The sequence below is a fragment of the Peromyscus leucopus genome, chromosome 17 (assembly GCF_004664715.2).
Source record: "Peromyscus leucopus breed LL Stock chromosome 17, UCI_PerLeu_2.1, whole genome shotgun sequence".
Classification (NCBI taxonomy): domain Eukaryota; kingdom Metazoa; phylum Chordata; class Mammalia; order Rodentia; family Cricetidae; genus Peromyscus; species Peromyscus leucopus.
In genome coordinates this window covers 2,520,054-2,588,083 of record NC_051077.1, presented here as the reverse complement: position 1 = coordinate 2,588,083, position 68,030 = coordinate 2,520,054, and the positions used below count along the sequence as shown (strand labels likewise).

At 49.2% G+C, this 68,030-nt stretch overlaps 1 protein-coding gene across 1 annotated transcript; it reads right to left on the bottom strand.

Annotated features, from left to right (window-relative positions):
* Positions 1 to 10,603: 10,603 nt before the first annotated feature.
* Positions 10,604 to 40,728, bottom strand: Spaca7 (sperm acrosome associated 7). Its single transcript, XM_028881213.2, has 7 exons — positions 40,548 to 40,728; positions 31,256 to 31,312; positions 26,471 to 26,575; positions 25,130 to 25,237; positions 23,577 to 23,636; positions 12,114 to 12,212; positions 10,604 to 10,784 (listed from the first exon to the last, which is right to left on the bottom strand). The coding sequence occupies exons 1-7, from the start codon at positions 40,642 to 40,644 to the stop codon at positions 10,771 to 10,773; spliced, it is 540 nt and encodes a 179-aa protein (XP_028737046.1). The 5' UTR covers positions 40,645 to 40,728; the 3' UTR covers positions 10,604 to 10,770.
* Between the last annotated feature and the right edge of the window lie 27,302 nt (positions 40,729 to 68,030).

Below are 68,030 nucleotides of genomic sequence, written 5' to 3'. Positions count from 1 at the left end.
ACCTGCTTTCCTCCCTGACTGTGATTCCGAGTCCAGTCTGAGAGGCTTCTGGATGGGGCTAAGGAGTGGGACTGTGGCCGTCTGTGGCCGTCTCTCAGCCAGGCCTCCTCACCTCAATGCCCCAGTGAGAATGAGCCTCACTCAGGCTTACCTCTGCCAAGCGCATGACCCCAAGTTCACGTCAGGCAGAAGACCTACCTGTTCAGTGGCTAGATCTCACGTGCAACTTTGGGCCGGGCCAATACGACCAGTGGAGACTCATCCCGTCACTGTCCTCCCCTCCCCTCCCTTCCCCCTCCCGCCTGCTCCCCGCTCTCAGTCTGGGGCTTTTGCTGCTCCGGGGCAAGGCCCTTCTCTCTGGTGAATTCTAAACGGAAGTCACACAGCTGGCTAGTAAATCAAATTTGATAAATAAACAAGCCATTCTTTTGAGTATTGTCCTGAGGTCTTATTTCTCATGTCTCCCTTCATTAGGGGTTTTGATTGTCATCTCTTCGGCTCAACAGACAGTACAATCTGCCCTGTTAATTTTGTAATTGAGGTCTGTGCAAACACATTGCCACAGCCCCGGGCAATGTTTACTCGTCCTCAGCTGAGCACACAGTACAGTTTTAGTTGAATAAGATCCAAGTGAAAAGGCACAAATCAAGCGTTTAAAAATAGAACAAGGCCCCGAAGCGCACAGTGTCAATATCCCCATCGAGTATTGAATGACGGCGAGAGGAGGTGCCGGTTCTGTGGATGGAGAAGCTCCTCACGGCTCCTGGGGGGCTCATCCCCACAGATACCTCACGTTGAGCAGACAGCGGTGAGCAGTGTGGCTCAGCTGGGGAGACCACGTTTTAAACAGCTGCCCTTGTCTTTAATTCCAAAGCTAACACCTGTTGCTATGGGTCTTCCTCATGTCTCTGAGTGGAAGGAAACCTTCACTCTGATGAGCCTGGAGGCCAAGATGATGAATGAAGTCCTGTGGAAACCCAGGGCTCAGAGCAGACCCTCCTGAGAAGGATGGTGTTCAAACTCATGGACCCTCAGTGAATGATAGAAGACACAGTCCAACTCTGCGGCTGGCCCCAGTTTTCGGAGGTCAGGGCACAGGCAGGGTTAGGATAGGGTCTCCACAGCCGGGGTCGGCCTGCGGGACCTGGGAGCAGCAGAAAGCCCAGATGCTTCTCTCAGCTGCTCCCTTACCGCAGCGCCGGCCAGAGTTGCACGTGTGTAACACGCTAGTTAGTGTGTAACACGCTAACGAGTACCTAAGTCGACGAGCTGGGGCACACCAGCGTTCTTTCACTAGAAGAGCACATTTGCCGATTTCTACTATGACTCACCCATTTTTCACTTTGACATTTTCATGTGCGCGTGAAGATCCTCAGAGTTACAGACTATCAACCGCTGACCCAAGGCAACAGAACTACCCAAACCTTAAACCCAAGCCCCCATCTGCGGGGAAGAAAGAATGTGCTATACTCGACCTGGGAGGAACTAAATTTGTGATGGAAGGCGTGGGAATGGTGTGTAGGTCCTGTGGTGATCACGTGTGCGCAGAGCCATATAAGGAAAGTAGCAGGAATGGGGGCCCGGGGTGTGGGACTGGTTGCCTGGAATGAGAACTAGCCGATGAGGAGTACCCCCAAATCCTGGAGGAGAGTCCACAATGGCTTTCCTCGTGGCATCTGTAGCGTGCAGCAGGCACAGTGATAAATGCCAAGTGGACCAGGAGCCCTCCGGCACGGCCGCCCCATCGTCTGCCACTGAAGGGTGCGGGTCATCGGCTACTGGGTTCAACTGGCACCCAGGACCAAGCTGCAGGGACAACCAGGGAAGTCGAGAGCAGGGTGGATGTGAGGGATCATCTGCAGGTACGCACCCCAGGAGGAAGCATGTAGTGAGGATGGACCCGGGGTTGTCCTTGCAGCTGGAGGTAACTTAAAGCCCCTGTCAGGCTGCTCATGGAGCACCTGGCTCCCCTTGGCTGTGTGCCCAGACCAGTTCAGCACACCTGTCAACGTGTCCTCCACCCCGTCCAACCACAGCCATTGTTGAGGGAGTGAGACAGTGACTTCCTGTGGTTAAGAATGTCTCCAAGAGAGAAGTGGTATCCTCTGCAGCATGGAGTCAGGGTGCCTTTGACTGCCGTGTGAGTGACGAGGAGTCCTACCTCTTCCATGAGTACCCCTGAAACTGGCAGCTGACTGACTAGGTTTCCGGGGAAACCCTCAGCGCTGCCTCAGTTCTGTGCATCCTTGCTGAGAGAGCGCTCCGAGGTCACAGATGATCAGGGTGAGACCAGAACTGCCTCTTTCCCTTTGAGCGAGTCCGAGGGGTCAGGGCTACCCTTGGGGGACCCCTCCATGGCCACTCCTGAAGGTTCTGAGTGTTGGACAGCGTCCCCAGTCAGCGGTGAGAAGACACACTGAATGTGGTACTCGAGTCTTGGTGTTCCACCCTGGGGCTGTCCCCACAGGACAGGTTCTGTGCTGGGATGAGACAGCATTCTCCCAGGCAATGAGAATGTCATTATAGGTTGTCCATGGGACACCCAGCTCTTACAGCTTCCCTGTGCTGCTCCCAGGTTCCCCATCCCCTCCCATTCTCCTTCCTCAAGACCACGCTGGTCTCACGTCTCGTGGTTTCATCTGGTGCTGTGTCCAGAGCTAGAAGAACAGTGGCATGGGGACATCCTTGGTGACTCCTCCCATCGTGTGACCCTTAGATACACCTGAAGACCACAGGGCAGCAGCCTGTTGTTCTTGTCCCTTCCCCCAGGGAGCGTGTCTTGGTAGGTGGGAAGGGGAAGGTCTCAAACCAGGTCTACCCACACACCAAGCAAACCCCGAGTCCTTAAAAGTCTTGCAGGGTCAGCTGTGCCCTTGTGGGCTTTGGTGCGGACTCAGTGAGATGGGGGCTGGGGAGCCATGATGTGGACCAAACAGGGTCTCCTTGATGGCTGCTGGGGAGCAAAAATGCTGGAGGCCCCAGGATTCCTGTCAGGGATGAAGAGCCTTCGGGTGGGGATGTGGGACTGAGAGGACCTGGTGAGCAGTGGCCCTCTAGTGGCCTCCTGTTGGATAGGACTTCCCTGATGGGCAAGGTGGCTGCTGTTTTCGGAGGCTCCATGGGGAGGCAGTGCAGGACAGTAGTTGTGGTTCTGGACAAGGGCAGAGCCTGGATCAGAAGCAGGCCATGCCCGTGTCTCAGGTGACATGCCTGTGTTCCAGGTGACTGTGACGTGACCAGGGCTGTGGACAGCAGGGCCGTGTGACGGCTCACGTGCCAGCATGGTTAGCTCACAGCACCCACGTATTTCTTCTGATCCCAACTGGATGTCCCCAAGTTAACAATGAACCAGAGGGAAAGGCTGTCATCCTCGGGGAGGGGATGGCCTCCTTTCCGTGCTTGTAGCAGAGACTCTTTTCTGAGCCTGCAGCCTGGCCGTTCATGTCCCCCACGTCTGACCTGCTGGTCTCAACAATCATTGAGCCAGCTGGCCAGTTTCCCTACCGGTTGTGACAACTGTACCTTCAAACCTGTCGTCTATTTCTCAGTCCCTGTAAGTTCTCACGGCCGCAGCCGTCACTTCCAGTCCTGAGGAATGACAGGCTCTGCTCAAAGGTCACCATGTTGGCCAGGCATGCAGCTCACGCCGAGGAGGGGGGTTGGGGGCGGGGGAGGAGCTGGGGCTGCCTGACGTCCCCTCCCAGACACACCTCGTCTACCCACCTGCCCGAGGCCCGTGTTTGCCTACGGGGCAAGTGTGTTACAGGACTGCCGAACCCCTCTGTAATGCTCCGTTGCCAGTGACTGCAACTGGGCTGAGCAGTGTCACGTGGGAACTTCAAGTCGTTCTTACCAGGAGTCAGCCGCTTTGAACGGGGTGGCTTTTTAAACTCTCTCACTAGCCTGCCGCTCCCAGCCTTTGAGACGCAGGTGAAAATTTTCTCCATAGGAAAGGGTGTGGCTTCTTCTGCCGTTAGGGGAGTTCTGAGGATGGAAGACACAGCTGGAGAACATCTGGTGTGGTGGAAATGGCACGTTTCCCAGGAGAGCCGTAGGACCCTGTGGGGCACAGCCCCTGCTTAGAGATGCTGGGCAGTGTGGACACCAAAAGTGAAGCCCCCATGTCAAAGGGCAGAGGGCCGGCTTCTTCTGGAGCTGAGCATTCGTGGGCCATGGACCAGGAGACCCCCAAGCACCACGTTCCAACATGGTGACAGATTCCTGAAGTACAGAGGGGCCTGGGGAGATGGTTCCGTGGTTAAGATGTACACCGCTCTTGCAGAGAACCCAGGATCGGTTCCCAGCATCCCCATCAGGAGACTCACAACTGTCTGCAACTCCAGCTCCTGGGGATTCAATGGCCTTCCTGGCCTCTGTGTGCTCTACTCACATGGACAAACCTACAGACAGACCTACACACACACACACACACACACACACACACACACACACACACACACACACACATATATATATATATACATACATACATATATATATTTAATATTGAAATTAAGTGTGCTGGCTAAAGATATCTGAGAGGAGGGAACCTCAGTTAAAAAATACCTCCATAAAATGGGACTGTAGGCAAGCCTGTAGGGCATTTTCTTAGTGAACCATGGAGGAGGGCCCAGGCCACTGTGGGTGGGTGGGGCCACCCCTGAGTTGGTGGTCTTGGGTTCTGTAAGAAAGGCTGAGCAAGCCAGTAAGCAGCACCCCTCCATGACTTCTGCATCAGCTCCTGCCTCCAGGTTCCTGCCCAGTTTGAGTTCCTGCCCTGACTTCCCTCAATGGACTGTGACTGGATATGTAAGCCAAATAAACTCTTTCTTCCCCAACTTTACATGGACAATAGATGCTGGTCGGCTGGAGCTGAGAAATTGGCGCTCATTAAGAAGAGAGCAGCATCGTTGCTGAAGTCTCCTGGGAAGTGTCTCCTGAGCCAGCTCTCAGAAGCTGTGCTCCAGAGGCAGCTAAGGTGGTACTTCGTGCTGGCCGCCGGAATTGGGTCTGGTTTAGAAGGCATAAAGGGATTGTGGAGAGCAACTGAGCCTTGGCCACGTAAAAAGCTACAAGAGGCTATTATTGAAGGAGCAGCGGGACAGGCAGTTGAAGCCCCAGGATTCTAAGGGTCATGGAGAAAAGTTGAGTCTTGGTACCATGAAGAGAGCCCAGGAGAGGCTCTTGGTGAAAGTGCAGCCCAGTTGCAGCAGAGGACACCAGCATTTTGGAGATGCCAGGACCATGGGATGACCACCGAGAACAGCAGCAGTCATGGAGTCAGCTGGAGCCTAGAAGACAAGCTGTGTGTGCTGCAGAGGGCGGAGCTGGAAAAGTGACCCAAGCCCTTTGGAGGAGTCCAGAGATTGTGATTCCCAGGTACTGGGCATTGAGTTATTTACACTGTTAGAGTTTAGTTTGTCTTTGTTCAGGTAGTGACTGCGCCCTGGTTCTCTCTTGAAGTAGGGAAGTAATTTATTTTTGATTTGACAAGAGCCCACAGTTGGAAGATTTCAAACTTTTAAAAAAGAGACTTTGGAGTTTTACGGCACTTGATTTTAAAAGAGACTAGATATTTTTAAAGAGAAAACTATTAGAGTGGTTGAATTTGTAAAGCTGTTGGACTTTTAAAGTCTGTAAAATGTATTACAGTGTGAGGTCTGGGGATGAACACAAGAGGAAGCACCGTGGCTCACCAGAGATGGACTTGTGTCAAGTTGACGGGAGGTCAGGTGTGCGGCTGGTTCTATGTTCACCTGCCTCTGACTAAAGTCCCCGAGAGGAGGGAACTTCAAAATGTCTCCGCAAGATGGTGCTGTAGGCAAGCCTGTAGGGCATTTTCTTAGTGATCCACAGCTGGATACTTGGACTCAAATGTGGGGCCCAGGGCCTTTGTGGGTGCCCCCCCATAGTGGTCCTGGGTTCTATAAGAAAGCAGGCTGAGCAAGCCATGGGGAGCAAGTCAGTAAGCAGCACCCCTTCATGGCCTCTGCTTCAGCTCCTGCCTCCAGGTTCCTGCCCTGTTTGAGTTCCTGCCGCGGCTTCCCTCAATAGACTGTGACTCTAGATCTGTGAGCCAGATAAATCCTTTCTCCCCTCCCCATGCTGCCTTTTCTCAGGTTTCATCACAGCAATCGTCACCTTAACTAGGACTAAGAAAATAATAAATTAAGACACTCAGAAATACAGTAGTGGGGGCAGGGGCTGGAGAGATGGCTCAGAGGTTAAGAGCACTTGTTACTCTTCCAGAGGACCTGGGTTTGAGTCCAAGTATCTAGTTGGCAGCTCACAACAGTCAGTAACTCCAGTTCCAAGGGATTTGGCGCACTCGGCTGGCATACACACGGTTCATAGACATACATGCGAGCATAAATACCCATACACTTAAAATAAAATTATTAATAATAAAAAATTTAAATTGTATTGGTGGGAGCATTGGTAGGTGGGTTACAGGAAGTGGGGGGTTTTCTATCGTAGGCCTCAGATGCTATCTGATGACATTATTAGCCTTTGAATTAGTGGAATCCAGGGTTCACTCTGTTCCAAAAGGATTTACCAAATAGTCACACGGGTATTACATCAGACACACAAGTGGACAGTTAAGGGGACTAAAGATAATTTGGCTCCCAACCTGTCACATTGTAGATCTCCACAGTCAACCAATCAGCCTAGTGGCATGTTTAGCGCAGGTAAGCCCCTGGTACCCCCAAAACATCAGTTCATAGCAGCTGGTGAGCAACCAGCCATGTTGGCTACTTAGATATGGATTAAAATTGCACACTACTAAAACATCTGCTCTGAGGACCCACACATTTGAAGGGTTGCAGAAACACACAGGCTAACGTTTCTACACAGATCTGGGCACTTCCTCTCTCTGAGCAAGTTCACGGACTCCGTGTTCGAGCTGGCCAAGCCTGCCGCTCCCCCACCCCCTGCCCCAGTGCGCCCAAATAGAGCCCACCAGACACAGGCGTGCTCATCTTCGTGTCCTTCCCGTAGCTGTTTGCTTTGCAATCCCAGAGCGGAGCTGCAGAATGCAACATAACCCCTGCCGGGCCCTTCCAGAGTGCTGATCGGGGCCTGGCTCTGAATAGGGTGTGTCCGTGAGGACAGGAAACAGTGTCACACCAAGGCTGCCCTCATTCGGGCCATGTAGGATTTGTGGGTGCTGGCCTCCTGGGAAGTCTGAGAGGGTGTGTCCAGAATGTGTCGCTGCGGGGAGCACTGTGGGGGTCGTTCATGGCACAAGGCACCGAATACGCAGGCGGGCGTGTGCACACTCACGTGTGCATGCACACATATATGGGGCGTGTGTCCAGCCAGACTGAGAGAAGCCTCCTTGGGGCAGTGGCAGGACAGGGTGGGGTGCCACGGGGAGAGTCTTTTAGCCCTGAAAGAGGGAGGGTTGGGAGCACCATGAGAAGGGTCCTCCCAGCAAGAGGTCGTGAGCACTTCAGTGAGAGCCAGGAGCAGCATGCCTCCCATCCCCACCCTGCCCCACAGATGGATTTATCCCTGTGGGGGCTGTTTCCAGTGCAGGTCACTGGAGAAACCCGAACTCCAGAACATGGAGAACTTGAAGTTTAAGAGGGTGAGGGTAACCGGGACCCAGCACCCATCCACCCACCCCAGGCAGCAGTCTTCTTTAGAGAGGCTGGTCCTCCCAGGGCTCACGAAAGATACCTGTGCATTCCACAGGTACTGGTGGGAACCTGGGACCGCCGGTGTGGCCTGTCGTCATGGTGGGGAAACTTCCGGTCACTCGGCATCCAGAGAGCGATGAACGCTGGTGTTTAGTCCACCGCCTTCTATTCAGTCCAGGCCTCCACCCCGTGGGATGGCGCCACCCACATTTCGAGTGACTCTTGCTTCTTTAGTGCAGGCTTTTCTGGAAACCCCCCTCAGAGACATATCCAGAGATGTGTTTCCATGGTGACTCTCTATCCAGTCAAGCTGACGAAGATTAACCATCACAACCGTGAAGACGTGGAAAACCACCCAGACCTGTAATCATCAGTGATGCTCAGCAGACCCGGCAAAGCTGGTGCCCGTACAGCCTGGACGCTTGATTTGCAAAGGAATTGCTATGAGCACATGCGGTGAGGGAGTGTGGGCATCCAAGCATTGTGAGTGAGGCTTGACCGGCAGGGAGAGCTGGCGCTTAGCCTTGGAAACGCGATTGCATCTGCGTGTCGTTGGGGAGAAGCCTTAATTAGTAAATGCACACATGCTGATGGTCTGGACTTACAGTGCTTTGGGTTTATGATACACATCCAGCGAGAACTGTACCTTGAGTTTTGATATTTTTCCTGGACGGTAATACACAGTACACCTCTCTAGGGACACGGGGACCATGGGACCCTGATATAAAAGCCTTCCGTGCTGTGCCCTGTGCCGCTCGGCTGTGCTGTGCAGGAGGCAGCCGATCATCCCCTGGTTAAGAATGGTTTGCGAGATGGAACATGTCGTAAGTAAATCACAGGGTGTCTGTACTCTGCTTTGTAGCTCAATTCTCAGCCAGTTGTCTTTAAAAAACAGCCAGTTAAGCCGGGCGGTGGTGGCGCTCGCCTTTAATCCCAGCACTCTGGAGGCAGAGGCAGGCGGATCTCTGTGAGTTGGAGGCCAGCCTGGTCTACAGAGCGAGATCCAGGACAGCCAAAACGTTTACACAGAGAAAGCCTGTCTCAAAAACCCAAAAAGAGCCCGTAAAATCCGTTCACAGATTTTAGACTAATGACACACGACACTGTCATTTTTGATCTACGGTGCCTGGCAATCACTTGTTTTGCACCAGAGCAGGAGAGGAACTCACCCTCTGCTTCCTCGTGGCACCCACCATCATTCCTGGGGGATGTGGGTAGTTATTGACAAATTCCCAGCAAACCGAGTGATGCCAGGTCCTCCACTGCCCTGAACTGCCATTTCCCATCCTGTTCAGTCCTCCCCATCCGGTCAGCTCGACCTGCAGCAGCAGCAGCAGCAGCAGCAGCAGCACAGATGAGGGTCTCCTTCCCTTCTTCCCCTGGGCACACCGAGTGAGCCCTACAGCACATCTGGCCGGCATTCCAGCCATCACAGTCTCAGGATGCTTCAGGATGATGCCTGCTCTACAAGGAGTGTGTGGCAGAGCAATGGGGAATGAAAACCTGGCCTGTGGGCAAATCTACAAGACTATGGAACTGCATGGACCAATAATTCTTTGGTATTTAAAATATATGCATTGCTGAAATGTGAGAAAATGATGCAAAACAATGATTAGCGGGAGTTAAGCGTTCTGTTTGCACATATCCTTCATTACGTTGTTAATTATATATTTTATCAGTATTTTTGAAGGTTGTGTTAGATTATAGTGAATCGGGGATGCACATTATATTCTCTCACACAACCTTCAAAATAATGATAAAATATATAATTAACAATGTAATGAAGGGAAATGGAATAAAAACGCTTGCCTCATCCAAGTGAGATGAATGAAGGGAACATTCAGGTGTGTGACACAAATGACTAGCAGTTAAAACAAACTCATCCGGAATGGGCTCACGTTAAATATGAAGGGTCTGGGCAGACCTGCCTCAAGCCAAAGGGTCCTATACATCACCTAAAAACACACACCTTGAATATGCTACAGAGAAGATGGTGACAGATAGGAAACATTAGAGGAGAGAGAGAGAGAGAGAGAGAGAGAGAGAGAGAGAGAGAGAGAGAGAGAGAAGATGGTTTACACTCCATGCAGGACAGATGAAACCCACAGAGAGAGGAGGGGCAGTATGCAGGCTGAAATCCACCCGGGAGATAACCACGCTGGTCACTGCAAGACTTGACAATTGGCAGAACTAAGGGGGGGAACTTCTCTGTGAACTTTGACAGACCTCTATTGGTGACAGGCAGACAGACAAGCAATCAGTGCTTAACTATGTGATTAATAAACTACGCGATTGACTCGGTACTCACCTTTCATGCTCCAGGTGGGAAAGTCTGCTCTAAGTGTCCATGAAGTTCATTTTTAAAAACAAACCTGCCATCGTATTTTTTAGCATCTCCCCCAGACCGTGGTTTGTGGCGAGAGGTCTCTCCAGCGGCAGTTCATAATCTAGGGTGCAGTGCCCACGTGCCCACCATGTCTGTATGACTGTGTGACACTCCCACCCCGAGGGAGTGCTGTCCAGTCAGGTCTGGGGCCAGCGAAGGCTTTTCACCCCTCAGGGGCACATTTTACACTGACTACCCGCAGCCAGCTCGTCCCTTTCATTTTGCTAGCTGATACCAATACCTTTGCTTTTGCTCATGGATTCAGTTTTTAACTATATGTGAATGTCCCCAAGAGAAGCGGCTATGCGTCTCCACAGCGCTCAGAGGATGCCTGAGAATATCCAAGTCTTAATGGCACTGAGATGCGACATTTTGCACTGGTTTGGGCGTCTTTGTGGAGAGGAGATGGATGAAGTGGAAGGACGTTCTCCCCTTGAAGATAGCTATAATACAGGACCTGGTGTGATTAGAGCGCAGGATGTGGAAAGGGAGAAGACAGTCTGTGGTATCTTATAAACAAGGCAGAACCCTGCAAAACCTGTACCCTTTAACACCCAAATAACTCAACTTAGGGTTACATGGAAAAAACAATTTTCTTTTATGAATGGATAACAAAGAGTGTGTGTGTTCCTAAGGACAGGTGGTATGGATGGAGCTCACCAGTGGCTCCATGCCTTTCTAACGAGCTCAGGAGCACCTGCGCCGTGCTGTTCTCCTGGGCGTGGTCCTCTCCTCCTCCTCCTAGAAGATGCTCTCTGTGTGGAGAGAGGAGAAGTCCCTGAGAAGTTTGTGCGTGCCTGTCTTTCCCGATGCTCCACACCCCGTGGCTCCTGGGCAAGGTTGAGAACAAACATCCAAGCTTTCCGTGTATGCAGGAAAGAAAAATTCTGGACAGGCAGGGTCTCTACTTGCAGCATAGAAACTTTACACTCTTCTAGGGGTCACTATGAGGCTCTCAGGGATGTACAGTGACCAGATGGCCACCCTCCCTGCATGCCACTCAGCTATCCTTGGCCAGTAGCCAGACTGAGGGGCCCCATTGGTTATGGGCCCCTACGCTGGAAGGAAGCACCTTTTGGACAGAAACCTGTGACTTTGGGGTCCTGTGGTACCCTTTGTCAAGGATGATGTTTATGGAGCTGGAGGAAGGCTTGTGGAGAGCTTTGAAGGTTGTGGTAGAAATGGCTGGTGGAGACATCAAGTCCCTCCAAGGCTGTTGCAAAGTCCAAATGAGCCCCAGAGACACTGGCATAAGGGACGGGGGCCCCACAGACCCCATGGTCACTGACCAAGGCCAAGAGAGTCTCTTGGTTTGTGAAGTTGGTAAATTGGTTCCTGGATATCTACCAACCCTCATCACCTCCCTCTGGCTGTTACCAGATGTGGCCCTCCCCTAGGAACAAGCAGATGGGTCCTGAGAGCTACCCTGGAGCCAGGCTCTTGGCTCATGCCTTGCAACATCACTGAACTCCAATCTTGACACCCAGGAGGAGGCTGAAGTTGCACCACATTGAGTACCCAGAGCTTCAGCTCAGGGCTTGGCCCACTGGCCGAGATCTACTTGAGGTCCTCATCCTGGCCAGGCTGGGATTCAAACCCAGGCTGGGCCGACTTCAGAGCCTGTGTTCTTACTGAGACGTCACTCCCAGGATCTAGTCAGTTCCTCTCAGTCCACACGGGAAATGCGAAAGAGGCAGGGCCGCAGGGGTGAGGTGAGAGGAGGCTCTGCCAGGGTGAGAGGTGGAAGAACTTAGTCTCCAAGGGAGGTCTTCTCCCCAAGTGAGGAGAAGGTCCAACAAATGTCCTGGTCATGAGTGGGACAGGCCTTCATGCATGGTGGTTGGGACCATGGTATGGGTGACAATCACTTTGAGGTCCTACCTGTTTCTGGGAACACTTCCGATTTGGTTGAGGAGGGAGTCCTTCAATGATTTGGCCTAGGACCCCTTAATTTGGACTTGTCCCGTCAAATACCCCTGCAAAGCACCAGCTTACCCAAGAGCTGCTAAGAAGAGCCTCTGTGGCAAGTGGCATTCTTACCTCACCCCAGTCCAGCAGGGAACCTGCATATTAGGACCACTTGCCTGTTAGATCCAGGCCACCTTCAGGTCTTCCTATGTTTTGAAGGATTCTGTCCAGAACAGACACTTTCCCAAAATTATCACTGCTTGAACTCTTCCTTTCTGTGGGAAAAAATATATATGCCATGATAAAGCAGCACAGTGGGACTTTTTCTCAACTTCAGAAACAACTCAGGCTGAGGATTCAGCTCGCTGGTAGAGCCCTGGCCTAGCATCAGTGAAGCTCTAGATTTGATCTGTAGCAACACAAAACAACAACAATTTTAAAAAAAAATCCAACCTCTGCAAGGTAGGAACTGACTCCTCGATGTCACCTTGGACCTCCACACTCTGGGCTATACGTGGGGCTGGCCTTGAACTCCTGAGCTCAAGAGACCCTCTGCCTTCAGCTTACCAAGTGGCCAAGGGTGTGCCAGGCCACCACCACACTCAATTGTTCACAATATATTAGCTTCTTTTTTTATTAGACGGGGTCTCTTTTACCGCCCATGCGTGCGCACACGCTGTCCAGTGTCTTCCTAAACCCTTCCCTGTCTCCTTTTTAGGGACATGTATGTGTCTGAGGGACGACTAGAAGAGGGCATCAGATCCCTTGGTGCCACAGTTCTAGGTGGTTGGAAGCTGCCATGTGGGAGCTAGGAACTGAACTCAGTTCTCTGCAGGAGCAGCCAGTGCTCTTAACCACGAGTGTATGTATGCGTCACAGAGCGTGTGTGTCGGTCAGAGGAGAGATCATGAAAGCGGACTCTCTCCTTCCGCTGTGTCAGTTCCTGGGAGGGAACTGAAGCCATCCGACTTGGGAGCCGCACTTTAACTTGCTGATCCACCTGCTCAGCTCAGCAACTTTTGATTTTTTTTCTCCCGCCTCCCAAGGGCTGGGAGGACGATGGTCTTAGATAATATATCCCATTCCAATGTGTCCAACTTACGTGCCACAGGCCACAGCCAACTACAAGAATGAATGTGGAACAACATAAAATAGTAACTTATTAAAACAATGTGGGTTTTTTTCCAAAAAAAAAAAATCCAACCTCTAAGACCCTGTGAGAAGAATGAGAAAAGCACAGTGGCCAAAGAGTGTGGACACTGACTCTATAATCCACAGTGTGGCCTCCTGGAAACAGGGTCTTTGCAGATATAATAGGTTAGAATGAGGCTGTTGAGGAAAAGGTTGGCCCTACGCTAATGTGACCATGTCCTCATAAAAACGGAAAATCTGGACACATAGATACCCATGGAGAGTGCTGGGCAAGGACAGAGGAAACGTCAGGTGATGTGTGCAGAGCCCCAGAACACCAAGAATGTCCACCAGGACAACCAGCCCCATCCACTCTTGCATCTCAGACTTTGGGCTCTTAGAAGTAGAGGAGAATGAATTTCTATGAATTAAACCACACAGGAATTTGTTAGGACGACCCCAGGACACAGGCACGTTGCAGAGAGTAAGTCTAATGTTTGATTAAAATGTGGAACACAGAGCAATCTCCTGAGGATCTGGTGGCCTCCAGTGTGGACAGGACTCCACGTGGTCCCTACAAGTTGGTGGCAGCCCCAACTTCAGTGCCATGACAGAGGCTGTCACCATGTGGAGGTGGCTCTGTAAGATGGCTTCCCAGGCCTCGTGGACACCCTGGATCTCAGTGGCTCAAGAGTTGCACGAGCGCGCCCCCACTTTCTTTGGGTTCAGTTCACAGTAAGAAATGTATGCTGTGACCACATCTCCCCTGCCATTGAAACAAACATTCCATCAGTGCTTGCATTTGTTGTTGTTTGCTTTTTCCGAGACAGGGTGTCTCTGTGTAGCTTTGGTGCCTGTCCTGGATCTCGCTCTGTAGACCAGGCTGGCCTCGAACTCACAGGGATCCACCTGGTTCTGCCTCCCGAGTGCTGGGATTAAAGGCGTGCGCCACCACCGCCTGGTTTACTTTTTTTTTTTTAATGTTGGAACAACTTAGTAGCTTTTATGAGCCATTCCTGGGTAGAATCAGTTTGGCAAACAGGCCGCAGGAGCTGAGGGAAGCCACCTGGCCTGCCTCTCAGGGGGAGGATGGCTTGCTGCTGGCTAGGCTTCCTCATCTGAGCCCTTCTGTTCAGTGTATGCTGTAGTCGCCTGCGGTGACTGTGTGTTCCATCCATGTGCTGGAATCTCCTGTCTTCTCCCAACACGCTGCTGCTTCCTGATTGTTCCAACAAGGCTGTGTGCACCTCACAGGCACGCTGACGGCACATGGAGGACACACAGGGATCCTGGAATGGAGTGGAGTGGTGGCCAAAGGCATCAGGACCTGGGTACGTTGTCTCTCCTTCTTGCCAGCGAGTCTGCGAGCCTTTCTTGGCTTGTCATGTTCTCGCAGGGATGTCTCTGCCTGGCCTTTAGCCAAATAGCCCCCTGGAGCTCTGCATGGCCCTCAGTGTGAATGCTCATTCATTCATTCATTCATTCATTCAGCCTGTCTTCCAGCTCCCACAGGAGGCCATCTCCACAATGGACACTCACACCCCAGGGTGGCAGGCCCTGACAGGAAGCGGGAACAGAATCCTTCCTATACCCAGGATCCCGGTGGCCCGGAGCTCCGCCTGACAGCTCTCTTTTAATTTTTAGGAGCAAGCTAAATTAGGAGCTCCCTTGCTGTTTCCAGTTAGCTTTTTCTAAAAATTACAAGGTGTGACTCAGGCTGTGGGAGGCAGGGGAGCCACAGCGATGGCCGATGCTGGGCCCAAGGAAGGCTCCAGATGGAGCTGAACGCTCGGCCTCTTTGCCCCTCTTCCATGAAGGAGGGTGTGGACCACAAGGTCAATTGCCTTTCAGTTGTAATGCTACCTCCCATGGCTAGTGTCGCGGGGATGCGTCAGCCCTGTGGGCTTCTGTCCTTCAGTCTTATTTGAATCTCCTAGGCTGTCTACCCAAAGCACCCGAGAGTCTGGCATCCCATCACTCGAGATGCACCACCAAGCCGCTCCCGGCTAAAGGAGAGGAAAGCCATGGTTTTAGAAGTGGAAAGTCTTGTCTTAGGTCGGAGGGAAAGAACAGCAGATGAGCTGCCTTCAGTTTTTGCAGAAGAGTGGTTCCTGGATGCCAAATGATACCCAGGCCCAAAGATGTTCACGTGGCACTGTGTGTAGCCTGGTGATTCCCTTGACACTTGGAAGCACATCCGGATGGTTTATAAGCACTAATACATTATAAATGTTAGGAAAATACTTTGCTGTATTGATGGCGCAATCAGGACAAGAGAGTGTTCAGTATAGAGAACATTTTTTGGGGGTGGTGTATTTTTAATCCCCAGTTGGTTGAATCCTCTGATGTGGAGCCTGAGGTCCAAGGATAATGAGAACATTATTATGAACAAAATAGTGGATGAGAACCAAGGGGAGATCTCCCCTAGCCACACTGCCGTGGGCTGTCACTGGGGCAGCTTTGTGTTATTGGGGGAATCCTTGTTAGGACATGTCCCCATATCTACCCTGTCTTTGCTCATCCTGGCTTCTGCGTCTCACTCTCCCATTCCTCCTCCACCACTGACAAAGCTTCCGGGTGATGGACCCTCTCCATCCGACCACACTTAGAGTCCACACCTCAGCTAGGCTGTTGCCCTAAGTCAATCACTATGTTTTCCTCCTTGCACTACTTTGGTATTTTGTGTCTTCAATCCTTTTTTTCACACCTATGAATAATCTCAAACGTCTTAGTAACATTTAATGCTGGAACTTTTCATAAGCACTGATTTCTCTCCCACAAATTTCAGCATGTGTTTTCATTTTTATTCAATTAAAAATATTTCCAAATTCCCCTTTTGACTTCTTTACACAGTGGGCCATTGAGGAGCGTGCTGAGTAAATGAGCAAATATTTAGACAATTTCCCCACGTCTCTTTACATCGCTGATTTCTCGTTTATTTCTGTTGTGGCCAGAGAATGGTTTTGGTATGTTTTAATTGATCTAAATTGTTTGCTGCTAATTTCATGGCTAAAAGGCCATGTGTGCTGGTGAGTGCCCCATGTGCAGCTGTGAAAAATGAGATACTAAAGTCAGAGGGAAAAAAAAAATCAGATTTGAGGATTATTGATGTTTGGGGTCATAACTGCCAGCCTGCTGGTTACTTTGTATTAGCCTGATTTTGCCATTTTTCTCCTTCTTCTCTTCATCTCCTCCTTCCTCTTCTTCCTCTTCCTCCTCCTTTTCCTAGTCATTCTCCCAGCTTTTTATTTCCCCCATTGTTTTTTAATCATTCCATTTACTCTTCTCTGCTGACTCGGTCTATGCACCTCGCCCCGTCAGTGCTGGACTTTGTCTTTATGGTCACTCACTCCTACTGGCCTGTATGCGCTGATTGAGACTCCATGTGTCAGGACCTTAAAATGGTCCTGCTGCTGCCCCTTGTGCTGCTGGGGACATGCATTGTTTTCCATATTTGTTCCTTTTATGCATTTCCTCCCTCCCTCCCTTCCTTCTTTCCTGACCTTCCCTCCCACTTCCTTCTTGCCTTTCCTCCTTTTCTTCTCCCCTTTGGTGATGAAGTGATATATTAGAGTCCTTTAAGTAACAGGAACCGCGTGTCTTTCCATCTACGTTTATTTTTGATACTTTCCTGTCTGTTCAATCCACATCTCAGTCTCCCTCTCAACATTTCTAATTCCACAAACCTGCAAATGATGCTTATTTTGGCTTTCATTTTCCTGAAAATCTTTGAAAGACGCTGTCACTGGGCACGGGATTCATACTTTCCTGTTTCCGTGACACTAGTCCAGCATCCTCTAGAGAACAAGATTCCTGACAAGTTTTATATAGGCATACAGGAGCCCAGCAAACCCACCCGACGCACATGTAACATCATGGCGGAGCTGTGGACAGTTATCAGTGACATCACTGATAGAAAAGGCTTGTTAATTAATCCTCAAAAGTTTCCTTGGAAAGTAAGGCCTATTACATGTTGTATACTCAGAGAGATGCTGAATGGTTTTAAAAAACACATGGATACACCAATTTTACTTATTGGTTAAGTTGTCAATGGAGACACCAGTTGCTCCTACAGTTAACAGTTGTGAATTGTGGTTTTGTGAACACAGATGTGCAAAAACTTCTTCCAGATTGCTCAGTTCTTTTGGGTGTAATTGTGTCACCGTCTGACAGCTGGCTCGTCTCGCCTTACTGTCTTGAGGAGGTGAAGTGCTGTTTCCTGTTAAGATTCTACGGTCGTGCCTGCTCACAGACAAGGCATGCTGGTCCACTGCTCTGCATCTTCACCCCTACCTGCCATTGTTCACTCTCTTGGTGGCAAAGATGATACCTTGTTGAAACTGAAGGAACAGTTATTTACATAGTGAACACCCTTGTGTGATTCCAGCACTTGCCATAGGTCCACAGCTAGAACCACTTCTTCCCACAGAACAGGGTGCGTTGTAATCACAAACTCCAGCTCGGAGTTCTACACCATCGTAAGAGTAGTCTCTCTCATTACCCTGCGCGTGGGGCAAACACGGCATTCGTGAGCCGTCAGGACATTCTGGGATGGCTTACTCGAGTAGCTGGATGACCACCCCAGGTCTGAACGTGCAAATGAATCCTGCTCTCTGAAAGATGGATCCTGGGGTGATCACAAAATCCCACTTCTGGGTTCTTCATCATCATGAACTGCAGAGAATTTCTCAGGGGACGCTGCCCCTTGTCCAGTACGAGTGCCACACACTGAGTGTCCGCTCCAGCTGCTGGGACCATTTCCAGAGCTGTCTTCATCATCTTCAGCCACTGAGGTCTTCACACCCGGGATTTTCTCTTCATCACCAGCTCCTCGTCCATCATGGGGCAGCTTCCACACCCTCAGGTGGTGCTGGTGAAAAGGAGCCTTGTTCCCACACCACCAATTCTGCAGTTCGGATCTCCACATCCTAATAACTGGTGGTGGTGATGTCTTTGCTAGGAGCTGCTGTCTACTGCAATATTTTCTCTGGAGAATTGTATATTCAAGCCCTTTGCCAATCTTGGATTGGGCAGCTTATTTATGCTATATTTTAGTTCTCGGAATGTTCTAGAAATTACCCCTTTATAGGAGATATCACCTGTAAGTTATTCAGCCTTAAAAAAGGAAGAAGGTTCCGTAGTCTAGAGCAACACTGGTCACTGTAAGATCAGTATGGTAAGTGGGATAAGCTGACTGGAGAAGACAAAACTGTGTGAGTCCACATATCCAGACACCCTCATAGAAACAGAAAGTAGAAAGCCTCTCAGGGGGGGGAGGGGAGAGGAGGGGTTAATATTTAATGGGTACAGGATGAAAAGAACAATGAGATAGTAGAGGTGTGGGGTGTGCATTATAATGTGTATAACACCACTGAACTGCACAGTTCAAATCATCGTGACGGCAAGTTATGCTATATATGTATTTTTAATGAAGAAAAAAGACAAATGAATTCAAATGTCGAGAAATGAACAAAAACAGACAAACTGAAACAGTCAGAAAGTAGAAAGAACAAGCCTTATGTCAGAGAAAGCAAATGAGGTCCCTAAAGCTTTAAACGCAGAGCAAATTCTTTTTAGTACTGAGCGCTGGAAGTCATAATGAATATAAAACATCCATGAAAATCTATGTGTCAAATAATAGATACCACACTTAGGAAGTAAAATCTACAAAAGTGCATTGAGACATACACAGAAGACATTTGTAACAGGATAACAATATAACACTCTCAATAGAAGACTCAATGGATAAAAGATGAGAGCAGAGAACAAAATAATGTGGCCAATAAAGTCGAAGTCACAAACACACGTTGAGTTCCTGAGGCCGGTGACATTAGGGTACAAGTCTTCTTTGTAACTGTTCGTGGGACATCCATAAAATTGATCTTGTGCTTGACGACCACGGGGGATGCATATGGCAGTGCTGTTACAAATGATGCATTCTAAACATGATATGATGAAACTGTAAGTTATTTTAAAAGCAATGTTAGAAGACATTTTTATTAGAAAGCCAGTTTTAGTTAAAAGAGCTCCAAACTAAAGCGACAGGATTTCTGGGAAAGTCCTAGAACATAAATGAGAACCTGTGGAATTCATTAAACAATGAATAATTTTGAACAATTATTGGTAATGAAAGAAATGCTCAAGCCTAAAAACTTGAAAAAGAGCAATGAAGCAAAGAGTAAGGAGTCACAAACAAACCATAACGAGGCCAGGGCGGTGGGGAACAGAACGGACACACCAGAACCCGAATGCTGGAGCAAACAGCCAACGAGACAGACCACCCTGATGCCATCAAAAAGGGGGCAAAGAAGGCTGCAAAACAAAAGGAGCAAAATTTTAAAAAGGAAAAACAATAAAAATTAATGAGTCAGGCCATGGTGGTGCATGCTTTTAATCCCAGCACTCGGGAGTTTGAGTCCAGTCTGATCGACAGAGTGAGTTTCAGGGCAGCTAAGGCTACACAGAGAAACCCTGTCTTGAACCAAATAAACCAAAATGAATGAATGAATGAATGAACGAACGAACGAACGAACGAACGAATGAATGAATGAGTAGATGGCATAGGTTATGAGATACTCTGAAGACTTTGCAAATACAGGTTAAAAAGTTAGAAACAATGGATAATTTTCCAAGGAAATACAGATAGCCAAGATTAACATTTAAACTAAGAAATAAATTTCTCTAAAGGGAATAAAGTCATCAAGCAGCTACCTCAGAAGACAGTGCCCCAGTAAGTTCATTACATGGGGCTTCTCAATGCTCTGTAGATTTCCCCGGAGTCGAACATAAATAGATAAATAAAAAAATAAATATTTAAAAAGGAGAAAATGTTCATTCTTCATTATAAAACGGTATTGCCCTGAGACTGCAACCTGATACAGAATTTAAGAACCCACAAACTAATGTAACTCGTTTATTTAGATTCAGAAATACAACCAATTATTGGTGAGACAAAGTCAATACTATTGTAAGAAAATGCTGAACACCATCAAGTGTAGTTTATTCCAGGGATGCAAGGTTTTTTTGTTATTAGGAAAACTATTTACAAACGAAGGTCAGCTATAGTGGTCAGTATGGGAGACTCTCCTTTATATAGAAACAAAGGAGACTGAACACCTAGTGATAAACCTAACATGAAAACCCAAACCTATACCAGGAAAACCCCAAAAGTGTGCCCATAGTATATGAAATCAGACTTGAGAAATATAAAGACACTACCTGTTTTTAGAAAGAACAACTCAACATCATAAAGGATCAATTCTTTCCTAAATTATTTTCTAAAATGACCCACAATAATAGGAAGCATACAAGCTTTCTTTTTAAATAAGGGAAATTAGACACAAAAACTCAAGAATAACCAGGCAAAAGGGAGGGAGTTGTACCTCAGAAGCTGGAATACACCTTAAAGAAGCCCTGTGGCACCAACATACTAACATGGTGCACAAGCCAAAACAAACCAACCAACAGACAAACAAAAAAACAAAAGAAACAGACAGCCACACATCTGGGAATTTGGTATATTTTAAGTGTGTGTCTGCAAAGCACGGGGATGAGATGGTCTTTGAGAAAGTCATGCTAGAATACACAGGTGTGTAAAGAGATGGAATTAAGAACATGTTACTCAGAGATAAATTCCAATGCAGTTAGAGACCACATGGATGGTGTTCGAATGTTAAATGTTCTTATAATAAAACATCTGCAGCCAGATACTGGGGTGAAAGCTGAAAGATCAGAGAAGCAGAGCAGCCACAGACTGAAAGCCTCTGAGTCGTCACCCAAAAGGGTCTCAGGTGAACTGCTTTAGTTCCTGTTTCCTCACACCTTATATACCTTTCTCTGCCCTGCCATCACTTCCTGGGATTAAGGTATGTGCCACCACTGCCTGGCTCTGTTCCCAGTGTGGCCTTGAACTCACAGAGATCCAGACAGATCTCTGCCTCCCAAGTGATAGGATTAAGGGTGTGTGCTACCACTGTCTGGCCTCTATGTCTAATCCAGTGGCTGGCTCTGTCCTCTGATCCTCAGGCAAGTTTACTAGGGTACACAGTATATCACCACACGTGGGACCAACAAAGTGACACACACAATTAGCAGAGGAAATGACAGCTTCTCTCTAGTGTTGGCTCTGGCTAACACTATATTAAAAACAAAAGACTATTGATTGTGACCACACAAAAATGGTAGGTTTTTTTTGCATGGAAAAAAATATGAACATCATCTAAAGTAAACTGATCAGGGCTGAGGAGACTGCTCAGCAGCTAAGAGCAATTACTGCTCCTGCAATGGACCTGGGTTCAGCTCCCAGCACCTGTAACTTCCGTTCTGGTGAAACCAATGCTTTCTTCCAGACTCTTAGGGGCTCCCGCACAGCCATGCATGCACTCGTGCAGGCAGAACACATATACATATGAATAAAATAAATCTTAATATAGAGCCAGCTGAAAAATTTGAAAAAAATTGTTTGCAATGAGTATCACAGACTTGGTTTGTTTATATGTCTAACCGTCCTTTAAAAAAAATCACACCATGCAGTGGTGGTGCACACCTTTAATTCCAGCACTCAGGAGGAAGAACCAGACGGATCTCTGTGAGTTCGAGGCCAGCCTAGTCTACAGAGTGCGATCCAGGACAGGCACCAAAACTATACAGAGAAATGTAGCTGAAGTTTTCCTGGTCCTGCCAGGCTCCCATGGTCCCGCGGTCCCGAAGCCACTCAGACCCAAATGAACATACAGAGGCCTATATTAATTACAAACTGTATGGCCTAATGACTCAGACTTCTTGCTAGCTAGATCTTATCTTAAATTAACCCCTTTCTATAAATCTATACCTTGCCACGTGGCTTGAGGCTTACTGGTATCTTTACATCTTGCTTCTCATGTTTGGCAGCATCTCTCTGTTCTGCCTTTCTCCTTCCTCCTCTCTAGTTAGAATGTCCCACCTAACCCTATTCTGCCTCACCATTGGCCAAACAGCTTTATTTATCAACCAATCAGAGCAACACATATTCACAGCATACAAAACGGCATTCTCCCATCACTTGCCTTTTCTTTCTAAACAAAAAGAAGGTTTTAGTTTAGTTTTCTAGGTATACATAGATATATTCCAGATAGATAGGTAATCTTCAAGCACTTCAAAGACCTACAGAATATGACATTTAAAATGTTTTAAAAACTTAGACTTTCTGGACAATGAGACACGTCTGCTCTTGGCAGCACTGAATTCCTTCAAAGAGAAAGAAGGGTGTCAAAGACACTTCAATGGAGTTTATCTTCTTCTTGGCAAAAATAGCTATTTGGCAAGAAACTATTCTTGCCTGGACTACTTGACAAAATGTTGTATTAACTGGACATGCAGGACCCATAGGAAGGTGACCATTGAACTTTGCAAGGCAAAATGGTCCTTCAGTTTCCTGCTTCACAGAAGAAACTACCAGACATTCTACAGGACACAGAGAGAAGTGACTGAGAGACTCTAGGCCTATGGGTTGAACATGGATGCCCCAACATTGTAGAAGAACTTTGGGTAACTGTCCAGGCAGCCAGCTGCCTCGGTCATTCTAGATTTTTGGAAGTTGCTTACAATATACTTCCTGTTTGTTTAAGTAATATTATATCCTTCTGAGGTCTTCGATGTAGTTGAAGACTAGATAGTTATAATTATGGTTTTCCTTGGTTATAATAAAATATAAATTATATATGAAACTTTAGACTCACAAATATAGGATAGATAGAATATTTTCTTTAATTTTGCCAACTACAAATAGACTAGATATTGTAACTGTAATTCTTGCTTGGTAACTGTTCTATTATATGTAATTTTACTATGTTAAAGTTAAAACCTTCCTTTTTAATTAAACAGAAAAAGGGAAATGTTGTGGGATAATGCTTTTGTACACTGGTTTAATTAAATGCTGATTGGCCAGTAACCAGGCAGGAAGTACAGCCCAGATAAGCAGACAAGGAGAATTCTGGGAAGAGGAAGGCTGAGTCAGGAGATGCCAGCCCGCTGTCCAGGGAGCAGCATGTAATAGCACACACGTAAAGCCAAGGAAAACGTGGCAACATATGGATTAACTGAAATGGGCTGAGTTTAGGTGTAAGAGCTAGTCAGTAGTAAGCCTCAGCTAACAGCTGAGCAGTTTTAATTAATATAATAAGCCTGTGTGTGTTTACTTGGGTCTGAGCGACTACAGACCAAGCAGGACACAGAAAAACTTTCAGCTACAGAGAAACCCTGTCTTGAAAAACAAAAACAAATTTTTTTTTTTACAGATTTACAAAAACAATAGGAGAGTGGCCTTCAAATATGAAACAGAAAGTCATTATTAACTAGAGAATTGCAAATGAAAGCAACCTTGAAATGGCACCCCTCCCCCATGAAAATCTGAGGGTGCCACCCCCTGCCCCGGGCAAGGCTGCAGGGAGACAGTTGCCTCACGCTTTTACTGTCTCCCATGCTGCGCCCATGTGGCAGGGAAGGATGGTCACGGTGGATTCTGTTCTCACCTTCAGAAGAAAAGTGTGGCTCAAGCTTGTGGTCATGAAGGTTCTCAGCAGTGCTTCTGTCTTTAATGAAGAACATGAAAAAAAAACAAAATAACATACAAATGGGGCCATTTTCTGAAAGATACACTGGTAGACACTGGGGAGCATTTATGTTAAAGCGTTGGTTGGAATGCTATCTCTATTTCTGAGTTTTATCTGAAGATGAGGTAAGAAGTCACTATGTGAAGACCATTTCCTCCTTCGTATTTTGACTCCTCCATCCCTGGCTAAGAGTTGGTCCCACAGATACCCTTCCAACATATGGAAATCTCTAAGCTTCAGGCTCGCAAATACTGTGACTGAAAATATCCTACCATCAGAGGCCTGTGGTTGTGTGAGTCATGGGGAGAAAGGCAGAGGAAGAAAATGGCAGAACGGACACAGAGATGTACGCATATGTCCCCAGCCCTCCTGGCTTGGCTTGCTGAGCAGTGCCACCATATCTGGTTCTTAGTCTTCTAGGGTGACTTACCTAGCAAAAAGAAGCTAGGCAGGGGCAGGGAGGCACCAGATAAGATCCAAGCATCTTAGGGGTGGGCAATGAACATGGGAATGACTCCCAAGGCCGAGGATTGGAAGAAATGGCTACAGTTATCAGCTAGAGTTGATATTAGTGCCTAAGCATTAGTGACTGTGTCAGGATCATGAGTAAATAAGGTGACTGAGAAGAGGTGGCTATTGCTTAGATCTTAGATCATAATCCTAATTACTAAATGACAGTAAGTGAATGAAGAATTACTGCTTGGCAAATGCTGTGCCAAACCATCAGGCAATTTGTCCAAACCTCTGAGTGGGACAAGCTCGGGACTATTAAACACTCATTTTTAAAGTAGAATCATGTTTGTGTTTACACCATCAAACTACTCCTTAGATCCATTCCAGCACCAGAGGCTAGTCCTTGGAGAAGCTATGTGGGGGGTGGGTTGTAAATGCAGGGTCCAGGGCCCAAACAGAGTTGTGTAGTGGGCTCGGGGGTGTGCGTTAATGACCTCCTCTGCCCCATGCCAGAAACCACCACGATTTGGAACCTTGGTCTGGTTCTGTACGTGAGTCAGACTTCAGAGTACTACATCTAAGCCCTACACCCTGCACAGTCCTATCCTTTCCTAGTCCTAACCCTAACCTAACCTAAGCTTTAAGGCCAAAAAAAAAAAGCTCTATCAGTCCCTGAACAGCAAACTTCCCAGCGTCACTGATCATTGCCTTTGCTGGAGGCTTTTCCTGACTCCCAGGGCCATGGGGTCTTGCTATCTCCTTCCACCACGGAGAAGAGGTGACTTGACTGGAAGTCTGCAGCAAGGCTGCTCTTCCACGCCTGACTTCCACACACCAGGGAGAAGACATGTCTACTGGTTGGGGAGGGTTGAGTCCAGGGCAGAGCTGAGGAGCCAGGGGACCCTCAGCCTCAGGGCAGGGCTACCTAACTCAGGTGGAGCAGCCACCCAGTGCACCTGGTGCTGGCTCCCTGGTAGTGTCCTAGCTCAGGCAGGGGAGATGGGCTAGATCATATTTACCATTACTTTCGAATTTCTCCTTGTTCAGAGACGAGAGTTCTGAGTTCTCTACTACTTCATGGTAATTCTCAGAGCTATCTTCTTGGTAGTTATCATCAATACCAGAATCTTGGATGAAGAAGATGGAAAGAAACAGGGAAGAGTTTCCTTGTTACACACTTGGTTTTGGGGAGTGTGTGTGTGGGGCTAATTCCTATTTCACAATGCTGGGCTGGAAAAATGGCACAGTATTCAAGTACTAGCTGAAAATATGTGTTGGGAAATTAATATTTAAAGTCATGTGTCATCTAACTACTTTGAACCCAGTGGTTTATGTCTAGGCAGATGTGCAGTGAGCAAACCCTTGAAATCCAGTCACATCTCAACGTCAACAAAAAATGCCTTTGAGTGCATTTCCTACCGAGCCTCAGGGCTTCTTAACCCAGACCTCTCCTTCTCCGTTGTCCATCACACCACCTATTTGCACAATCGTGCAGTGTGGAGCTGTACTTTGCAAAGCATGTACTTTGTCCACTGTTCTTCTTGGTTTGGGGTGTGTCATATACTGACCTTGGCTTTACCTCAGCCACATGGCATAGCAGAAGGACTGTGCTCCCTTGGGAGCTGTAGGTGAGTGCTGTTGTTGGTTGGTTTTTTTTTCTCTTTTGGGGGGCCTGCCACCCAGATCCCAAATAAATCACACATGGAGGCTTATTCTTACTTATAAATGCCCGGTCTTAGCTTGGCTTGTTTCTTGTCAGCTTTCCTTAACTTTAAATTAGCCCCATCTATCTTTGCCTCTGGGATTTTTCCATTCTCTTACTTCTGTAAATCTTACTCTTACTCTGTTGCTGGCTGTGTAGCTGGGTGACTGGCCCCTGGAGTCCTCCTCCTTCCTCTCTTGCTCCTAGATCCCTTCTCCCAGATTTCTCCTTCTATATATCCTCTCTGCCTGCCAGCCCTGCCTATCCTTTCTCCTGCCTTGCTGTTGACTGTTCAGCTCTTCATTAGACCATCAGGTGTTTTAGACAGGCACAGTAACACAGCTTCACAGAGGTAAACAAATGCAACAGAGTGCAATGAGATGGTGTGTGTTAAACTGTAATGACCTGGCTCATCTGTAAGCCTGTGTTCCTGAAGTGGCTGAACCCCAGAATGCACATGAATGTGACTCAGGGATCACCTCAGAGTGAAACAAGGCACCCTGCCTTGGAGGTGACTCCTCCCTTGGTCTCAAGGCCACAGTGTCTCTTATGTATCCATAGTTGGTTCAAGTAAATGCTCAAACAGAGTTACACAGGCAACACCTTGGGCCTCTAGGAATGTGTGCGATTATGGGGTGGAAGGGGTATGTATACTTGCTTTTTTCCTTGGTTGGTTTTGTTGTTCGGGTTGTTCGTTTTGTTGTTGGTGTTTCATTTGATGCTGATGTGTTTGGCTCCAAAATCTCTTGGGCAATAATTTCATCTTGAGAAAGTATATAAGAACATGTTAGAGCCGGTAAGGCAGGATGCATGCCTCATGCACGGTTCGCACTTCGGGCAGTCTGTGAATACTGTGGGTAGAAAACAGGAACCCAAGGCATTGGTGGGCTTTCTAGAGAACCTCATCTTGGATGGGCTGGTCTCTGCCTCCCTAAATAATTTCAGAGAACCGGGCGGTGGTGGCGGCGGCGCACGCCTTTAATCCCAGCACTCGGGAGGCAGAGCCAGGTGGATCTTTGTGAGTTCGAGGCCAGCCTGGGCTACCAAGTAAGTTCCAGGAAAGGTGCAAAGCTACACAGAGAAACCCTGTCTCTAAAAACCAAAAAAAAAAAAAAAAAAAAAATTTCAGAGAAGTGGGCACCATCTGGCTATCTCCTAAGCCTTGCCCCAGTTAGTTGAATGGCCCCATGTTCATGTGTTAGTTAGCTAGGTCATCTCTGTGATCCACTACCCGAGGTGCAACTCCAGAGAGGAAGGGGGTAATTCTGCTCCCAGTTTCAGAGGTTTCAGTACATTGGGGCATGCACAAAACCACTCTCATCCTGGCAGCCAGGAAGCCAAATGAAGACCACCAGGAAGGAACTTGGGAACTTCCTCTAACTCATATCTCATCTTCCACAGCACAGTTCCCTCACATCCCAACAATGGATTCCAATTTGGAATCTACTGGCCAGTTAGACCAGTCACACTGTCACAGCCTTCGGGATCTAGCCATCTCTGGAAGTGCCCCCTCATACATAACACACAGAAGTGTACTGCAATAGTCTTCTAGGAGTCCCTGTAGGATGCAGCTCTCCAAGCAAAACATCTGATGAAGCTACCACCTTCTTGATTCCTGCTTGCAAGGAGCCATTGCTTGGGCTTGTTGGTAATTGACATTCCCTCAGTGACAGAGGGTGTGGGAAGAGTTACTGCTCTCCTGCCTCAGTACCGGCCACCCTTCCCACCCCATGCATGCAATTATGCCTTAGCTGCACATGGCATCTGGGGTCCTGTGGAGGGGCTAGAGTATATAGCAAAGGGAAGGCACGTTGGCGGGAGCTCCATCTGAATAGGAAAAGACATAATCCATGCTGGACGAAGACTTTCCTGTGTGCTTTGGGGTCACCAGAGGTTCCTGCTAGTGTTTCATAAGCAAACCCACTCAGCTCATTTGCTCTTCAGGGTGAACTTTGGTAGCATGAAGCTTTGGTTTGTGTTGGAACCTTATGAGAAGCAGTTATATGTTGTATACCTAAGGAAGGGGCACTTCTGACAGCCTCAGTCCAGTCAATCTGACAGTGAAGATTACTAACAAACAGACCCCTTGTCAACTTTACAACCGAGTACACCTCCTTACATTGGTCTCCTGATGCAAAATACATCCATCTGTCTTCATAGGTCCTCATAATCTTTAAAGAGTCAACATTTCTAAAGTCCAAGCATAAAGACTCTTTGGAGACCAAAGGCAATTCTCATCTCTAAGTCTCCATAAAGATGTGTAAGTTGCTTCCAAATGCAATGTCACAGAGTACACATTCCCATTCCCAAAGAGAAAACAGGAGCATAGTAAAACAGCAAAGAAAAAGTACACCAAAGCAAGACCAAAATACAGCAGGGGAAACACTGATGGATCCATGTCTGGCATTGGGGCAAGCGATGTTACATGAGCTCAAAAGAGCTTGGCTGCTCCTGTCCCTGTGGCTTGACTGTTTGCAGTCCACATGACTCCTTTCTTGGCCTCTCTGTATACATTGCCTGTGGATTTCATTGACAAATATTTCACGTTCCTGGGTCTCTACTGCAGCTTAAAGTTTGTAATCTCAAGTTTACCCTCTTACAGGAAATTTGACCCTGATATATATATTCTCAGGCTATTGTTTGAAATCTGGTTGGAAGCTTCCATGAAACTGTAACTCTTGCATTCTGTATGTCTACAAAGACAGCATCATGTAGATGAAGTCAATGTGAGCAAATACTGGTTTACTTGGACCTTGACTGTGTTGACGTCTTAGGGATAGGTGACTGAGAACTGTGAAAAGAATGTTGGGAAGCAACTTCCCGAGTGAGCAGTGTGCCCCAGGGGCATTATTTTCTCAAAAGAAAAAAGTTTCAATTAAGTTTGCCCTTTCAAAACTTGAGCCTATGATGGATCTGGCCAACTCCTACAAGGTCTTTGATGCATCAGGGTTCTTGGCTTCTTTTTGATAGCCATACTCTTTTCAGAAACCATGCCTTCCTTAGCCCCAACTTTACACAGGTTTCTGATCAGCCTGCAGACTTTTCAAGTCTTTCTGCTCTGTCCTTTCTCCTGGTTCTAATTGAAAAACCTGTCTAAAAGCATCCAGTAGTAGCCATGCCATAGCCTAAATGTAGGACTGACTTACAATTTCCTCTGCTGGGTTAATTAGTTCATTACCTTTTAACCCAGTTTCCTATAAAACTGCAAGACATGCTCAAAAGATAGACAAGTTCTTGGTGAGAATGTGAAAGACTTAGCACAGTTCCCAATAGGGTCTTCATCTCCATATGAAACTTCCTAAGTCTGATGTCTTAGTTTGGGTTTATAACTTTGCTGTGATGAAACGCCATGACCAAAAGTAGTTCGGGGAGGAAAGGGTTTATTTCACCTCCACTTCCACATCATCGTCCATCACTGAAGGAAGTCAGGACAGGAACTCCAACAGGGCGGGAACCTGGAGGCAGGAGCTGATGCAGAGGCCATGGAGGAGTGATGATTATTGACTTGCTCCCTATGGCTTGCTCAACCTGATTTCTTATAGAACCCAGGACCACCAGCCCAGGGATGGCACCACCCATCATGTGCTGGCCCTTCTCTATCAATCACTAATTAAGAGAATGCCCTACAGGATTGTGTACAGCCTGATCTTATGGAGGCATTTTCTTCATTGAGGTTCCCTCCTCCCAGATGACTTTGGTTTGTGTCAAGTTGACATAAAACTACCCAGCACACCTGGCCTCCACTGTCTAAATTCCTACTGCATTCTGGCGTTCTGAGCTCCCAACAGAATCACCCTTTAAGCCCAGTTTATAGTATCCCGAGCTTTCTCTAGTTCACGTCTTCAACTTTTTCCAATTCTACCCCCCAAATCGATTCCCGAGGCTAAGGAATCATATTATTAAGGTTAGTCATTGCAATGACCCCATATCATTGCTGTCAACTTTCTGCGTAAAAGTTTGTTCCTGGGACAAGTTACCCGACATAGATGACTTAAGAGGGCAAGATATTGATTCTGGGTGTTGACACCACTGACTCTGGCCTTTGGTGAGGCAAAATGTCAGGGTGGTTAGGAGTGTTTGACAGGTACTACTGTGCCATGTCAACAGGGAGCAGGTCAGAGCAGCGTCAAGATGGGGCCATGGCAAGATCCAGTGCCCAAGGACACACAACCATAACCTACTTCCTCCAACAGGTCCCATAGTCCAGAATTCTGCCACTTCCTAATAGTCCTCACGTTCAGAACCCATCTGTAGATTAAATCATTCATTAACCAGAGCAGCCTCTGCGATCCATTTGTTTCCGGAATTCCCTCACAGGCACATCTACAAGTGTGCTATACTCATCTCCTAGGTGCCTCTTCATCTACTTAAGTGACAGTCAAGAGCAGCCATCATGGCACCCGTGTGTTAAAAGCTTGGTTGCTGCTATTGTGACGTGATGACGCCTCCGGGTGAGATGTAATAGGAGGCCTTGAGGTCACTGGGCTGTGCCCTCTTTCCCGTGGGTGTGTGCTACACATTACATCCATGACGTGTGCGCTTCCGTTACAGGACCCCAAGCAGCAAGGCTAACAAATCATTGCCTGGAAGCTCCGGAAACTGAGCCACAGTTGCCCTTTTTCTCTTCATAAGTTTATTGTTACCTCAGATATTTTGTCAGTGATAGAAAACTGATTAATACACCCTCCACAACAAAATGCAGAAAATCCAGCTCCAGACATAGGATTTTCCTTCCTGTCCTGTGGCCGCTCTGTGTGCCATCCCTGTCCCCTAATACAGGTGAGCATCTTGTCTTACTCCAATGTGGCCGTATTTTACTCTGCTCTTCCCAATTAGCCTCTAACATAAGTGTTCTGGACATAAGGTCAAAAAACCTCAGACGCAAGCTGCATCTTTTCTCAGTCAGATATAATGTCACATGGTTTTCTTTACACCTCTGACCTTCAGTGGTCCTGCTGTGGAACTGGGGACAAGTTTATCTCATGGCTTTGATAAGGCACCCTGTATGGTGTGAGACCGCGGTGGGAGCTAAACCACAGCACCTGGAAGCAGCCTGTCTCTGCAGCAGGATGCTTTTCAGAACCAGGGACAGTGCCCGGGAACTACCTGGAGCCCACGGGTGGCCTGCTTATCCCAGCGTCAGGATCCCAGTCCACAGACGGCAGTTAAAGTTAGTGTCCTTGCCATGTTCTTTGGAGTATGGATACCAGCACTTGACCTGCACCCATGCTCCATCTCTGTGGGATGGCTTTGGTCAGATCAATGGTACTCACGCTGTAGGGTAAATTTGGCTCTGATGTTGGCACTAAAGCTGCAGGACAGGAGACCTTGGTTCTGGCCTCAGAGCAAGTCAGTTCCCCCCTACATCTGCAACTGGTGGTAGGTATTTGGGAAAGGTCCCATTCTCTTACCACATACCAGGTTCTGTATGGGGAATCCTTACCAAACACTTCAGGCATCTCTTCATTTGTTGAATTGAATGAGTCGTCAGTAACTGGACCTGGGTGGGGGGAGAAGGGGGAGAGGATGAAAATCTATAGTTTTACAGTATTCATTCACACACCTCTCTGTGAACAGATAGTTGTGAGGCATGGCCCCAGCCTGGTCTAGAGGAAGGATCCTGTGTAGAGTGCTGCTCTTTCCCATGGGTCTGAGGAAAACCCTCTGGGACTTGAGTTTCTCATATGGAAGATGGGAAAGACATTGGCCCATGGGACGGCTGTGTGGGTAGAACCCATGATCTCCCCAGGTGCCCTGAGTAGAGTCTGCCCTCCTGGTCACTGGAGTCACCTGCGTGGATGGTAAGACAGCGTCCACACTCAGGGACAATTCAGCTCTATCACAGGGGCAAAGAAGGAGGAGGGTCACATGCGCTGTTTTGTAGGAAGCCGCGCTTTGCCTCCTGCATGGCTGGTGATGCCGTCTGGGTGGCCACCAGACTGGGAAACTCCGGCCTGGGATCCCATCTGAGCAGCCCAGAGCCCAGCTTGGCACACGGGGAAGAAGCATTTGCCCAGCCTCTGACTGAGGCTTTCCATGTCGCCGGCCAAATACTCACTTTGTCCTGTGATGAGAAAACACCTCCTAAGTGTGCTTCTCTGAGCCCCGGGTGACCCTGAACACTCACTTATGCCACCTGAGGTTCTCAGGGGGACGGGGAGGCCAGAGGCTGGTCACCTCATTCTTCCCACGTGAGCAGAGCCCCCCAGGGTGGTCTGTCTGCCGTTAAGAAGGGGAGTCTCTGGTTAGTGAGCTGTGGAGTTCTGGATGGCAGTTGTCCCCAGAGTCCAGGGCTGTCTCATCTGTGATGTCTGCTTCCTGGTGGACAGGAGGAGCTGTGCTGGGCAGATGGGGTCTAGCTGTCTCTAGACACTACGGCAATTCTGAGGACCAGTTTCTCCTCGGCAGCATCCAGCACACACATCCTCCTTCTGACATGACCTTTGTTTATCTCGGGGCTGTGGTGTCTCTTGATCTGGTGCACCCCTTAGCTTGAGCTCAGGGTTGGCCTCGTCCTCCAGCTCTCAGGTCCTGGGATCCCCAAAGATGGCAAGCAGGGCCACCTTGTCTTCGCTTTCTGAGACACAGAGCTCTGTCTGGGAGAAGTAAAGTTGCTTCTAAACCAATGACAAAGCTGTTCTCCAAGGCTTTAATGATGGGCAATCTGCATCCCAATGTGCTCATCTGCACGGCTCGGAACAAAGGGAAGTATGGAAGGAGGTCTGTGACGGTGATGACAATTGCTTCCCAGTGTGCTGACCTCGGTAAACCAAACAAACAGTACAGTTCTCTTTGCAGGAGACATTAATGGGTCGTTACGAATGGGTACAGCTGCGCAGCGCCAGCACTTTGTTAAAAATATTCTTTTCATCTCGTGTCTGTCCCGTAATCACAATGGAAGCATTGTGCAAGTCAGTCGTGTGCACATGCGTGGTGTGTGCGCTCCCGGTGTCCGTGCCTGTTAGCGTGCATTGTCAGATGTAGCTGCTCTGCCGTGGTTTTCCTGTTGTCCCCTCCTCCAGAGAGTCACAGCTTCCAGACAGCACACACCCACAAGGTCAGGACACTGATGTCTTCTCACTGCCCACGTCAGCACCATTCTGGCTTCATGAAGTTCACTGTTGAGTTCTGAGTTCACTCAGGTTAATTGAGTGAATACAAGAGAGTCCTGATGAGGGCCATATCAACTGCTGTCCTTCCTCTTAGTGGCCATCCCTCCTTGTGAGGGACCCACACACCATAGCATGCACAGCTCCTCTCCTGCCAAGCAGTGGGAATACCCCAGGATGGGAGAAGTTTACCTGTGTTACTCTTAAAGCAATGTGAAAACTGCGCCTTCATCGGCGCTTCAACTGAAGGAGACCTTGACTGTCACATAGGGTTATGACCAGGTCTCAAACTGGGAGGACCTTGAGATTCACCCAGATTTTATCCAGGTCTCAAGCTGGTAAAACAGCAGCAGCAGCAGCAGCAGCAGCAGCAGCAGCAGCAGCAGGAGTCACCCAGACTTGAACTTGGTCTTGAGCTAGAGAAGATGTTGGATATCATCAATGCTTTGACCAGGACTCAAGAGATGAAAGTGACCAGCCACAGCAGCAGCAGCAGCAAGCTCCTCAACAGACACCTGCTGAGCATTTGCTGGGACAACCAAGAGCTGGGTTTGGCATCTATACACAGGCATGGACAGGCAGTGACGGCAGAGACATCAATAAGGACGTGTGTGCTGTGCCAAATTTAGACCCTCCTGGCCCCAGGACCTCATGACATTTTTCTAGTAAGCACCTCAGAGCTTAAGAAAGAGAAAAGTAGAAATACAGACATACTTCACAGCGTCGTTGGACCACGGAGACCATTTGCCCTTGTATAAATAGTGAACCAGGCTAGACTCTCCTGTCCAGACCAGTGCTGGCTTGGCTATTAGCACTCAGGCCAGCACAACGTGCTGCACTCTGAGGAGAGTCCCATGAACCCTCTTGGGGGTCAGGGATGACTTGCTCACCCTGGGAGATGGAGCTGGGGACCCTAGTTGGGCTCATTTTGTGAGCCTTGGTCCTTGATTATCTGTGAGGAAAGTCGATGCGGAAAAAGAATGTGGCTTGAGTGTGCTCAGAAGTGTGTCAGAACAGAAGTCACATGGGTCCCTGCTTGGGGCGTGGCTTCAACTGACCTAAAGGGCATTCTGAAACAGTGGGTGTACTTCAATGTGGACTGGGTATCTGGGGGCAGGCTAGAAAGACAGAGAACATTAGGGGGACATGAGAAAAGGAAAGAGCCTCTTACCCCTGGATTTTGTTTAAGAACCACAAAAATGGCTGACCCAGTTACCTGCAAAGGATAATACTCCTTCATCCAAGAGAGAACTCAGTCGTGTGGAGACAGATTAAAGCTAAAATATCTGTGATCTTTTGAGTTCGGCCTCACTGTTCTCCTTTCTCAACGGCCTGCTCTTCTGAGTAAGTCTCACAAACAAGACCATCCATGTTTACAGTCAAAACCTAGATGTCCTAATGAGCCACTGGTAGAAATTCCTTAGCCTTTTTGATCCATGTTACGACCAGTTATCTTGTCAGCCTGTAGGTCTATATAGTGTACCCCAGCATACCTGGTGATCTCATGTATTAATGTAAAATTTCCATAGAGAAAAACAAAGACAGATGACAGCCTTTGGACAGTGTAACTGCAAAGGTCACCATGGTCATATAGATAGCTATGGTTAAAACATTTTTTTAAAATAATTACTTTTAAATTTTACATGAGTTGTTTTTCCTGCATGTATGCCTGCATGTCAGATTCCCTGGAGCTGGAGTTACAGACAGTTGTGAGCGCTGGGAATTGAACCCGGGTCCTCTGGAAGAACAGCCAGTGCTCTTAACTGCTGAGCCATCTGTCCAGTCCTTGGTTAAGACACAAACTGGAATCTGCCCTGAGAAGTCTGAGCTTCCTGAGTGTGTGCTCTATTCCATTCTGAAGCATCCCTCTCAACACTCACTGAGTTCTGTGGCTTGTGGTACTCTGTGAACACCCAAACCTCCCCAGACTGGGCTCTGGGTGTCCAGAGAAAGAAAACAGCTACTTACAGGCCAGTGCTAAACATCCCCGCGCCGCCACAATTAGTGGGCTCTTAGAGAAGTTCTAAGTAATCTGAACCATTGAGACATTCTCTCAGAACAAGCTTACACCCACGCTCTTGCCTTCTCATTTCTTACACGCAGAGAAACGGAGTATTTGGGTCTGTTCATAAGCATGTTGCTTCTGCCACATTAAAAATTATGGCTGACAGGGCTGGGGAGATGGGTTCGTTGATGAAGTGCTGCCCTTCCAAGTGTGAGGACTTGAATTCAGGTCCCCTAAGAAGCCACGGAAAAGGCCAGGCATGGAGCCGTGCACCTACAACCCCAGCCATGGGTTGAGGGAGGGCAGAGGCAGGCCAAGTCCTCCGAGCCTGAGAGCCAGAGTGGTCTTTCTGATGAAGTTCCAGGCTAGTGAGAGATTCTGTCTCCAACAAGGTAGGAGGTACCTGAGGAACAGCATTTGAAGTCACCCTCTGACCTCCACCTGACTGTGCACACATGCATGCATGCATGCATGCACTCCTATACAAAGACACACGACCACACCCACTGCTAAAATGATACAGTCAAGGCTCCAAGCTTTGTAAGATGGAAATTCAGGAAACCTGCCACCAATTATTGTGACGGATAATTCATAGTTTCTAAGTTTTCTCCGTTAAAATTACTACTTAGGTGTGTAATTAAAACTCCTGTGACTCATAGGAAGGGGAGCCTGACTTTGCAAGCAGGTTTCAGTGAAAGTGGTCTGTGTGTGATAAAGGGAGGCCACGAGACGTAGAGGATGAATCTTTGTTAAAGAAAGAAGAAAGTCATTTTGTCACAAATAGTTTAAAAGTTATTTAATAAAGAAGAGAGGAGGGGGAAAAGGAACAAAAAGCCTAAATGGGTTGGGTAAGGTGTGAAGGGTCTATGAGAGAAAAGAGAAATCTAATCTCCCGTGGTCGGGCTGGGTAAACGGATGGCCATTGTCAGGGTTTGAAATGAGCTCCGGTATCAGGCGTGCGGCCATGTGGAACGGCTTCTGCTTCTCTCTCCGCTGAAAGGACGGAGGAGTCCTTGGACTATTGGCCTCCTCTTCATAAGAGATTACAAGTGTTTTCTTTACCTGTTGAGTAACCTCCCTTGTAGACAAAGGCTCCGTTCTTACCAAAATAATTTCCTGTGCTTCGTGTTGTCTTTTCAAACTTTTTTATTACTTAAGAAAGTGGAACCCTCTTAATATTGAGAGAGTGAAGGTTGGTTATTTAACCACTACTTAGCTCCTCTATTTCCCTGGGAAATCGTTGCCATTTTGGTGAACTGGGAAGCTAAGTACTGCTTCATAGTAGCCCATGATCTCGGTCAACTCTTCAAAGCACCTGACATTTTTTGACACCTCTGAGTTAAATTCTAAATGCAGTCTTTCTGACCTCAAGCTAACTTTGAAATTTCCCAGAGGCCCCTGGAAAGCCTCCGGGGATTTGTTCTGTCATCCTGTGAAAGACAGATCTTAAGCTAATTAGCTTCCTTGTGATGTGAAATGGTATGGCGAGCTTTGTGGAGTAAGCAGCGTTGAATCCTTTGTATCACACCTTTGTGAAGATATGTCAGGTGCCAGGAGCTGTCGGAGATTTCCAGAGATGTGCCTTGTCTTTACTAGGTCCCTGGACACCGTGATCTGTTGTCGTTGCACTTACTGATATAAAACACTGTATGATGTGAGAATGACCACCTCTCCCTGCTGACCTCAGAAGGGAGGGCACGTGGCAGGTCCTGGAGCCTGGGTCCTTTGCAGACAATTCCTGTCTTCCTCGGATGCTTTTCTGAAAGCAGGTGTACTCATCTACAGTCCAAGCTTGCCTGCAAGGAGTCTCAGGACACGCTGACCAAGAGACCAGAATTAGACTGCCAATGGCCCCAAGACTGCCTGCTGGTCTTCCGGATGGGTCCCTGAAGCATAGAGACTGTGGCCTGGTGGAGCAGGGCCGAGTGGCTACGGTTTCAGAGCCTTGGTCTGAAGCCTTGTTGGTTCTTTTGTGCTCATTCTGCATATTCAAGGACAGTAACTCAGAGAAGCTTTGAAATTATCCTTGTTTGTTTTGATTTTTTTTTTTTTTTTTTTGGAGGTAGGGTCTCTTCATAGCCCTGTCTGTTCTGGGGCTTACTATATAGACCAGGCTGGCCTTGAACCCACAGAGATTCACCTACCTCTGCCTCCAGAGTGCTGGGATTAAGGATGTACACCACCACTGCCCAGCCTGAAGTTGTACTTTTTAAAGTATATTTATTTTTTTTAAGATTAGTTTACTTATTTGTGTGTGTGTGTGTGTGTGTGTGTGTGTGTGTGTCTATGGAGATCAGCAGAGGGTATTGGATCCTCTGGAGCTAGAGTTTTAGGTGGTTGTGAGCCACCCAACATGGGTGCTGGGAAGCAAAATCTACTCCTCTGGAGGAGCAGCAAGGACTCAGGTGCTGAGTCATCTCTCCGGCCCCTCATAACTACACCTTTACAAAAGAAATATTTTCTCCACTTGATCTCTCTAAAGTCTCTATCAACATTTATTTTATAGCCATGTAAGTATTTGCATAAGTTCAATAAGATATTATTCTTTCTTTTAACAAATAGCCTGATTATTTTATGATAAAAGTGGGTAAAGCGAGAAACCCATGGAGTCTGCTTAAATGGCAAGGAATTTGTTAGAGGATAAAAACACACTACAGCATGGGAGATTTATCACAGGGTCCTGGAAAGCTGAGCTATGGTCCACGCTGTTCTTCTGCCTGGTCCATCTCAGCATCCAGAAACCGCGAGGGAGAGAGAGAACTCCCAGTACGTGCATCTCAGTTCTTAGGGGTTCCAAGAGCCACGCCCCAGGGGCATGTACTTCAAGGTCATAGGCAGGTAGAGCAGTTGCCTGCTCCCTCTCCAGGGGTGATGTTCAAGGTCATAGCCAGGACAGCTACCCACTCCATGTGGGTGTTTTTGCAAGCAGGCGTGTCTAGGAAACAGCTGCATGCCAGATGCACTGGAGGCTATAAGAGGGCCTCGGATCCCCTGGGACTGGAGTTACAGACAGTTGTAAACTGCCATGTGGGTGCTGGGGATTGAACCAGGGTCCTTGGAAGAGCAGCCAGTGCTCTTAACTCCTGAGCCATCTCTCCAGCCCAGTGATGCTATTCTTGTTGGGCCAGGTAGACAGTTCAGTTGGCAAAGTGCTTGCTGTGGAAACATGGGGACCTGAGTTCGGATCCCTAGGACCCACATAAAAGTCAGGTGTGATGTGGTGGCACATGCTTGTAATCCCACTTCTGGGGATGTAGAGAAAATAGGTTCCCTGCGGCTCATTGACCAGCTGGTCTAGTCAAATCAATGAGCTCCTGGTTTAGGAAGAGATAACCTTTCTTTAAAAAAAAAAGCAGATAGTAGTTAAGGAAGACGTCTGATGGTAGCATCTGACCTCCAGATACACCTGCACTTACATGCATGAATGTTTAATGTGCACGCACACAGACACACGCACTCCATGGTTTTTCCCCTTGTAACAGAACAAACACTATCGGAGATGCTGGCCACATGGCCAAGGCGTCGGTTTGGCCTTCCCACTCCAGATACTTAGAGTCAGATGTGAGGAACTGTGGCCTAGACCAGTCCACCTGGCACCTGGCTCCCTGGGCTCCCGATCTTAAGGATGGGTGGGAAGGTCACTTCTAAGTAGCCTAGGAAACTTCCAGGAGACAGGAGTCCATCCTCACCCCAGGCTTTCTAACGATCCCCTTGCTGGTAGCACCTAGCCTCCCAGAGGCTTGGAGAAGCCAAATCTGAGATTCCCTATAAAAAGTCCCGAGAAAGAAAGCACACCCAATCACAGCCTCAAGATCGAATACCACCACACTGCACTTTCGCAAATACGCAGGCCGAAGCCAGGGAGGTGGGATTTATTTTATGATAGTCAGGGGTCCCATCACTTTGTGATCTTTGATTGTAAATAAGGATTTAATGGAAAACAGCAGGGTACACCTGTGGTTCCCATGCCCCCGCCCAGCTCCTCTGCTGCCGTTCCTGGTCTCTTGGTAAACTTTTATTTTGCTTTCTTTTTTTTGTTGTTGTCCATGAATCTGGAGTGTGTCCTGAACTTGGGTTTCTCCGGTGTCCACTATGGGCAGAGCTGCCTTCTCCTGATTGTCTGTGTTTTCTTTCTCTCCTGACCTGGGGCGCTGACAGCTGACATCTGCTGATCGCTGAGGACCGTGTGGAGAAACTCAGGACACAGGAGTCACCTCCCTGCCCTCCTCAGCCACAGCCAAGGATAATGCTGGTGTTCGCACTATGCTGGGGCCCCTTCTACCCTCGCTGTTGGTCAAAGCGGCTTCTGGCCTGGCATCTGGGAATCCTTCCCACTGTTCTAGGCTCTGCAGCTCCTGCCTCTGCCTTCCAAATGCTGGGGTCCCAGGCATGGGCTGCCATGCCCCAGTTATGGCTCATTTTAATTTTCTTTTAATTTATGGATATTGTTTGGCTTGTCTCTTTTCTGTCTCATAGACATTCTCCTAGCTACCTTCCTGGCTGTGCAACATCAAATCCCAGAGGGGAATCGCAAAGCTAACCACACTGTTCAAAGGGCAGAGGATGAGGAGGGACTGACTCCATGGTCTGCTTCTGTCCAGGTCTTTCTCACTCAGCCTGCCTGACCTAAGCTCTGATTTAGCCTCCCGAGGTGTGCCACAGAGTCATGCCCGTGGAAGTTCTTGCCAATGTCAGATCGCCTGCAGATCCTGACCGTGTGGCCCCTCCCCCACTGACCGCCCTTGCCTGCCCACAGCAGAGTACCCTTAGGTTAGCAGGCCAAGAATTTTTCGACTTCCTAGAAACTTCCATCCATCATTCTACCTAGTCCTGGACTAAGACAAGGATCTTGGATTTTTCTGGGACATGAACTCACTCCCTCTATGAATCTCCACTGTGGTATCCACCCTGACTAACATAGTCCTGGCTGGCCTCAAACTCACAGAGAGCTTCTATCTGCCTCTGCTGCTGCCTCCCAGTGCTGGGGTTAAAGGCCTAGACAACCACATCTGGCTACATGGCCGTCATTAACAAGCACCGGGAATACTGTGTCCCTCACCGGCATTAGGTGCAATAAAGGAATTTGTTAACTTGGTCAGTGTGACAGGGACATGACGGTCATATAAAAATATGCTTTACCCACTTCACAGAGAGTCATAAGATATCGGGACAGTGCTAATTGTTCCCCCAAAGAAGGGTGTGCGTGTGCGTGTGCGTGTGCGTGTGCATGTGTATTGGTGCACATTTGATGTATATGTGTATCAATGTATGTGTACATGTGTATGTATGTGTGTGTCTGTGTATGTGTGTGATGTGTGCACACCTATGTGTATATAAAAACAAGTTGGGAAATGTGCAGTTATCAAAACTGAGGATGGACACATGGAGGTTTGTGATGTTACTCCTCTATCTTGGGATAAGTTAGAACATTTCAAGCACATGTGTATAATGTATTTAGCTGCTCTGTGGCATTCCTGTTTGGAAGGCATTTAAAGATGGAAAAACCTTTCACTTCTCTCCATTCCCCAAGCTCCAGGGAAGGAAGAGGGTACACAGGAGAAGACCTCTCCCCCAGGATCTAGGCCCGAGGTTTCTGTCTCCCCACCTCCACGTGACCCTACCTGAAGTTTTGTTGACTGGCTGTAGCTCGGCTCCTCGCCAGCAGCACAGCAGGAAGACAGATAAGAAGGTCTCTACTACCCCCCTAGTCGCTGCCATGGTCCCTCCAGTCACAGGAGGAGGCCCGTCCCTGGAAGGTCTTCAGCTTCCCCAGCCTTGGTCTCCCGGATACCTGGAATGTCCAGGACCTGTGACATCACCACCCGGAAGTGACCTGGGTTCTTTTCCCCCACACACAACAGTGGATGTGCTATGTTGCGGACTTGTGACAGCGTGGTTAGGATGTGAACTGGGGTCCTTTGACCTGTTCACACTCCTAAACACTCCTTGTGGGCCCTCCCTGGGGGTGTGTTTTCCTAAGGCTTATCTCTCAGTTGTGGCTACCCAGGAGCTTACCATGGCCCCAGAACAGCTGCTGGGATCGAGGGGCAGGAACTGGCTTGGTCATGTGAGGCCAGCAGTGCCTTCCAGATTCAGTGGGGACCCTGGGACAGCTGGCTATCAGCAACCCTAGGCTCTTTATTGTTGATGTAGGGAGTTGATGGTGTGGTGTGTGAGATTTTCTTGGTAGACATAATCAATCAACCGTAGAGAGTGAGAAATCTCGCTTTTATGGTATCCGTAAAGACACAAAGCACTGTGGACCACACAGGTGTCATGATTTGAGCGCTGTGAGCTAATAAAGGGGCTGAATAGGATCCAGGCATGTGGCTACAGCTCTCCAGGCTATGACTCAGTGGAGTGACTGAAGGCAAAGAGACATGGCCAAAGGACATGCTTGGTCAGTGGTGTAGCTGTTGCGACTTGCTACCTGTACAACTGTCTAGGAAGTCAGATGTCAGATCCTGTTGTGGGAGTGGATCCCTCTGTGCTGGCCCCGCAGGACTTTGGACCAGGGCTAGCAGAGAAGATTCACTCCAGAAGGCAATCTGTATGGTCATCCCAAAACCTAGTCTCTGAAAGCAGCTGATGTGTGCTGTTGTCTGTAACTCTGAGCTAGCTCTGCAGGTGAACTGTCCAGTGGTCCAATGTGGCTTCATGCCTCTAACCTGCCATGGCCTGCGTCTTGTCCTGTGGTGGTTCACTGAGCTTGGTCACTACTGCGGAGACAGCATACCCACTAGAGACAAACCCTACCTGTGTCACACTTGCTAACCTACTGGCCAGACAAGTCATGGTCTTTGCTAGACTCAAGAGGGCTGCACAGAGAGGGTGGCCGAGCTGCTCAGGATGCAGAGCCCTTGCTGCCTGTTTGCAGAGGCTCTGGATTTACTGGGAGGGGGCAGTCGGGGTATCAGGGTATCAGTTGCTTCCTGGGGTTCCCGTTTAAAGACTAGTCCCCCAAGTTTTCCTCTGATCTTGGCTACCCTTTAGCAAGAATTTTATACAAGCTTCCTTTTGCATGGATTTTTTTTAAAAGAAGTATTAATAAAGAGAATTCAGAATATTGATCTGTTGGCAGCCATTGAAAGCAGACTGGAACTCACTTGCGTATCTGGCTTGGGACAGGCGGGTACCCACCCCCTGCTGCACCCTCGGTGGACAGGCTGCCCTGAGTCCCAGGCATTTGGTCCCCTGCATCTTCTGAGATGGTTCCAGGAGAAAGAGGCAAATACTGCTTTCTTTTAAATAACTTTAATTAAAAAAAAAAAAAAAAAACTGGTGGGGTTGGAGAGGTGGCTCAGTGGTTAAGAGCACTGGCTGCTCTTCCAGAGGACCTGGGTTCAATTTCCAGCCGCCACATGGTAGGTAGCTCACAACTGTCTGCAACTCCAGTTCCAGGAGACCCGACACCCTCACACCAATGCACCAATGGACATAAAGTAAAAATAAATAAAAAAACAAAAATTTAGAGGCAGGACCTCATGTATGCCATGCTGACCTTGAACTCAGTATGTAGTCAAGAATGACTGAGCTCCTGATCCTCCTGCCTCTGCCTCCCAAAGGATGGAATTACAAGCCGGAGTTGCCATGCCCATTTTATTGCTCTTTTTTAGAAAAAAAATGTGTGTGGATGTTCTGCATACATATATGTATGTGCACCTCAGAAGAGGGTGTCAATCAAATCCCCTGGAGCTGGAGTTATAGACTGTTGTTAGCTATCATGTGGGTGCTGGGCTCTGAACCTGGAAACTCTGGGCAAACAGCCAGTGCTCTTAACCACTGAGCCATCTCTCCAGCCCCATGGCTCTCTCTCTCTCTCTTTTTTTTTTTTAATAAGCAGGATTTTCTTATTGTTTTAACTTTTGGAAATCTATGAATTCAGAAAAGCTGAAAGAAGGAACGAACAGTCACATTCATTTCTGATGTTCGTCACTCACAGCATCTTAGAGCAGTTTGTGGTTTTAGTAAATAATATTACACATACTTACCATGGAGAATCCAAGTAATAGAAATACAAGATGACAGCTTAGAAAATATCCCAGTTCGTGGAGACAGAATCCTTGCAGAATGCTCCTGGGGATCCCAGCCTGCCTCCTGCTTCTTCCCGGGTTCTGAAGCTGGCTTAGGCTCATTTTTTGCACAGCACCCATGGGAGAGGAGCAAAGCAGACATCTGCCCTAGTTTCTCTCCTGTAGAAGCCCCTTCCTGCTGAAGGGTGCTTGCTCCTGGGGGGAGACGTCTCAAGTCGAGCAAGTGGCACTCTGGACAGGCCATGTTCACTGTGGTCAGGGCCCCCCAGTGACCAGATTGCATGATTTATGTTCTGGCTCAGCCGTGTACCAATTGGTGGTCTGGACATACCACTTGTTCTGAGCCTCAGTGTCCTCTTTACCCAGCCACCACAGTGTCTCAGGGTGAGCCATGGTTTCCCCCTGACACGGGCAAAGGACTCAGAGAGCTCAGTATTGAGAACGGGGAGCATCTCTCTAACTCCATGGGCGCTGCCTCCGAGGGGCTCAGTTAGGACAGCCCGAGTCTGGGCTGGACTCAGCTATCCTCCCACACTCTGGCCACTGTCATCTCTCAGCTGGGGTGACATGGATGACCTGTTTCTCAGGGCTGGCTCTGGTATAGTCTCATGATCTGGCCAGAAGAGGATTATGGGCAAGCCAGGCCCAGAGCCCAGCAGGTTCTCTCTGGCTCCACTGAGCCCCTTTGTGAATGCTGGGCAGCTGAGCGTGGGAGGCCAGGGATACTCCTTAGGCTGCAGGCCCTCAGGTCGCAGACTCGCAGCCGAAGATCCTTCTCAAAGCCCTTTTGTGTTGTTTTCACTTATGAAAATATCCCACAGACCCATAATTTGGCAATATACATACAACCAATTGTTTTAAAAACAGAAGTGATGCCGGCTATTATAATGTAAACTGTTTTCTAAATGAAAGAATTAAAGGAATGTAATTGGAGAAGTATACAAACAGTGGTTAAGACGCTGCTTCTGGGAAGACATATTACAACTTATAATCTTCCTCTATGGGTGTGCGTTGTTGGTGTCTAATCAGGCATGTGAATGGATTCAGGTGTTCCGTCCTATTAGCTGGCAATTGCTCTGTTATTTGCTGAGCTGTTTATGTTACATTGTTACTGGCTCTGAGGTTCTCTTTCTCCAAGCTCCTTCCTCTGGTCCCTGCAATCTATATAATTGTCTTCCTCACTTTTGTCTTGCGAAAGCTTTAAATAGAGCTCCCTGGATGACGTGCGGTGTCAGAGAGTCCTGGAGCCTTGCAGAAGAATCCCAGAGCTATGGGGCTGCCACCAAGATGCTGCGGCAGGCAGGAAGGACCAGCTCCATCTCACAGCGTCACTGTGGGGATGCAACCCACAGCCTGTTCCCTCGGGTAGGGGTCACAGGAGAGTCCTTGCAGACCAGCCCTGCTGCTGAGTCTCTGTGGCCTCTGTAGTAGCGTGTGATTTCAGTTGACCACAATCGGTCTCTGTTCCAAGGATTCTTGTACTGAGGGGTCGGTGGCAGACACACCAAGGGGGCTTGCCTTTTCCGGGGGAGCAACGGCGAAAGGTTGCTGAATTAAGGAAAGCTGTTGACACCTTTCTGCATTCATTCATTCACTCACTCATTCATTCACCCCTTTCCCTCTCCCTCTCATGGAGCATGCTTCCTGGCAGGCTCAGAGCTCCTCTCTGATATTTGGACATTAGACTAGTGGTCAGTCTCTCCCCAGTTCAACACCACCCTACATGTGCTGCGGCAGACAGCCAGGGCCATTAGTGTGGAATCTGCTCCAGACACAGGGCCCAGCAACCTGGCAAGCATGCTCACGGTGGTCAGGCCCAGGCTCTTCTCCAGTGTCTTTGCCAGCCTTTTGAATTCAAATAAGGAATCCAATAGTACTCTAAGAAAGAATTTTGGTAAAATCAAACGTGGTCACTGCCTGGATACACCTCCGGGGTGATATGAGATAGATAATGGCGTGGCTGTGTGGCCGGTAGAGTGTCCTTATACAAGCTCTGGAGCCTGAGGCCACATAGTCTCCTGTCCACAGCATGTCCTTGACCAAAACACAGAACATGGCTCCGTGGGAGGAATGCACAACGGAGCAGGTGTGCAAGAGAGGTTCTGTTGGAAGGAAAGACACCACTGAGAGAATTTAGTGATGGCCGGAAAACTGGGAGGGAGGGAGGGAGGAGGAGGGAGGGAGGGAGGGAGAAGAGAGGAGGGGGAGGGAGGGAGGAGGAGGAGAGAGGGAGAAGGGGGGAGGGAGGGAAGGGGAGGGAGGAGGGAGGGAGAAGAGAGGAGGGGGGAGGGAAGGAGGGAGGGAGGGAAGGAGAGAGGGAGAAGAGAGGAGGGGAGGGAGGGAGGAGGGAGAGGGAGGGGGAGGGAGAAGGGGAGGGAAGGAAGGGGAGGGAGAGAGGGAGGGAGGAGGGAGAGGGGAGGGAGGAGGGGAGGGAGGAGGGGGAGGGGAGGGAGGAGGGAGGGAGATGGGAGCAGGTAGAAACCTTCAGAGACAATCAATCACTCAGGGGTTGGGAACTGGCTCATTTGGTAAGGTGCCTGTTTTGCCTTCCCCCAAATCCATCTTAAAAACAGCACACAAAGGCCTGCGCTGGCTCAGGTTTGTGATCCCAGCACTGGGAAGGAGGCAGGTGGATCACTGGGGTCACTGGCCAGCCATCCTGGCCTCTCCAGTGAGAGGCACTGCCTCAAAACAACAAACAACAGTGGGCGGGGCCTGAGGAAGGACAGCAACACCCGAGGTTGTGCTCTGGTTTGCAGTACACATGCACCTGCACACACGTATCTACATGCACACATACACACAAATGTTTATTCAGACAACTGGTTATTTGTAAAATATCACTGTAGAGAAGGCTTCTACTGCAGAGCTTGAATTCAGTTTTCTTGTATGTATTCATATATGTGGGGTAGGGGGGGTGTGCACGCTTGTGCGTGTGTACATGCATGTGTGAGCCCGTGTGTATGGAGGCCAGAGACTGACACCAGCTGTTCTCAGTTATTCTCTACTTTCTTTTTATGAGACAGGGCCTCTCGATGCCCCTGAGCCTCACCGCTTTGGCCAGACAGACCAGAGAACGCCAGCAACCTTTCATCCGGGCTCCGCTGTGCTGAGGTTATTAGAGGAGTGCCATGAGCCTTTTACCGCCGCCGGGACCTGAACTCAGGTCCTCTTGCTTTTGCTGCAGGCCACTCAGCTGACTGAGCCATCTCCCCAGTCCCCAGTTTTCCTTTCTAAAGCGTGTCATTAACTAGCAGGACAGAGTCCAGGGGGCTGATGGTAAAGTGCTCGCTCACAGAGCTCCAGGGGAGAGAGCTTCACCGCGGCTCCCTCAGCCCTGCAGCCCAGGGGCACAGGACATCTGCACACCAGCTCCTCAGCATCCAGTGTCCGGCCTCCGTTATCGGGACTGACAGTGGCTAAGGTTAAAGCCTGGAGGGCCGAGGGGATAGCCCAGTTGATAAGGCGCTTGCCATGTAAGTGAAGGTCCACCAGAACCCATATTAAAAAAGCTGGGCATGGTGGTATGTGCTTGGGATCTCAAGGCTGCTGAGATTAGGGACAGGCAGAGCCCTGGGACTTGCTGGTCAGCCAGTCTAGTGTAACTGGGGAACCCTAGGTCCTAGTTAAAGACGCTGTCTTCAAACAACCACAACAACCACAATGACGAGGAAAGCGAAAGTTGCCTAAAGCCCTACACCAGATGTTGACATCTGGTCTCCACATGCACCTATGTGCCCTTGGACACACAAGAACTCACATATACCCAGACACACTCACTGTGGGACATTGTAAGATTTATTTATGTGTATGTGTGTGAGCCTGGATGAGTTCATGTACATCGGGGACCCCAAGGAGGCCCGAAGAGGGGGTCAGATCTCTCAGAACTGGAGTTATAGGTGGTTATGAGGTTGTGCGCTGCCCGACGTAGATGCTGAAGGAGGAGCTGGGTCCTCTGTGCGTGCAGTGAGCAGTTAGTTAGCTGCCGGCCACCTCTGCGCCCCCCGAAGAACATTTTAAATCTAAATCCACACCTCACAGCAGCTTTTCTTTCTCCCAAGTGTGACTGTTTCCTGGACGGGCAGATCTGGCCGTGACTGGTCCAGACTGGCTCCCCTGACTGGGGCTGGTGGCCACGGAAGCCAAGCTCAGGGGCCCCCACAGGGCAGAGCAGGGTGAGCAGCTGCCGAGGGCCTCTCCTTGCCAGACTGTGAAGGGGGATCGTGTTGGCAATTGACAAAGAAGGGAAAATTGGTGTTACACCCCGTAGTTAACGTGACAACACGCGCCTAAGGAGCACTCAATGATCCCTCCCCGCTCGTTTGTGTCACCCCTTGAGGACGTCACTTGTTTTATACTTAGCCTCGCCGTGCAGGATTAGCTTTCCGCTAAAGTGAATTAGTCAAGGTTCTCTTTAAACCCCAGAACAAAGGTGCTGGGAATGTGTGGGGCTCAGAGGAGGCTGAGCTGCGTGCGGGCACGCACACAGGCCGAGTCTCACCAGCAGAGGGGACCTTTGCCTGAGGACAAAAGTTTTATGTCCCACTTAGAGAGACCCCCCATCTTACTCAGGAGGTGTCTTTCTGCCTGAAGTTGTCGGGAAAGGGATGCCAAGGTTGTTGAAGTTCTCAGGGCACGGAGGTCCCAAGCCCTGAGGAAGATCAGTGTTCAAAACATGGAGTGCCGGTCACTGGTCACATACACAGAGATACAAGCACACATGTGCATTCATACATACCCAGGGACACACAGGCACTGATGTGCACAATACATATACACATGTACATGTACATATACACACATGTGCATTCACACATGCGTGGGAACACATGTGAAAATGCATTCATAATACATATGCACATGTGCACACACACTTGCATATATATACACACACACATATACACACACACACATGCCACAGGCAGACATGTACACACACATGCATATTTCATACCCTTTCTTTCTTTCCTGGCATCTCAATTCCTTTCAGATCCCCTCCCAGCTCTTTTCTGCTCCTCAGGTGATTTCATGTAACTCCAGGTTCACAGGAAAGAGGCAGGATCTGTTCTTTTCCCCTAAAGGTCAAAGATGGTTTCCAGTAACTCACATGTTCCCTAGAGACGCTTTGGAAAAGTGTGTTCTGCCTGCTGATGGGTCTCACGGTGAAGGGAGGCTAACCCCAGAGGGTGACACCGTGGTTCATCTTCCGGAACCCATGCCCAGCACCACCCATCTGTTCTTGCAGCCTCCAGAGAACGCCTAGGTGCGGAGTCTGCAGCCTGGGGACTAGAGGGCTGACCGCGAGGTCCCAGCAAGGGGGTTGCAACTGTCTGCCCTGACTCCTGCTGACCTGAGCACACTCCACAGGGATTCTGCAGTTCACAGAACCAACCATAGATGTCGACACAGTACGACATCTGCATCCAGGGGGCCTTTCTCATTGGTCAGGTGGCTGAGGTTTCACCATGAGTCTTTTCTCTTTGCTTGCCATAGTGGTTTGTGCGGAGGCCACTTCAAAGTCACATACTTTCCGGGGAGATGGCTCAGTGGATGTCTTGGCAGTGTGAGGACTGCAGTTTGGAACCCCAGAACCCGAGTAAAACCCAGCCAGGTGGGGCACTCGATGAGCAGTGGTTGGGGATTCCACACACTGTGTGTGTGTGTGTGTGTGTGTGTGTGTGTGTGAGAGAGAGAGAGAGAGAGAGAGAGAGAGAGAGAGAGAGAGAGAGAGAGAGAGAGAGAGAGAGAGAGATATGAGCAGGTCTGAAGGAATGGGGAAGGAGAGAGTAACACAAGATGCTGAGGGCCCCCACAGGTTTGCTGGAACCTGGTGTACAGCTGGAGACAGGCTCCTAACGTTGTTGCATCCAACTCTCAGCCTCCAAGTTTCCTTTCAACTGTCTCACTGTCTCTGTGTGTTTAAACATCACAGACACAAAGGTATGAGGCAAGGGGCCCTGGGGACAGTCACGTCTCTAGCATCTTCGTTTGAAACTGGACACTCGATGAGGCTGTATCTTCGTTCTGATATCTGGTCACTCCGGGAGGGGACACAGGCCACACTATAATTCCTTTGTGATAGACCTTGCCCATAACCTCTGGTCTCAAAGGCTGCTTCATCCGTTAGCACATGGAGCTGAAAGTCTCCAGGTCGGCCACAGGCTCCACGAAAGCTTGTCTTGCCCAGGGTGATTTACAAAAACAACCCAGCCTTTGGTTCTGATTTCCCTTCCATCGATTTACACTAGGAGATTTAATTCTATGTCTTGGAGCTTTGTAGAGAGGGGGCCGTTAAGACAGGCCGTTAAGTTGTAGGACTGCATGGCTCCCACTGGGGTGAGGAGCACCAGGCTAATTTCGTTTCAAGATCTCACCGGTGCCCAAAGCTTAGCGGGAGACAGGCCAAGGCCAAGTGTCAGCGCTCGCATAGAGCCTGGGGTGCCCGCCCTCTTCTTAGCTCCTGAGCCTACCTGGGCAGGACCTGGCTTGCTAAGGCTACAGAAAACCTAATGCTGGGGTCTTGTGCACTGTCCTCTTCTAACCGTGGAAAGGCCCAGGTGGCTTTGCGGGTCCTCGCTTACTTGTATTTAGGCTGATTGCATGCAATTAAAAAATAATACTTTGGGCCTGCAAGGTGTCACCGTTCTTCCTGTTAGAACCAGGTGGAACGCAGGTCTGACCCGCGCAGGGCATCTGCCCAAAGTGCGTGTGCTGCTCGCCTGTTCTCAGGGGGAAGGCGTGTATCCTCTGCAGATGGCCAGTGTGGTTCTGTGCTGTACACTCCTGTCCCTAGGGAGAGAAGTGACATAAGAATATAAATTCGCTGAAACCCAAACTGGCTGAAAGGAGGTTTTTTTAATTTCAAAGTTTTCAAATCTTATTTTGCTTTGAAAAGGATTCCGTTCCATCCCAGTTTGATCTGTGCTCTTTTCAGACGTTTTTCTCTGCCATACAAATTTCTCAGGATGGTGACGTGCCGTTCCTGGTATCCAGGACCTCTAGGTCAGCGGTTGTCAACCTTCCTAAGGCTGTGACCCTTTCATACAGTTCCTCATGCTGTGGTGATCCCAACCACAAAATTATTTCATTGCTGCTTCATAACTGTCATTTTGCTACTGTTATGAACTGTAATGTAAATATCTGTATTTTCTGAAGGTCTTAAGTGGCCCCAGTGAAAGGGTTGTTTGACCCTGAAGGGATCCCAATCCACAGGTCGAGAACCACTGGTCTACACCTTCATCCCCTCTTTCCAGGGCACCTCTTGTCTGATGAGGCCGTGAGTGCCTCCAGATGGTGGAGGTGTTCAGAAACAAGACCCTCAGAGGAGATGGGGTGAGAAAGGTTAAGGGGATGGAGGGAAACTTGCTACCTCATGGTTCTGCCAGGTGACCCAGGCAGCGTGAGCATGGTTAGAGGTGGGGGTTGATGTTGATCTCCGAGTAGGTTTTTACCCAGGGCCAAACCCCACGGAGGAGCTGACTGTCTTCTTCCTGTAGTCCTGGGGAGACCTTGGTGTCAGGGACCTGGGAGAGGGCCACAGAAAGTGGCCCCTGGTCACCATCCCTTGAAGGACACTGTTCTGGCTGTGCAGTGAGCCAGAGCTGTTCCCCATTTGCCCTGAGAGCTGCAGATGGGACTCTGCTGTCTCCATGGCCATTCTTCCCACCTCCTGGGCACAGGTGGCAGACCTCTAGGTGGTGTTTTGGCTAGGAGTTGGTGACTTCTGCAAGTGGCTACCCCCACCCCCCCCCCCACCCCCGGACCTGGAGCCCTTTTTCCCATGACTCCACCCTGGATACCTGCAGAGATGGTTTATATGGCTGGGGTTTTACATGCAGAGGAATGCAGAACGCTTTAGAGGGTCCTGGTGCTCCAACTGGGAAGGCCTCGGGGTGCACATTCACGGCCGCTGGAGCTCACAGAGGCCTAATTGTACTCTGGGGACGCCCACTCCTTTCGTTCTCTCTGTCTTCTTGCCCACAGATGGGAATCGCCTCAAAGTGTCCGGAGGTCTTAGTCCTCTGAAAACTGAATCTATGCCTTTGCACACTGAGCTCTGATGGCCAGGCAGGGTCCTCCTGCTCCTGTGTGACGTGTGACAGGTACGCCAGGAGACAGCAGCGCACTTTAGAGGCCTCCTGCCTAATATGAATTTCTGAAATAACTTTCTTAATCCTTTGGGAAAACAAGTATTTCGATGATGCATCAGGTTTGGTACCCTCCTACAGAGCCAGTGGTCCTCAGGCTGTGGGGCCAGGGGCATCTCAGGGATGCTCTGTGGCTCCGTGGATAAGGGCCCTATGTCAGTTCTCCTTCCACATCTCCAAGGGTACCCTGTCTTCATGGTGCTTGTGCTAAATGCCAAACTCCTGAGTGTTTGCTGTGTTTGACGGCACCAGAGCACAGGCACTCGACAGCTCTGTGAAGCTGGTGTGGGAGGGAGCTGGGGGTACCCCACTGCTTCAGCTAAGGGGCTGCTTGTACATCTGCCACCAGAAGCCTGGGCTTCCTGGAGAGATGTGGAAAGCGGCAGCCTCCGGATGTTGTGATCGTTTGAATGGGATGTCTTGGGCATTTGAATACTTGGTCCCCAGTTCACGGTTCTGTTTGGTGAGGTTTTAGGAGGCGTGGCCTTGCTGGAGGAAGTGTGTCACTGGGGGCAGGCTTTGAGGTTTCAAAAGGCACACTTCTCTCTCTCTCTCTCTCTCTCTCTCTCTCTCTCTCTCTCTCTCTCTCTTTCTCTCTCAAAAGACACACTTCTCTCTCTCTCTCTCTCTCTCTCTCTCTCTCTCTCTCTCTCTCTCTCTGTGTGTGTGTGTGTGTGTGTGTGTGTTTCCTATTTTTGGCTCAAGATGTGAGCTCTCAGCTGTCCCAGCCGACCCCACCCACCTGCTGTCACATTTCCCTACCTCGATGGTGAAGGACTCTTATCCCTCAGGAACCACGAGTCTAGATAAACCCTTCATCCTATAGGTTACCTTGTGGTGTTGCACCACAGCATCAGAAAAATAACTAATACACTAGTCATGTCTCAAATGGAAGGCACTGCCATCCTTCCCAAATGTCATAATTTCCCTTTACCTGGAGTGAAGGTCACGGCTGGTTAACTAGTCAACACACCTGAAAATGCCTTAAAATTAACATGGGAAATTGCCAGGCGGTGGTGGCGCACGCCTTTAATCCCAGCACTCTGGAGGCAGAGGCAGGTGGATCTCTGTGAATTCCAGGCCAGCCTGGTCTCCAAAGCGAGATCCAGGAAAGGCGCAAAGCTACACAGAGAAACCCTGTCTCCAAAAACAAAACAAAACAAACAAACAAAAAAATTAACATGGGAAATTAACCCAAACGAACTGTAATGACAAAAATCAATTTCAAAATAATGCATATTTCAGTATACAGTATATGGGGTATAGCCACAGGCACACAGGAGATGATAATTTAACTAGGCACAGGCCACGCTTGCTGCCCGTCACTGGTACTGGTGCTATATATGTTAAAGGAGTGATTCACAGTCCCGGTTTCTGCACACATAGAGGGATGGAAGGATCCCTCAGGAGGTCACATATACAGACACGCAGTGTCTCCACAGAGATACAGTGGCAGGGATGTCCATATGTCAGATATCCTGGCGTGGATGGCCTATCTTGGCTGGCCTGTGGTGTTCCTAAACGACAACTATTTCTGTAAGATTTTGAGGAAAGAAAGAACCCACTTGTCTTGATTTACATGGTTAGTCTTTGCATGGTTAGAAATTTAGGAGGTGCTTAAACTATTCATCAAAGCTCTCATGGTAACAGACCAGGCAGACATGCTTTTGGCAGATGTGAGCAGCATGTTGCCTAGAGTCATTCTGAGGAAGGACTAGAGACTGTGGACACTACCTGAAACATATTGCTGGTATCCCTGGTGTGACCCTGGGTGTGAGGGTCTCCCTACTCCTGGACTGTGCAGGTCACCATCAACCTCACAGCAGGACTCCACATTTCCGGAGTGCCTCTCAGTCTCCTCTGATGTGTGGGCTACTCCATCACTTTGAACCCAAACATTTCCATGTGCCCTGTGGATGTGACAGATGCTGCGTGGGTCTGAGGAGCCCACTTTCCAAGCACTTGAGTGTTGTGTGACACTTGATTGTGTTCTGACAAAGCTTGCTTGGAGTCAGAGGGCCGAGCTAGTCACTTTTTTTTTTGGTTTTGTTGTTTGTTTTTTCCAGACAGGGTTTCTCTGTGTAGCTTTGCGCCTTTCCTGGATCTCGCTCTGTAGACCAGGCTGGCCTCGAACTCACAGAGATCCACCTGCCTCTGCCTCCTGAGTGCTGGGATTAAAGCATGCACCACCACCGCCTGGCGCTAGTCACTTCTGACCATAGAGGTTTAGAGGACTGTAGAGAGAGGAGACAGGAAGTGGTAAGGCGGGGCTGAGAGCAGGTCTTGGCCTTTTGGATGGAGAAACGGAAGAGGTAGGAAGCAGCTGGTGGCTGCTTCCTGTTCTTTGACCTTTCAGGTTCTTACCCATATCTGACTCCCGATATTTTTATTGATAAAGACTAATTAGGTTAACCCTTCACTTGAGCTGCTCACATGCCCCTGCACCCTGCTGCTCTTTGAGAAGCCAACAGCCAGTGAGTGGTCTTTGCACACATGGGGTCCCCATCAAAAGGTGGTGGAGACTTCCTTAAGCTTGGGCTCAACACCCGAAACTCTTCCAAATCTCCCCTGCCTTGCAGGCTCATCACAGAGTCACAGAGGACACCCTGCTGGGGTCGAGTGGGAGAATCTGAGGGCAGAAAAGTACTCAGCGTGCTCAGTTACGGCTGTCGCCCCTGTCCCCCCAGGCCTCATGGGAGGCAAAGGCCAGTGCCACCGGGCTCTTGGGGAGGTTCCTAGTCTATCTACCTGAGCATCAGCCCGCAGCTCACAGGGCCTCAGAGACTAAGCATGCAAACATGCAAGCCACACGCAAGCATGCGCTGAGCCACAGCAAGGAGTAAATGCTTCTGTCCTTCAGACAGACAGACAGACAGATGGGGTGGTGGGGACTGATTGGTAGTGAGCGCTCTTCTGGCCTCCCAGCTCATCCCTGACAGCCAACGAAGACTCCTCCACCACGACCCAGTGGAACCACTGAGCCGAGTCCCAGGGTCGCGAGAAGCGGAAGTTTGTTGTTATTTTGAGCCCTGAAATCCGAGGCTCCTGATCATCTGTGCGCCTGGGTCAAAGGGGGTGAGAGAGCTTTTGAATCCTGTTGCTGCCCCTCTCTGCCCCGGTGCGTCTATCCAAGCACAAGGCAGGTGGGTCTTTGGTGCTGGTGATATGGCTGTTTTATGGGTCCGAGCTCCAGTATGCCGAGGGGTTGGCTGTGAGGTGCTGCCATAATGGCTGCTGCCATAATCAAGGCCAGCTTGGCCTGGACATGAGGGCTTTCTCTTAGGAGTAGGACACGCTGTGGGACACACCGAGTAGATGGTGTCATGTATAGGGAACACCCAACAGACAGGGAGACAAGACTGCTCTGGAGTGCCAGGGTCTCCCTGTCCTGGCTGCTTTGGCTTGGATGTGGCCCAGGGGCCAGCAGGTGGAGGGAGGCAGAGGAAATGTTCCTGTGACCACAGCAGGGTGGTCAGGACCAAGACTGCTCAGGACTGCCCTTAGGAGGGTCCAATCCCACCTCCAGCACATCTTCTTAGCTCCTAAGGAGTGAGCAATCATGCATGTGGTCATGAACTCAGTGATGTGAGACAGACAGGTTGCCTGCTGAGGAGGGGAGTGTCTGGATTCTGTGGTCCTGCAGGTCCAGCAGGTCAGAGGAGTCACGTTCAAAAAGCATTTCTCTTATCGATCACTGAGAAGCATCCTCAGTGTGTTGTGCTGGAGACACCTGATGGATCCCTTGCCGGGAATGCTGGTGTGCTAGTTCAGAGGAAAGCGCTAGCCCCGTGGTCCCCTGGACTCAATTCTGGGCTGTGGCCTATGAATTACATTATCAACCAAGATCCCTTTTGATGAGAGCTAATCATGGCCTCTGCTCTGCCAGTTCCCAGGTCACACACAAAATACCAACACCATCTAACCCCTGAGCTTCTGGAAGGCAGCGGTGATGCCCCATTCATCTCTGTCTTGAGCATGACCCGTGTGGCGCTCCTGGCTGGCAGAGGGTGCCACCAGAGAGCAAGGGGCAGCTACCTGGTCCTCTGGAATCTTACCAGTCTGGTTCACAAGATAGTGAAAGTCTGAGGGCAGCGGCCTGCTAACAAGGGGGTTATACATTTTTGTCATGACCTTTGTGTGTATGCAGAGAGGCTGTATGTGTGCATTTATGTATGTGCACACATGTGTGCACACCAGGGCAGAAGTTAACAATGAGTGTCTTCCTCAGGGTCTGTTTCGGAACCTGGAGCTGCTTGGCCCACTGAGCTCCAGAGATCTGCCTATTCCGGCCCCTCCCAGCACTGGGGTGACCTACGTGCCCTGGACTTTGACATGGACTTGAAAGGGTCAAACTCCAGTCTTCATGCTTGCAGGGCGAACACTTTACCCATTGAGCCCTGTGTCCAGTCCCCAGCCAGGACTTCTTGATTCCCTTTTGTTTCTGAGAATTCTCGGGGGTGCAATCCACTTTGGTTTGATTTATCGGGTTTGTCCGAGCAGCACTGCCCATGGGTGCGTGGGGGTGGGGCCGCCCACTGGAATATGGCCATCCCACCACACATGCGAACAGAGCGATTCTTCCTCTTCGGGCAGCTATTAACTGCTAACGGCTCTTCAGTAAGACGCGGGACTAGATTGATCTTGTGCTGGTAACTAGAGCTGTGTCGTGTTCCTGAGCGTGAACGCTATTCCATGTCAAGAAGTCTCGGCATCGCATGGCGCTCTCCCCCATCCTCCGGCTCTTACACTTTCCTCCTCCTCTTCCTCTCTGTTCAACAGGCCTAAGAGAGTAACAAGAGGTCCTATTTAGGTCCGAGCACTCAGTCTCTTACTCACAGCTCTTAGAGGAGATTTTAAAAGGGAAATCACTCAAATTCCCTAATGCTCACCGTGTGTATGTTAATGAAGTGGGTGGTTTTAAGGTGTGTTCCTTCCGAGTCCCTGAAGGTCATCTGCAGGTGTAAGTGGACTGTGTAACTGGACCGTTGTTACTCATTCTCCCATTGGTGGAAGTTCATTTCATCAGTGATTTCTCTAAACACCTTCTGCAACCAGAGGAAATTATCTTTCAGATCTGCCTTGTTAAATAAATCTGCAGCTGCCAACTAGCAGGTAGGAATCACGAGCTGTAGGTCTCCAGCAGGCGGAGACGGCTGCAGCCACCGTCAAGCAAATACATCCCTCATGCTTCTGTTTAACTCCCAGCTTTAGCAGACCCCTTAGGATAGAAAACACACACAAGACAAGGACAACTCGTTTGCAAAGCTCCAGTTTCCTAACGCTGGTACCAATGACTGTACCTGTGCCATATGATAATTGTATATTCACTGACCCTGGCTTTGCCTTCATTTGAAGAATGGAGCAGATGCATCAAAGTATATGGCATATTACCTCTAATGGTATATTACCGTTAATGTTCCTGTTTGAATTTAGAGTTTGCCCTTGACCAACCCAGAGCTGTCGGTTAGTCTTCCACACGAGAAAAGCAGGATGTACAGTGGATTGGGGGAATTGCTTTGGCCGCCACCGTCTCCTTCACTTGTCAGAAAGGACCCGGCAGCCTCCAGTTCTGCCTTGCACCTTTGTGTTTTGTGCATGGATTCACTTCATTACTTCAGTGTGATACCACAGGTTGTGCCTGTGTGGGGGATTACAGCTCCTTTCCTGGTTTGGGGTACAGAGTCTTTCACTGTAGCCTTGCTCCCCTGCTCCCCACCCACAACCACTGTGTCCAGGAACCTTCCAGAAACACAGCCTGGAGGAGTTCAGAGCTCCCATGCCCCTGGCAGGGTCAACAGGGCCAATGCAGAGAAAAGAGAAAGATAATGATGACTGTGTCCTGGGGAGGACCCTTGAAAATTAACTATGAAATAACGGAATGGCACAAAAGCTCTTTTGTTTTTAAAAACGCAGGAAGTACGGAGAAGTTGCCTATTTTGTCTTGTGGCACAAGCCCTCAAGGAAGTATTAATGACTATTTCACAATGCATTCGCTGGCTGCCTGCTAGAGGCCTCAGGGCTAACTTCTGAGGAAGGTTAAGCAGTCTGTTCCGCTCTGGATTACCACTGCCATTCAATTCATTAGAAGAGTTTATGGACTTACAATATGTCTGTAATTTATAGCCTGCTTGCTGACAAAGCTCCATGCTAACATATGTCTAATTTGCCAAGGTTATCTTGAGTTCCATTCATCTCCCCCCACTAACAATGTGCCTCTGATTCCATGCTTCCTGGATGAGGTACATGTGGTTTCATATTTAGTGCTATCAATCACAGGTAATTGCCTCCAGCTCCCCAGCTTAGGGTGGAGGGTGGCTTCTCTGCAGCCCTTGATGACAGATGGCAGGGCTGCACAGCCAGAGGAGGGCGCCATGCCCCAGCCTCCCCAGAAGGGGCCTGTTTCTGTGGCCTTGGAACTCACCATGTGACCCAGCAGAAATACACTGTCACCAGGGACTCAGGGTTTCTGAACCTCTTACCACGGTTGCTGTGGGAAAGAAAGGCTGCTGTTGCTGGAGTCCTCTCTGGGATCTGGTGGATGGGACCAGGTGTCATCCACTGTGACAGCTCCTGGCACAATCTGAATGCCTGGCTTGACCAACCTTCCCCTGTCGGCAGCGTAGAGCTGTGCCATGGGCATCCCAAATGCTTTATAGAACCGGGCTGTGGGAAGGGCCTGGGGCAGTGAGATTGCGGATTTTAGACTGTGCGGCCATACCCTAAAGATTTGGTGCTGCTTGCCAAGCCTCTGCTGGGAATGGACAGTCAAAGTTGAGAGCTGGGCTGCCTGCCTAGAATGGAGCAGGCTACCTGCCTAGAATGAAGCAAGCTACCTAGCCCATCTTGTTCTCCCAAAGAAGTGATCTTTATACCTGCTTTGACCATTGCAAGAGCGTGTGTGTGTGTGTGTGTGTGTGTGTGTGTGTGTGTGTGTGTCCACATGCATGTAGATATGCACACATATATGGAGGTGTTGGTCCTGAGGAACCTTTCTTCTTGTTTTTTGAGTCAGGGTATCTCATTGGTCTGGAATTCAGAGAGTAGGCTAGGTCAGCTGGTCAGAAAACCCCAAGCATCCATCCCCCGTCTCCATCTCCTCAGCACTGGGATTACAAGCAGGTGACATCACACCTGGATCTTCACACGGGTTCTGGGTGCCGAGGTCGGCTTCTCGTTCCCACAAGGCAAGCACTTTAAACCTCACCATCTCTCCAGCTCATACTTTGTGGATTTCTTGATGAAAAACACCAACTACTCAACAGGAGAAGCCTAAGACGATGTGGCTGTTTGGTGCTCAGTGTATGGAGAGAACACAGAATCACTGTGTGTCTCCAAAGCTGCAATTCTAAGATGAAACAGTGTAGAGGCAGGTGACCGAACCTGAGGACTGCTCGAGTGAGTGGCTGGCTCTGGCCTGTACTCTGAATTCTTGTACTTTTTTGAAGTGACTGGGGATTCCACACTGGGGGAGGTTTGGGCTGCTGAACAGCCCAAGGTCAGTGTTTACAGAACCCATTCAAGTTTTTGAATAACAAGGGATCAATCCAAAGAGAAGATTCCTGCAGTCCTGGTGGAATTTGACACTACCTAGGGGCCAGCAACAGAACAAGTGAAAAGCATGATGTCCTAAGCACGCTTTCCTTCTGAACAGGAGATCAGCAATACTGGCCACAGAAGAGTACATTCCTCCATGGACGGCTTTTGAAGCTGGGCACGGTAGTGCACATGGGTGTGTATGTCCCTTAACGTGGGGCATACGGGGACTTGTTCTTCATTATAGCACTGATTCATTGAGTTATAATTTTGTCTTTCTGTGGCCAGCCAGTGATCTGGAAATTATACTGTTGGTTCACAATCAGCCTGAGGAGCCTCCCCAAGAACAGACAAGTGTGTTGTTGGGGAAGCTCCAGGGCAGGATTCGGTCATTAGACACAAAGATGTGTGTGTGCCTCCTAGCTCATGGCTTAGAAGTCTGCATCTGAAGGAAAAGAAGAGAAGGGAATGGTTTTTAAGAGTTATTTATTTGTAGCAATGTGTAACTGATACTTAAAAAATTGAAGCCCTAGTAACTGATATTTAAAAAATTGAAGCCCTATGTGGCTACCAGGCTTGGAGGTAGGACAGTGGTCAGTGGGGACAGCGTTACTTCTGCAAGGTGAGAAGATCTGGAGTTGCCCTAGGTGACAGCAGTCCTGAACAAGATGTCTACAACCAGGCCAAGTGGTAAGTTCTGTTCATGGGCTTTACCACGATTAAAAAGAATTCCCAAAGATTATGTGATCAACTCACAGCAGGACTTGCAGATCTCAGAGCAATAGAGGGCAAAGGCCGGCCTGGAAGCTGGAAATTATACGGTTAGTTCACAATTGGCCTGAGGGGCCTCCCTAAGAACAGACAAGCGTGTTGGTCAAGGGCCCAAGTTGGGAGTGGAGAGGGCTTTTCTAATTAGTCATCACTGCAGAAAGTAGAGGACAAGTTGGGGCATTACATGGTTCTTTCTCATAGGGTCATGGGAAGAGGAAGGCAGAAGCCCCGCCATTGACAAGAGCCAATATCTCTGGTCTGGGGCAGTCATGGCTGGCTCACTGTATGCTCATCAAATGAAGTCATCACTCTCTGAGCCGATCTGGAGACCCTTCCTCACAACAGTGACAAACCTGTGTACTCTCTTTGGGGACCCCGCACTTTGTGCAGGACCCAATTGAGGCATCTTTACTCTGAGGACTCTGTTCTGGGGGGCAGCTGGTAAGAGCAGTCAGGAGTCCATCCCTGAAGATACAGCTGTGTGCATTGCCACTCGTCAGAACCCAGGACACACACAGGTTTCTCACCTCATGCTTTCCTGCTGTGATTTTGAGATGGGTCTTTGGCCATCCTGAACTGCTTGGTAGAGCAGAGGGGGAAGAGAGGGAAGAATGGATACTGGAGGAGCTCCAGGGCAGGATCTGCTCATCAGACACAAGGATGTGTGCATGCCTTATTCTAGATCAGGGCTTAGAAGCTGCATCTGAAAAAAAGAAGAGAAAGGAATGATTTTTAAGAGTTATTTATGTTTGTTTTATGTGTATGAGTGGTATGTATGTATGCATGCATACATGCATGCATGTATGTATGTATGTATGTGCTCATCATGCAGTACCCACAAAAGCCAGAAGTGGGCATTAGATTTTCTGGAACTGAAGTCACAGTTGTGAACCACCATGTAGGTGCTGGGAACTGAACTGGGGTCCTCTGTAAGAGCAGTCAGTGCCCTTAACTATGGAGCCATCTCTTCAGACCCCAAGAAAGGAATGTTTTGAAGAACACTTATGGAGCCACAAAGGTCACATTCCTTCCGAATGGTAAACTGGAGAAGTTCTCGATAAAATGTGCAAAACAAAAGCAAACACACATCTGCCCAGATAGATGGATGGAGAGAGAGAGAGAGAGAGAGAGAGAGAGAGAGAGAGAGAGAGAGAGAGAATGAATATGGTAAATGCAGAAGACTCTTGTGCTAGGAACTCTCTGGCCAGCTGATAGACTATCTACAGCCTTCATTTATTGAACATCCTGGAAAGCAAAACACTATGTTAGCACCCTTATGTGCTGGCTTTATAATTATTACAACAATCCTGCAAAGGATTTGTACCCGTGAAGATGTTACTGGATCACAGAGGTATGGGGTCCTGGCCAGGGTTCATGGCTGTACTGTGAAGGGAAGGCAGCCTGGGGCAGCCATCCTGTTGTGGGTCTTGCGGCCCATTGCACAGCTCCTGGGTGGTCTTCATTGTGTCCCTTTGTTGTGTGACTTTTCCTGGTGAAATGTAAGTAAATGTCCATTTACCTCAGATAGGGCAACCATGACAGACCAAATGCAGATCCTACCTGTGTCCAACTTAGAGAACCAGTGAGTTCATTGGGATCACTTGTAGAAATGGGGTGCCTCATGACAGTTGCATCCCTGGTTTCTCTTGCATGACTTTCAGTCAGCTCCCTGGAACTCGGAAATTGCTTGTGTCGTATACAATCTCAGTAAGGAGCCTCATGACTGTGAAGTTTCTAAGCTCTGTTAGTCCTATAAATTCCCTTCGCTTCTGGGTTGCATGGCTTTGTACAAGCCAGACAGAGTCATAGACTTCTGGTTGAAGAATGTGATCAGAGACATGATTTTTGCTTCATTTAGATAAGCATTTCATAGATGCCACACTGAAGTGTCATAGTGCTAACTTCTGGAAGGATAGTTACTGCAGACTCTGTGGTGGTTTGAATAAAAAATGGCCCCATAGGCTCACAGGGAGTGGCACTATTAGGAGGTGTGGCCTTGTTGGAGTAGGTGTGGCCATGTTGGAGGAAGTGTGTCACTGGGGGGCAGGCTTTAAACCCTCAGATGCTCAAGCCTGGCCAGTATGTCTCAGTTCACATCCTGCAGCCTGCAGATCAAGATGTAGAACTCTCAGCTCCTTCTCCAGCACCACGTCTGCCTGCATACCACTATGCTTTCCACCATGATGATAATGAACTAAACCTATGAACTGTAAGCCAGCCCCAATTAAATGTTTTCTTTATAAGAGTGGCTGTGGTCATGGTGTCTCTTGACAGCAATAGAAGAAACCCTGCCTAAGATGGAATCTAACGTTATATCTGAGAGCTTTTCTTACCATGTTACTGTTGCCCTCTTAGATGTGGAGTAGCACCTTTGCCAACATGCTGGGCTATGCAAGCTTTTCAAATATGATGTGTCCCGTCTTGCAATACAAAAAGTCATCCATTAACATCACTCTGGCCTTGTTAGGAAAGCCTATAGGAATTAATCTGTCAGGCTTTGGGTCATAGATCTTCAATTTGTATATGGCCTTGAAAGTTCCGATCTCATCACTAACATTCCTGTTGCAATTGCTCTTTATGGGGAAGACTGATGCTACCATCTTTCTCTCTCTCAAGTTTCTCTCAACTCTGCTGTCTCTGTGTCTGAAGCTCATCTGTGAAAATCTGGCTAGTTTAGTTGGCAACTCACACCTGGTCTCCTCCCCCACCCTGGGCACAGTCATGCCCAGGTATGCAGCTGAAGTGCTTTTCTTTCTTCATGTGGTGCTGGGGGTGGAAGCTGGGGTCTTGGACAGGCTAGACAAGTGCTATACTGCTCAGCAGCTACATCCCAAACCTGGGAGGAATTTATACAAATTACCGATCTCATTTTTTTTTCTAAGTAACAAGGATCCATACTTTATAATAAGCCATTCTCATTCAATAATGAGAAAGCCACAGACACAGAGCAGTCAATGTGAGGCAGCTCACTTTTTGACCTTGCAAAGCCAGACATTAGCCTGACAGGCAAGCAAGCTGGTTGAGTGCAGAGAACAATTTAAGAACTCTTGGCACATGACCCTCCACTTGAGGGAATGATTTTACATGTGGCCTAGGCCTTCTCTTTGTCCCCTTGGCTTAGGTTTGTTTTTGTCAACGAAACGGTGTGTGGGTTCTTCATGACTATTCTACAGCTCATCAGCTGCCTGACCTTGCAGGCGAGCTTGGCTATTTGGTAATTTTATACTCTAAATTCCTAGTGTGGGTGTCCTTTGGGGAGCTTGATCATCTGGAGGGATAGCTAGACTAGCAAGCGTTAGCAGGTGTCTAGTATTTTCTCCCCATTTGAATCTGACCTAAGCTGGGTAAAAGCACCTATAAAAACGAACCCTTGGACTTAGGACCAACTGCTTAGTTTAGTGGAGCCAGTCCAGAGGCCAATGCAGCGCACCCTCGCCAGACACAGTTAAGACTGGGAACTGGTGCCAGCTGAGCCTTCAGCAAGGAAGCCATGTGAGCTTGAGGGCACAGCTTATGCCCCGGGATCCTGTCCTGCCAGGACTCCCGGGTTGGGAATGAAACTCAGAACTTTTACTGTTTTGCCAAGCTGCTTCTCCTCCTCGGCCCTCTGAAAGAACAGCAAGTCCTCTTAACTGCTCAGCCATCTCCCCAGCACCAAATTTACTTCTAAATGTTCACACCAGTGTATAGTGTGTGCTGAACACATTCCCGCCAATAACTTACTCCTGCGAGCCGCTGCCTCCCACTCTTTTGTCTCATATATGCACACACGATTTTATGGGGCTGGGGATGGAACCCAGGGCTTTGTGCATGGGGAGCAAGCTTTCTTATCAACTGAGCTACATCTCCAGCCCTAGAACCCATGTTTAAAAACAACAACAACAACAACAAAAACTTCAGCTGTTTTACTTTTCATAAAGCACCAAGGACCAGGCATGGTGGTCCCACTAGGTCAGAGTGGGGTTTTCCTGACCCCATCTGCCTCTTGACCCACCTATCAGCCTTGGCCTACTTCACTCAATTTCTTGTCCTTGCTTTTAGATGCAAAAAAAAAGGTTAAGAACCCAGGATGTGCTTCTAAACCCATGCCATCCTAAAAAGTCAGGAACGTCTATGAATCTGAGGAATGGACCAAGGGAGTCATTTATGCATGCATGCATGCATGCATGCATGCATTTGTTGAAACTGGGTCTCATAGTATAGGTTGGCCTCCAACTTCCTAGGTAGCTGAGGCTGACCCTTTAGCCTCTATTACCCTGTGTGCTGGGATCATAGGTGTGAGCCGCCATGACAGAGCTAACGGGGTGGGGGTGGGGGCTAGATCTGGGAGTTCCCAGAAAGCAGCCCCGTGGGAATCTGGACTGTCATACAACTTGTCCCAAGAACAGGTCATGGCTGTCCCTTCTTTGAACCTCCCTGCCACCTCCCTCCTCTTCCAGGAACCGGAGCAGAACTCACCCTGCCTCACTGCAAACAAAAGGCTGCACACTTAAGGCCCTCTCAGCAGACTTCTTTTTAAAAAGACATCTCTCATTTATGCTGGAGCAGGGAGAAGATTCATTAAAAAGAAAAAGATGGAAAAAAAAAAAAAAGCCCCCATCCCAGGCTTGATGACAAAGAACACCTCCCGGCTTGGCGCTCCCCAATGGTGGGACCTAATTACCAGCGGCCCTGGCGGGCTGGGCCGGGGCTGCCGGCTTTGCAGAGTACAGCTCCTTTAATTACACGCATCTCCCAGCTCTCGGCGCTCTGGCAGCCCCATGGCCGGCACCTGTGCTCTCAGACCTGGGGCCCGGGTCCTCCTGCAGATGTCGAGGCTCTTTTGTTGATTTCCTATTAGAGGCACTTAATAGGCCCGGGCTGGGGCCAGCTTTGCCGAGCGCCTGGCAATGGACGGCAAACATTGTTCCCTCGGTGGGTAAAGGGTCAAATGGTCTCTCCCCTGCCCAGGCTCAGCTGGATAATTGCTGGTGATTAGCAATTTTAATTACCAGGTGCGAGGGGTCGCCCCTCCCCCATAATTGGGCAGGTTCTTAATAGTCCTGTGGCTGCAAGGAGGGAGTGCCTTTTACCAATATGCTCTGGGCCTTTTAAAGTTAATTAAATTAAAGCCCCCCAAAACTGCCAGAGATGGGTCGGGGATCTTCTGTTGCAGACACCGGGTTTCCGGGGACATGTGCCCTACAAATGAACATGAAGCAGAGATTAACCCCTGGTAAGCAGCGTGCCCTGTGCCTGTGATCATGGTGCCCCTGGAAGCCCTTGTCTGCTGCCTCGGCAGTCTTGGATGGCAACCCCAAGACACCCCAGGGTGCTAGTTTCACACCTGGACTTTCACGGAGCTTCACAGGATTCCTGACTCCGTCCTGACCGAGGGTACAGCCTCAGTTTCTCCAAATGGGTCTCATTTACATCCAACCAGCCCAAGTATTTATCTCAATTGAGCAACAACCTCCCAGGGCCAGAAGCTTGAACATTCTGGGGGCGGGGGTTGGGGGCCAGAGGAGAAGAAGGGGGAAGAGCAGGGAGAAGGATGAGAGGGAAGGGGGTGGGAGGTGAGGGGCGGAGGAGGAGGGGCTGGGACCCCAGCCCAGGCTGACCTCTAAGTCGCAATTTCTCCTGTGGAACCTGCTTTGGGGATGGCTTAGCTGGCAACTTGGGAGGTGGAAATCTGGAGCAGAGGGCACAGCGGGCTCGGAGGGAGGGAGGGAGGGAGAGAGGGAGGGAGGGAGGGTGGGGACACAGCGGTGTGGGACCAAAAACAAGAGTGAAGACCCATCGGTGCCTCTTCCTGCTAGGAGAGGATGACCACGGTCCAGAAGGCCCTTGACCCACAGCTGCCCCACCCCAGTGACATGCAGGAGGCAGGTGAGCTAGGGCCACATTCTGCCTTAACCTTGGTTTCTCCGGCGTTTTAGCAGCTTCAGTTAAAATGAACTTCCTCCTGAGGACCATGCGCACCACTCTGTGTCCTCCAAGGTTAGATTCTGCCCCAGCCTGTGCCCCAGAATCCTCCCGTTACTGCACCAGTGTCCAGTCCTGCTTCGGTCTCCCACAATCCCCTGAGGGCTGTGAGGCCCTGGGAGAACCTAGCCACTGGGCCAAGAGCCCCAGGATTTTCTGACCAAGGAGGTGTGAGCTCTGGCTGAGTGGTGGGTAGAGAGTGGGAACAGACCTGCCTGGCCCAGGTGCTGGTCCTGCAGGTTCACAGGCATGAGGCAGATTATGGGGCCGAACAGGAGACTGCCCGGGTAGGTGTGAAAGTGAGGAGCAGTCCAGACATGTGGGTCCATTACCTGGTAATCTGTGATTAAATTCACCCATTCCTCCCCTGCTCCACCTGCTGCCTTTTCCTGCTTCCTGTCCACAGTGTCATGGGTAGAATGGCAGATTCCTGCACATGAGTGGCTTTGTGGAACCTTGTCCTGGTTTCTACCCACAGCCCATCTCCTGTACTCAGACTGAGCTGGAGAGGTGGGGACTTGGGCAGACCCCTGGTCCCCCTGGGTCCCTGGAAGGCAGTGTGTGCTGTGTTCTGCTTTTCAGTAGGTAGCCCAGCCTTGGAGGAGGCTGGGTGTCTGGACCTCACAGGGCCTGGACAACAGCTGGAAGCCATGGTTTTCTCCAACATCGCCATCCAAAGGCTGCTTCCCACCAGAGAATGGCCCCATGTTTGAAGACGGTAATGACTGGGCCATCTGACTGTGGCCTCTTTGTCTGTGGCAGGTCCTTGGGTGGCAGCTGGCTCGAAAGGCTCTAGCTAGCAGTGTACGGGAGATCTGCTGGCACATGGTGGAACATAATTTGAGTGTAAGCAAAGTCTTGGCTGGCAGGCAAACGGCACATTGTTCCGCCTTTTGGGTCTGCTTTTGAAAAATTATTACATAGCACTTGCTAGCGCATGCCTCAATCCCAGCACTCAGGAGGCAGAGGCAGGCAAATCTCTGTGAGTTCGAGGCCAGCCTGGTCTACATAGCCAGTTCCAGGACAGCCAGGACTGCAAAGAGAGACCTTGTCTCAAAAAACCAAAATAGTAATAGTTGTTAATAATAATAGTAAAATTATCACACTTCTTTACTTGAGGAGCTGTTTGGATATGTGTATATGCCACAGCAGGTATGGAAGTCAGAGGATAACTCGCGGGAATGGTTTCTTTCCTTCTGCCATAGGGGTCCCACCCAGATCTAAAACTTTACATCACGAGGCTTGGCAGCAGGTACTTTTAGGCTGAGCCATTTCACTGGCCTTAGTCTGCCCTTGACTCTCACCGGGAGTGACGACCTAAGCTAAGTCCTAAAGATGGGTTCTCTGGGGAGGGCCAGCATGCACCTGAAGATCACACTAAAAGGACATGGGGAATCCGTATCTATCTGTGCACACAGTGTGAAGCCCTGCCTTCGTAATGGGGCCCAGGGCTCTTCCGTTACAACACTGTTTCTGGGAAAGGGGCCATTAAACACTGAGGCCACCGGTGAGGGTGGAGGAGGTTCCCTGGCCAGCACCAGCCACAGGGGAGGGATGCAGAGAGGGGAGCCCAGGGCAAGAGAAGGAGAGAAAGGAGAAAGGGGAGAGAGAAGAAGGTGGAAAAGGAAAGAGATGGAGAGGGGAGGGGAGAGAGGAAAGGAGGGAGAGAGAGAGAGATTAGAGAAAGGTGCCCGGTACCTGGTGCCCTACCTGTGACCTCCTAGGCGGCTGCCACAGTGCCAGTGCCGATGTTTAGCCAGCGTGTTCCTGTCCCCAGGGAAGCCTGGCTTGCTTCAGTGTCTCGGTGGACACTGGGCGCCAATGCCGATAACGGAGGCGAGGACTGCTCTCCACACCCACCTAGGAAGTTCACCTTGAGCTGCAAGAGTGATGTAGGCTGGCCTGGGTTTTCTGTGTGGACCTCAGACCCTGCTCGGCTGCTTGAAGACAAGCCCGGGACTCTGTTGCTATCAGTCGCCCGCGGCGCCTCTGCACACCCGGACTTCCTCGCTGCGCTCTGAGAACACAGGTATTGTGCCCTGAATTACGATCTTGCTGTGATAATACGCTGTATTGATTCAACAGGACACTTGTCTATTCTGTCTTCTCTCCCCATCTCTGTGAAGGGAGGCTGGCAATCAAGAACACAAGTATTTTGGACTTTTCATCTTGTGGCATGAAGATGCTTTTTTTTTTTAAAAAAAAAAAAAAATTCAATAATTGCAAAATATTTTCTTTTTTAAACAGGGAAATGCGGTTCTGTCTGAACCAGGAAGGCGGACTTCTTGAAGCCCTTACTCTAGGGTGGTGTTAAAATGCAGAGGGTCTGGGCTCTAGAGCGGAAGAAAATGGACAATGTTGTCCTGAAGTTACAGTGGCGCAGATGGACATAAGAAGATGCTACTGCTTGGGTCCCAGAGGCTTATGCTCCAAAAATAAAAGGCTAAGGTTTCATCTCTGCCCTGCTTTATTCTCTTACAGCCTCTGGGCCCTAGGCATTCTGACGCCGCTACAGATAAACCATCCATTATCACCGCAGATGTCTAAACTCACCTTCGCCGCACAAGTTTGCTTTCCCATGTATCCACATCCATGGAAGCAGGTTGGATTCCAAACCGACAACTGGCCGGTGGAAGTGAACATTTGTACGTGGCAA

Coding starts and splice junctions, on each gene's coding strand:
- Spaca7 (XM_028881213.2), bottom strand. CDS start 40,644: ATGGCAGCGACTAGGGGGGTAGTAGAGACCTTCTTATCTGTCTTCCTG. Junction 31,313..40,547: donor GCCAGTCAACAAAACTTCAG/GTAGGGTCACGT, acceptor CCCCCCACCCAG/GTCCAGTTACTGACGACTCA. Junction 12,213..23,576: donor GCCACACTTTTCTTCTGAAG/GTGAGAACAGAA, acceptor TTTTTCCCACAG/AAAGGAAGAGTTCAAGCAGT.